The 72,089-nt window shown below is 45.3% G+C and overlaps 1 protein-coding gene across 2 annotated transcripts; it reads left to right on the forward strand.

Annotated features, from left to right (window-relative positions):
- Positions 1-480: 480 nt before the first annotated feature.
- Positions 481-55,776, forward strand: LOC142219077 (pancreatic lipase-related protein 2-like). Of its 2 annotated transcripts, none has more exons than XM_075288037.1 (10): positions 481-588; positions 32,429-32,569; positions 32,695-32,803; positions 34,055-34,165; positions 35,282-35,386; positions 49,508-49,626; positions 51,166-51,295; positions 52,290-52,407; positions 53,586-53,750; positions 55,628-55,776. In XM_075288037.1, the coding sequence occupies exons 1-10, from the start codon at positions 544-546 to the stop codon at positions 55,689-55,691; spliced, it is 1,107 nt and encodes a 368-aa protein (XP_075144138.1). In that variant the 5' UTR covers positions 481-543; the 3' UTR covers positions 55,692-55,776. The 2 variants fall into 2 exon arrangements, with proteins under 2 accessions (XP_075144138.1, XP_075144139.1); XM_075288038.1 differs by lacking the exon at positions 481-588 and adding an exon at positions 871-945.
- Positions 55,777-72,089: the final 16,313 nt, after the last annotated feature.

Here is a 72,089-nt window from a genome sequence, read left to right on the forward strand (position 1 = left end):
AGACCTCGTGGTCATAGTCATTAGTTCTGTGTGCGGAGTGTCTGCGCTTGGTCTGATGTAGATTATACAGCCTGCTCGCGGTTGGGGGGAAGGACCTGCGATAGCTCCTTCTCACACTCGGGGTGAAGCAGACGGCCACTTAGGCTGTATTCACACTGATTAACGCTGGCGTTTTTTGTGCTTATTTTTGCACATAGCGCCGCGTTAACGCCGGTCAACGCCACCGCAAAATAGTGTGGCGTTAACGCGGCGCTATGTGCAAAAATAAGCACAAAAACCGCCAGCGTTACTCAGTGTGAATAGAGCCTTACAGTGCTGCCAAGTCCCATAGGACCCTGGATATCCCGCCCCCGGTGTTTACACTCAGGACAGGGCGGACTACTGGTACCAGCAGGATAATGCTCGCCCCCGTCCAGTGTCCCCAGTTACCTCTCCCTGAGCTAATACTTCCCTTGTGTTACAGACAATCAGCGCCTATAACATCTCCAGTATAACAAACTCCACATTCCAGACCAGACGGAAGAGCTGCTGATAGTGCACGGCATGGAGGACCGGGCCGAGGGGAACTGGGTCTCACAAATGTGCCAGGTAAATGCAGCTAGAGGGCAGCACAGGGGGCAGAGCCAGGAGCCTTACCTGGGTATATTATCACTGCACACTGTCCAGGGGACACTTCTATATACTGGACAGTCCCTTCCGGAATGTTCCGCTCCTTCTTCTGAACTGGTCTGTTCTGGAGATCTGCTGATTGGCTGCAGTGGTCATGTGACTGGCAGCTGATGTCACAACACAGGTTGAGTTCAGAAACCTGTTGAGGCTGCTGATTGGCTGCAGTGGTCATGTGATTGTTTAGGCCAATCAGCAGCTTCAGCAGATTCCTGAGGAGACCTGAGAGAAACAGAAAGTGCGGGAAGACGCCGGACATCAGTGACAGGGGAGGAATGAGTTGGGTTTGGGGGGGTTTCTCTGCCCCCTAAATTAAAGGGGATGTCCAATTTTGTCTACGGGGGGGGGGGGGGGGGGGTAATACTGTGATAGGGCTCATATAGCCCCCCCACCCCGCACACCTATATGTAATGCTAGAGAATATGGAGTGCTATGTGGGGGAGGGGAGTGTTACCTCAGTATTATAAGCTCTTTAGTACGCCCCCCAGTATTATAAGCGCTTTAGTACGCCCCCCCCCCCAGTATTATAAGCTCTTTAGTACGCTCCCCCCCAGTATTATATGCACTTTAGTACGCCCCCCAGTATTATATGCACTTTAGTACGCCCCCCCCCAGTATTATACACTCTTTAGTACGCCCCCCCAGTATTATAAGCTCTTTAGTACGCTCCCCAGTATTATAAGCTCTTTAGTACGCCCCCCCAGTATTATAAGCTCTTTAGTACGCTCCCCAGTATTATATGCTCTTTAGTACGCCCCCCAGTATTATAAGCTCTTTAGTACGCTCCCCAGTATTATATGCTCTTTAGTACGCCCCCCCAGTATTATATGCTCTTTAGTATGTCCCCCAGTATTATAAGCTCTTTAGTACGATCCCCCCCAGTATTATACACTCTTTAGTACGCCCCCCCCAGTATTATAAGCTCTTTAGTACGCTCCCCAGTATTATATGCTCTTTAGTACGCCCCCCCAGTATTATAAGCTCTTTAGTACGCTCCCCAGTATTATATGCTCTTTAGTACGCCCCCCAGTATTATAAGCTCTTTAGTACGCTCCCCAGTATTATATGCTCTTTAGTACGCCCCCCCAGTATTATATGCTCTTTAGTATGTCCCCCAGTATTATAAGCTCTTTAGTACGATCCCCCCCAGTATTATATGCTCTTTAGTACGCCCCCCCCAGTATTATATGCTCTTTAGTGCGCCCCCCAGTATTATAAGCTCTTTAGTACGCTCCCCCCCAGTATTATATGCTCTTTAGTACGCCCCCCCAGTATTATATGCTCTTTAGTACACCCCCCAGTATTATATGCTCTTTAGTACGCCCCCCAGTATTGTAAGCTCTTTAGTACGCTCCCCAGTATTATAAGCTCTTTAGTACGCCCCCCCAGTATTATAAGCTCTTTAGTACGCCCCCCCAGTATTATATGCTCTTTAGTATGTCCCCCAGTATTATAAGCTCTTTAGTACGCTCCCCCCCAGTATTATATGCTCTTTAGTACGCCCCCCCAGTATTATATGCTCTTTAGTACGCCCCCCAGTATTATATGCTCTTTAGTACGCCCCCCCAGTATTATATGCTCTTTAGTATGTCCCCCCAGTATTATATGCTCTTTAGTACACCCCCCCAGTATTATACACTCTTTAGTACGCCCCCCAGTATTATAAGCTCTTTAGTACGCCCCCCAGTATTATAAGCGCTTTAGTACGCCCCCCCCCCAGTATTATAAGCTCTTTAGTACGCCCCCCAGTATTATAAGCTCTTTAGTACGCCCCCCCAGTATTATAAGCTCGTTAGTACGCCCCCCCAGTATTATAAGCTCTTTAGTACGCCCCCCCCCAGTATTATAAGCTCTTTAGTACGTACCCCCCCAGTATTATAAGCTATTTAGTACGCCCCCAGTATTATATGCTCTTTAGTATGCCCCCCAGTATTATATGCTCTTTAATACGCCCCCCAGTATTATAAGCTCTTTAGTATGCCCCCCCAGTATTATATGCTCTTTAGTACGCCCCCCAGTATTATATGCTCTTTAGTACGCCCCCCAATATTATATGCTCTTTAGTACGCCTCCCCCAGTATTATATGCTCTTTAGTACGCCCCCCAGTATTATATGCTCTTTAGTACGCCCCCCAGTATTATATGCACTTTAGTACGCCCCCCAGTATTATATGCACTTTAGTATGCCCCCCAGTATTATATGCTCTTTAGTACGCCCCCCAGTATTATATGCTCTTTAGTACGCCCCCCAGTATTATATGCACTTTAGTACGCCCCCCAGTATTATATGCTCTTTAGTACACCCCCCAGTATTATATGCTCTTTAGTACGCTCCCCCCCCAGTATTATATGCACTTTAGTACGCCCCCCAGTATTATAAGCTCTTTAGTACTCCCCCCCAGTATTATATGCACTTTAGTACGCCCCCCAGTATTATATGCTCTTTAGTACGCCCCCCAGTATTATATGCACTTTAGTACGCCCCCCAGTATTATATGCTCTTTAGTACACCCCCCAGTATTATAAGCTCTTTAGTACGCTCCCCAGTATTATATGCTCTTTAGTACGCCCCCCCAGTATTATATGCTCTTTAGTATGTCCCCCAGTATTATAAGCTCTTTAGTACGATCCCCCCCAGTATTATATGCTCTTTAGTACGCCCCCCAGTATTATATGCTCTTTAGTACGCCCCCCAGTATTATAAGCTCTTTAGTACGCTCCCCCCCAGTATTATATGCTCTTTAGTACGCCCCCCAGTATTATATGCTCTTTAGTACGCCCCCCAGTATTGTAAGCTCTTTAGTACGCTCCCCAGTATTATAAGCTCTTTAGTACGCCCCCCCAGTATTATAAGCTCTTTAGTACGCCCCCCCAGTATTATATGCTCTTTAGTATGTCCCCCAGTATTATAAGCTCTTTAGTACGCTCCCCCCCAGTATTATATGCTCTTTAGTACACCCCCCCAGTATTATACACTCTTTAGTACGCCCCCCAGTATTATATGCTCTTTAGTACACCCCCCCAGTATTATACACTCTTTAGTACGCCCCCCAGTATTATAAGCTCTTTAGTACGCCCCCCAGTATTATATGCTCTTTAGTATGTCCCCCAGTATTATAAGCTCTTTAGTACGCCCCCCCTCAGTATTATATGCTCTTTAGTATACCCCCCCAGTATTATACACTCTTTAGTACGCCCCCCAGTATTATAAGCTCTTTAGTACGCCCCCCAGTATTATAAGCGCTTTAGTACGCCCCCCCCCCAGTATTATAAGCTCTTAGTACGCCCCCCAGTATTATAAGCTCTTTAGTACGCCCCCCCAGTATTATAAACTCGTTAGTACGCCCCCCCCAGTATTATAAGCTCTTTAGTACGCCCCCCCCCAGTATTATAAGCTCTTTAGTACGTACCCCCCCCCCCAGTATTATAAGCTCTTTAGTACGCCCCCCAGTATTATATGCTCTTTAGTACGCCCCCCAGTATTATAAGCTCTTTAGTATGCCCCCCCCAGTATTATATGCTCTTTAGTACGCCCCCAGTATTATATGCTCTTTAGTACGCCCCCCAGTATTATAAGCTCTTTAGTACACTCCCCCAGTATTATATGCTCCTTAGTACGCCCCCCCAGTATTATATGCTCTTTAGTACGCCCCCCAGTATTATATGCTCTTTAGTACGCCCTCCAGTATTATATGCTCTTTAGTATGCCCCCCCCCAGTATTATAAACTCTTTAGTACGTCCCCCCAGTATTATATGCTCTTTAGTATGCCCCACCAGTATTATAAACTCTTTAGTACGTCCCCCCAGTATTATATGCTCTTTAGTACGCCCCCCCAGTATTATATGCTCTTTAGTACGCCCCCCCAGTATTATATGCTCTTTAGTATGCCCCCCCAATATTAAATGCTCTTTAGTACGCCCCCCAGTATTGCATGCTCTTTAGTACGCCCCCTCTCCCAGTATTATATGCTCTTTAGTACGCCCCCCAGTATTATATGCTCTTTAGTACGCCCCCCAGTATTATAAGCTCTTTAGTACGCCCCCAGTATTATAAGCTCTTTAGTACGCCCCCCAGTATTATAAGCTCTTTAGTACGCCCCCCAGTATTATATGCTCTTTAGTACGCCCCCAGTATTATATGCTCTTTAGTACGCCCCCCAGTATTATAAGCTCTTTAGTACGCCCCCCCAGTATTATATGCTCTTTAGTACGCCCCCCAGTATTATATGCTCTTTAGTACGCCCCCCAGTATTATAAGCTCTTTAGTACGCCCCCCCCAGTATTATAAGCTCTTTAGTACGCCCCCTAGTATTATAAGCTCTTTAGTATGCCCCCCAGTATTATATGCTCTTTAGTACGCCCCCCAGTATTATAAGCTCTTTAGTATGCCCCCCCAGTATTATATGCTCTTTAGTACGCCCCCCCAGTATTATAAGCTCTTTAGTACGCCCCCCCCCCCCCAGTATTATAGGCTCTTTAGTACACCCCCCAGTATTATATGCTCTTTAGTACGCCCCCCCCCAGTATTATAAGCTCTTTAGTACACCCCCCCAGTATTATATGCTCTTTAGTACGCCCCCCAGTATTATATGCTCTTTAGTACGCCCCCCAGTATTATAAGCTCTTTAGTACGCCCCCCAGTATTATAAGCTCTTTAGTACGCCCCCCCAGTATTATAAGCTCTTTACTATGCCCCCCAGTATTATAAGCTCTTTAGTACGCCCCCCAGTATTATAAGCTCTTTAGTACGCCCCCCAGTATTATAAGCTCTTTAGTACGCCCCCCAGTATTATATGCTCTTTAATACGCCACCCCAGTATTATATGCTCTTTAGTACGCCCCCCAGTATTATATGCTCTTTAGTACGCCCCCCAGTATTATAAGCTCTTTAGTACGCCCCCCCCAATATTATATGCTCTTTAGTACGCCCCCCAGTATTATATGCTCTTTAGTACGCCCCCCAGTATTATAAGCTCTTTAGTACGCCCCCCCCAATATTATATGCTCTTTAGTACGCCCCCCAGTATTATAAGCTCTTTAGTACGCCCCCCAGTATTATAAGCTCTTTAGTACGCCCCCCAGTATTATACACTCTTTAGTACGCCCCCTAGTATTATAAGCTCTTTAGTACGCCCCCCCTAGTATTAAATGCTTTTTAGTACGCCCCCCAGTATTATAAGCTCTTTAGTATGCCCCCCCAGTATTATATGCTCTTTAATACGCCCCCCCCAGTATTATAAGCTCTTTAGTACGCCCTCCCCCCAGTATTATAGGCTCTTTAGTACACCCCCCAGTATTATATGCTCTTTAGTACACCCCCCAGTATTATAAGCTCTTTAGTACGCCCCCCAGTATTATATGCTCTTTAGTACGCCCCCCCAGTATTATATGCTCTTTAGTACGCCCCCCCAGTATTATATGCTCTTTAGTATGCCCCCCCAGTATTATATGCTCTTTAGTACGCCCCCCAGTATTGCATGCTCTTTAGTACGCCCCCCCAGTATTATATGCTCTTTAGTACGCCCCCCAGTATTATATGCTCTTTAGTACGCCCCCCAGTATTATAAGCTCTTTAGTACGCCCCCAGTATTATAAGCTCTTTAGTACACCCCCCAGTATTATATGCTCTTTAGTACGCCCCCCAGTATTATATGCTCTTTAGTACGCCCCCCCAGTATTATAAGCTCTTTAGTACGCCCCCCAGTATTATAAGCTCTTTAGTACGCTCCCCAGTATTATATGCTCTTTAGTACGCCCCCCAGTATTATAAGCTCTTTAGTACGCTCCCCAGTATTATATGCTCTTTAGTACGCCCCCCCAGTATTATATGCTCTTTAGTATGTCCCCCAGTATTATAAGCTCTTTAGTACGATCCCCCCCAGTATTATACACTCTTTAGTACGCCCCCCCCAGTATTATAAGCTCTTTAGTACGCTCCCCAGTATTATATGCTCTTTAGTACGCCCCCCCAGTATTATAAGCTCTTTAGTACGCTCCCCAGTATTATATGCTCTTTAGTACGCCCCCCAGTATTATAAGCTCTTTAGTACGCTCCCCAGTATTATATGCTCTTTAGTACGCCCCCCCAGTATTATATGCTCTTTAGTATGTCCCCCAGTATTATAAGCTCTTTAGTACGATCCCCCCCAGTATTATATGCTCTTTAGTACGCCCCCCCAGTATTATATGCTCTTTAGTGCGCCCCCCAGTATTATAAGCTCTTTAGTACGCTCCCCCCCCAGTATTATATGCTCTTTAGTACGCCCCCCCAGTATTATATGCTCTTTAGTACACCCCCCAGTATTATATGCTCTTTAGTACGCCCCCCAGTATTGTAAGCTCTTTAGTACGCTCCCCAGTATTATAAGCTCTTTAGTATGCCCCCCCAGTATTATAAGCTCTTTAGTACGCCCCCCCAGTATTATATGCTCTTTAGTATGTCCTCTCTTTAGTACGCTCCCCCCCAGTATTATATGCTCTTTAGTACGCCCCCCCAGTATTATATGCTCTTTAGTACGCCCCCCCAGTATTATATGCTCTTTAGTACGCCCCCCCCAGTATTATATGCTCTTTAGTATGTCCCCCCAGTATTATATGCTCTTTAGTACACCCCCCCAGTATTATACACTCTTTAGTACGCCCCCCAGTATTATAAGCTCTTTAGTACGCCCCCCAGTATTATAAGCGCTTTAGTACGCCCCCCCCAGTATTATAAGCTCTTTAGTACGCCCCCCAGTATTATAAGCTCTTTAGTACGCCCCCCAGTATTATAAGCTCGTTAGTACGCCCCCCCAGTATTATAAGCTCTTTAGTACGCCCCCCCCCAGTATTATAAGCTCTTTAGTACGTACCCCCCCCAGTATTATAAGCTATTTAGTACGCCCCCAGTATTATATGCTCTTTAGTATGCCCCCCAGTATTATATGCTCTTTAATACGCCCCCCCAGTATTATAAGCTCTTTAGTATGCCCCCCCCAGTATTATATGCTCTTTAGTACGCCCCCCAGTATTATATGCTCTTTAGTACGCCCCCCAATATTATATGCTCTTTAGTACGCCTCCCCCAGTATTATATGCTCTTTAGTACGCCCCCCAGTATTATATGCTCTTTAGTACGCCCCCCAGTATTATATGCACTTTAGTACGCCCCCCAGTATTATATGCACTTTAGTATGCCCCCCAGTATTATATGCTCTTTAGTACGCCCCCCAGTATTATATGCTCTTTAGTACGCCCCCCAGTATTATATGCACTTTAGTACGCCCCCCAGTATTATATGCTCTTTAGTACACCCCCCAGTATTATATGCTCTTTAGTACGCTCCCCCCCCAGTATTATATGCACTTTAGTACGCCCCCCAGTATTATAAGCTCTTTAGTACTCCCCCCCAGTATTATATGCACTTTAGTACGCCCCCCAGTATTATATGCTCTTTAGTACGCCCCCCAGTATTATATGCACTTTAGTACGCCCCCCAGTATTATATGCTCTTTAGTACACCCCCCAGTATTATAAGCTCTTTAGTACGCTCCCCAGTATTATATGCTCTTTAGTACGCCCCCCCCAGTATTATATGCTCTTTAGTATGTCCCCCAGTATTATAAGCTCTTTAGTACGATCCCCCCCAGTATTATATGCTCTTTAGTACGCCCCCCCAGTATTATATGCTCTTTAGTACGCCCCCCAGTATTATAAGCTCTTTAGTACGCTCCCCCCCCAGTATTATATGCTCTTTAGTACGCCCCCCAGTATTATATGCTCTTTAGTACGCCCCCCAGTATTGTAAGCTCTTTAGTACGCTCCCCAGTATTATAAGCTCTTTAGTACGCCCCCCCAGTATTATAAGCTCTTTAGTACGCCCCCCCCAGTATTATATGCTCTTTAGTATGTCCCCCAGTATTATAAGCTCTTTAGTACGCTCCCCCCCAGTATTATATGCTCTTTAGTACACCCCCCCAGTATTATACACTCTTTAGTACGCCCCCCAGTATTATATGCTCTTTAGTACACCCCCCCAGTATTATACACTCTTTAGTACGCCCCCCAGTATTATAAGCTCTTTAGTACGCCCCCCCAGTATTATATGCTCTTTAGTATGTCCCCCAGTATTATAAGCTCTTTAGTACGCCCCCCCTCAGTATTATATGCTCTTTAGTATACCCCCCCAGTATTATACACTCTTTAGTACGCCCCCCAGTATTATAAGCTCTTTAGTACGCCCCCCAGTATTATAAGCGCTTTAGTACGCCCCCCCCCAGTATTATAAGCTCTTTAGTACGCCCCCCAGTATTATAAGCTCTTTAGTACGCCCCCCCAGTATTATAAACTCGTTAGTACGCCCCCCCCCAGTATTATAAGCTCTTTAGTACGCCCCCCCCCAGTATTATAAGCTCTTTAGTACGTACCCCCCCCCCAGTATTATAAGCTCTTTAGTACGCCCCCCAGTATTATATGCTCTTTAGTACGCCCCCCAGTATTATAAGCTCTTTAGTATGCCCCCCCCAGTATTATATGCTCTTTAGTACGCCCCCAGTATTATATGCTCTTTAGTACGCCCCCCAGTATTATAAGCTCTTTAGTACACTCCCCCAGTATTATATGCTCTTTAGTACGCCCCCCCCAGTATTATATGCTCTTTAGTACGCCCCCCAGTATTATATGCTCTTTAGTACGCCCTCTAGTATTATATGCTCTTTAGTATGCCCCCCCCAGTATTATAAACTCTTTAGTACGTCCCCCCAGTATTATATGCTCTTTAGTATGCCCCACCAGTATTATAAACTCTTTAGTACGTCCCCCCAGTATTATATGCTCTTTAGTACGCCCCCCCAGTATTATATGCTCTTTAGTACGCCCCCCCAGTATTATATGCTCTTTAGTATGCCCCCCCAATATTAAATGCTCTTTAGTACGCCCCCCAGTATTGCATGCTCTTTAGTACGCCCCCCCAGTATTATATGCTCTTTAGTACGCCCCCCAGTATTATATGCTCTTTAGTACGCCCCCCAGTATTATAAGCTCTTTAGTACGCCCCCCAGTATTATAAGCTCTTTAGTACGCCCCCCAGTATTATAAGCTCTTTAGTACGCCCCCCAGTATTATATGCTCTTTAGTACGCCCCCCAGTATTATATGCTCTTTAGTACGCCCCCCAGTATTATAAGCTCTTTAGTACGCCCCCCCAGTATTATATGCTCTTTAGTACGCCCCCCAGTATTATATGCTCTTTAGTACGCCCCCCAGTATTATAAGCTCTTTAGTACGCCCCCCCCCAGTATTATAAGCTCTTTAGTACGCCCCCCTAGTATTATAAGCTCTTTAGTATGCCCCCCAGTATTATATGCTCTTTAGTACGCCCCCCAGTATTATAAGCTCTTTAGTATGCCCCCCCAGTATTATATGCTCTTTAGTACGCCCCCCCAGTATTATAAGCTCTTTAGTACGCCCCCCCCCCAGTATTATAGGCTCTTTAGTACACCCCCCCAGTATTATATGCTCTTTAGTACGCCCCCCCCAGTATTATAAGCTCTTTAGTACACCCCCCCAGTATTATATGCTCTTTAGTACGCCCCCCAGTATTATATGCTCTTTAGTACGCCCCCCAGTATTATAAGCTCTTTAGTACGCCCCCCAGTATTATAAGCTCTTTAGTACGCCCCCCCAGTATTATAAGCTCTTTACTATGCCCCCCAGTATTATAAGCTCTTTAGTACGCCCCCCAGTATTATAAGCTCTTTAGTACGCCCCCCAGTATTATAAGCTCTTTAGTACGCCCCCCAGTATTATATGCTCTTTAATACGCCACCCCAGTATTATATGCTCTTTAGTACGCCCCCCAGTATTATATGCTCTTTAGTACGCCCCCCAGTATTATAAGCTCTTTAGTACGCCCCCCCCAATATTATATGCTCTTTAGTACGCCCCCCAGTATTATATGCTCTTTAGTACGCCCCCCCAGTATTATAAGCTCTTTAGTACGCCCCCCCAATATTATATGCTCTTTAGTACGCCCCCCAGTATTATAAGCTCTTTAGTACGCCCCCCAGTATTATAAGCTCTTTAGTACGCCCCCCAGTATTATACACTCTTTAGTACGCCCCCTAGTATTATAAGCTCTTTAGTACGCCCCCCCTAGTATTAAATGCTTTTTAGTACGCCCCCCAGTATTATAAGCTCTTTAGTATGCCCCCCCAGTATTATATGCTCTTTAATACGCCCCCCCAGTATTATAAGCTCTTTAGTACGCCCTCCCCCCAGTATTATAGGCTCTTTAGTACACCCCCCAGTATTATATGCTCTTTAGTACACCCCCCCAGTATTATAAGCTCTTTAGTACACCCCCCCAGTATTATAAGCTCTTTAGTACGCCCCCCAGTATTATATGCTCTTTAGTACGCCCCCCCAGTATTATATGCTCTTTAGTACGCCCCCCCAGTATTATATGCTCTTTAGTATGCCCCCCCAGTATTATATGCTCTTTAGTACGCCCCCCAGTATTGCATGTTCTTTAGTACGCCCCCCCAGTATTATATGCTCTTTAGTACGCCCCCCAGTATTATATGCTCTTTAGTACGCCCCCCAGTATTATAAGCTCTTTAGTACGCCCCCAGTATTATAAGCTCTTTAGTACACCCCCCCAGTATTATATGCTCTTTAGTACGCCCCCCAGTATTATATGCTCTTTAGTACGCCCCCCAGTATTATAAGCTCTTTAGTACGCCCCCCAGTAATATAAGCTCTTTAGTACGCCCCCCCAGTATTATAAGCTCTTTACTATGCCCCCCAGTATTATAAGCTCTTTAGTACGCCCCCCAGTATTATAAGCTCTTTAGTACGCTCCCCAGTATTATATGCTCTTTAGTTCACCCCCCAGTATTATATGCTCTTTAGTACGCCCCCCAGTATTATAAGCTCTTTAGTACGCCCCCCAGTATTATAAGCTCTTTAGTACGCCCCCCAGTATTATAAGCTCTTTAGTACACTCCCCCCCAGTATTATATGCTCTTTAATACTCCCCCCCCAGTATTATATGCTCTTTAGTACGCCCCCCAGTATTATAAGCTCTTTAGTACGCCCCCCCCCAGTATTATAAGCTCTTTAGTACGCCCCCCAGTATTATATGCTCTTTAGTATGTCCCCCAGTATTATAAGCTCTTTAGTACGCTCCCCCCCAGTATTATATGCTCTTTAGTACGCCCCCCCAGTATTATATGCTCTTTAGTACGCCCCCCAGTATTATATGCTCTTTAGTACGCCCCCCCAGTATTATATGCTCTTTAGTACGTCCCCCCAGTATTATATGCTCTTTAGTACACCCCCCCAGTATTATATGCTCTTTAGTACGCCCCCCCAGTATTATATGCTCTTTAGTATGTCCCCCCAGTATTATATGCTCTTTAGTACACCCCCCCAGTATTATATGCACTTTAGTATGCCCCCCAGTATTATATGCTCTTTAGTACGCCCCCCAGTATTATAAGCTCTTTAGTACGCCCCCCAGTATTATAAGCGCTTTAGTACGCCCCCCAGTATTATATGCTCTTTAGTACGCCCCCCAGTATTATATGCTCTTTAGTACGCCCCGCAGTATTATAAGCTCTTTAGTACGCCTCCCCCAGTATTATATGCTCTTTAGTACGCCCCCCAGTATTATATGCTCTTTAGTACGCCCCCCAGTATTATATGCACTTTAGTACGCCCCCCCAGTATTATATGCACTTTAGTATGCCCCCCAGTATTATATGCTCTTTAGTACGCCCCCCAGTATTATATGCTCTTTAGTACGCCCCCCAGTATTATATGCACTTTAGTACGCCCCCCCAGTATTATATGCTCTTTAGTACACCCCCCAGTATTATATGCTCTTTAGTACGCTCCCCCCCCAGTATTATATGCACTTTAGTACGCCCCCCAGTATTATAAGCTCTTTAGTACTCCCCCCCCAGTATTATATGCACTTTAGTACGCCCCCCAGTATTATATGCTCTTTAGTACGCCCCCCAGTATTATATGCACTTTAGTACGCCCCCCAGTATTATATGCTCTTTAGTATGTCCCCCAGTATTATAAGCTCTTTAGTACGATCCCCCCCAGTATTATATGCTCTTTAGTACGCCCCCCAGTATTATATGCTCTTTAGTACGCCCCCCCAGTATTATATGCTCTTTAGTACGCCCCCCAGTATTATAAGCTCTTTAGTACGCTCCCCCCCAGTATTATATGCTCTTTAGTACGCCCCCCAGTATTATATGCTCTTTAGTACGCCCCCCAGTATTGTAAGCTCTTTAGTACGCTCCCCAGTATTATAAGCTCTTTAGTACGCCCCCCCCAGTATTATAAGCTCTTTAGTACGCCCCCCCAGTATTATATGCTCTTTAGTATGTCCCCCAGTATTATAAGCTCTTTAGTACGCTCCCCCCCAGTATTATATGCTCTTTAGTACACCCCCCCAGTATTATACACTCTTTAGTACGCCCCCCAGTATTATAAGCTCTTTAGTACGCCCCCCAGTATTATATGCTCTTTAGTATGTCCCCCAGTATTATAAGCTCTTTAGTACGCCCCCCAGTATTATATGCTCTTTAGTATGTCCCCCAGTATTATAAGCTCTTTAGTACGCCCCCCAGTATTATAAGCGCTTTAGTACGCCCCCCCCCCAGTATTATAAGCTCTTTAGTACGCCCCCCAGTATTATAAGCTCTTTAGTACGCCCCCCCAGTATTATAAGCTCGTTAGTACGCCCCCCCCAGTATTATAAGCTCTTTAGTACGCCCCCCCCCCAGTATTATAAGCTCTTTAGTACGTACCCCCCCCCCCCAGTATTATAAGCTCTTTAGTACGCCCCCCAGTATTATATGCTCTTTAGTACGCCCCCCAGTATTATATGCTCTTTAGTACGCCCCCCAGTATTATAAGCTCTTTAGTATGCCCCCCCCCAGTATTATATGCTCTTTAGTACGCCCCCAGTATTATATGCTCTTTAGTACGCCCCCCAGTATTATAAGCTCTTTAGTACACTCCCCCAGTATTATATGCTCTTTAGTACGCCCCCCCAGTATTATATGCTCTTTAGTACGCCCCCCAGTATTATATGCTCTTTAGTACGCCCTCCAGTATTATATGCTCTTTAGTATGCCCCCCCCCAGTATTATAAACTCTTTAGTACGTCCCCCCAGTATTATATGCTCTTTAGTACGCCCCCCCAGTATTATATGCTCTTTAGTACGCCCCCCCAGTATTATATGCTCTTTAGTATGCCCCCCCAGTATTATAAACTCTTTAGTACGTCCCCCCAGTATTATATGCTCTTTAGTACGCCCCCCCAGTATTATATGCTCTTTAGTACGCCCCCCCAGTATTATATGCTCTTTAGTATGCCCCCCCAGTATTATATGCTCTTTAGTACGCCCCCCAGTATTGCATGCTCTTTAGTACGCCCCCCCAGTATTATATGCTCTTTAGTACGCCCCCCAGTATTATAAGCTCTTTAGTACGCCCCCCAGTATTATAAGCTCTTTAGTACGCCCCCCAGTATTATATGCTCTTTAGTACGCCCCCCAGTATTATATGCTCTTTAGTACGCCCCCCAGTATTATAAGCTCTTTAGTACGCCCCCCCAGTATTATATGCTCTTTAGTACGCCCCCCAGTATTATATGCTCTTTAGTACGCCCCCCAGTATTATAAGCTCTTTAGTACGCCCCCCCCAGTATTATAAGCTCTTTAGTACGCCCCCTAGTATTATAAGCTCTTTAGTATGCCCCCCAGTATTATATGCTCTTTAGTACGCCCCCCAGTATTATAAGCTCTTTAGTATGCCCCCCCAGTATTATATGCTCTTTAGTACGCCCCCCCAGTATTATAAGCTCTTTAGTACGCCCCCCCCAGTATTATAGGCTCTTTAGTACACCCCCCAGTATTATATGCTCTTTAGTACGCCCCCCCCCAGTATTATAAGCTCTTTAGTACACCCCCCCAGTATTATATGCTCTTTAGTACGCCCCCCAGTATTATATGCTCTTTAGTACGCCCCCCAGTATTATAAGCTCTTTAGTACGCCCCCCAGTATTATAAGCTCTTTAGTACGCCCCCCCAGTATTATAAGCTCTTTACTATGCCCCCCAGTATTATAAGCTCTTTAGTACGCCCCCCAGTATTATAAGCTCTTTAGTACGCCCCCCAGTATTATAAGCTCTTTAGTACGCCCCCCAGTATTATATGCTCTTTAATACGCCCGCCCAGTATTATATGCTCTTTAGTACGCCCCCCAGTATTATATGCTCTTTAGTACGCCCCCCAGTATTATAAGCTCTTTAGTACGCCCCCCCCCCCAATATTATATGCTCTTTAGTACGCCCCCCAGTATTATATGCTCTTTAGTACGCCCCCCAGTATTATAAGCTCTTTAGTACGCCCCCCCCCAATATTATATGCTCTTTAGTACGCCCCCCAGTATTATAAGCTCTTTAGTACGCCCCCCAGTATTATAAGCTCTTTAGTACGCCCCCCCAGTATTATACACTCTTTAGTACGCCCCCTAGTATTATAAGCTCTTTAGTACGCCCCCCCTAGTATTAAATGCTTTTTAGTACGCCCCCCAGTATTATAAGCTCTTTAGTATGCCCCCCCAGTATTATATGCTCTTTAATACGCCCCCCCAGTATTATAAGCTCTTTAGTACGCCCTCCCCCCAGTATTATAGGCTCTTTAGTACACCCCCCAGTATTATATGCTCTTTAGTACACCCCCCAGTATTATAAGCTCTTTAGTACACCCCCCCAGTATTATAAGCTCTTTAGTACGCCCCCCCAGTATTATATGCTCTTTAGTACGCCCCCCCAGTATTATATGCTCTTTAGTACGCCCCCCCAGTATTATATGCTCTTTAGTATGCCCCCCCAGTATTATATGCTCTTTAGTACGCCCCCCAGTATTGCATGCTCTTTAGTACGCCCCCCCAGTATTATATGCTCTTTAGTACGCCCCCCAGTATTATATGCTCTTTAGTACGCCCCCCAGTATTATAAGCTCTTTAGTACGCCCCCCAGTATTATAAGCTCTTTAGTACGCCCCCCAGTATTATAAGCGCTTTAGTACGCCCCCCAGTATTATATGCTCTTTAGTACGCCCCCCAGTATTATATGCTCTTTAGTACGCCCCCCAGTATTATAAGCTCTTTAGTACGCCCCCCCAGTATTATATGCTCTTTAGTACGCCCCCCAGTATTATATGCTCTTTAGTACGCCCCCCAGTATTATAAGCTCTTTAGTACGCCCCCCCCAGTATTATAAGCTCTTTAGTACGCCCCCCAGTATTATACACTCTTTAGTACGCCCCCCAGTATTATAAGCTCTTTAGTATGCCCCCCAGTATTATATGCTCTTTAGTACGCCCCCCAGTATTATAAGCTCTTTAGTATGCCCCCCCAGTATTATATGCTCTTTAGTACGCCCCCCCAGTATTATAAGCTCTTTAGTACGCCCCCCCCCCCAGTATTATAGGCTCTTTAGTACACCCCCCAGTATTATATGCTCTTTAGTACGCCCCCCCCCAGTATTATAAGCTCTTTAGTACACCCCCCCAGTATTATATGCTCTTTAGTACGCCCCCCAGTATTATATGCTCTTTAGTACGCCCCCCCAGTATTATAAGCTCTTTAGTACGCCCCCCCAGTATTATAAGCTCTTTAGTACGCCCCCCCAGTATTATAAGCTCTTTAGTACGCCCCCCAGTATTATAAGCTCTTTAGTACGCCCCCCAGTATTATAAGCTCTTTAGTACGCCCCCCAGTATTATATGCTCTTTAATACGCCCCCCCAGTATTATATGCTCTTTAGTACGCCCCCCAGTATTATATGCTCTTTAGTACGCCCCCCAGTATTATAAGCTCTTTAGTACGCCCCCTCCAATATTATATGCTCTTTAGTACGCCCCCCAGTATTATATGCTCTTTAGTACGCCCCCCAGTATTATATGCTCTTTAGTACGCCCCCCAGTATTATAAGCTCTTTAGTACGCCCCCCCCAATATTATATGCTCTTTAGTACGCCCCCCCAGTATTATAAGCTCTTTAGTACGCCCCCCAGTATTATAAGCTCTTTAGTACGCCCCCCAGTATTATACACTCTTTAGTACGCCCCCTAGTATTATAAGCTCTTTAGTACGCCCCCCCTAGTATTAAATGCTTTTTAGTACGCCCCCCAGTATTATAAGCTCTTTAGTATGCCCCCCCAGTATTATATGCTCTTTAATACGCCCCCCCAGTATTATAAGCTCTTTAGTACGCCCTCCCCCCAGTATTATAGGCTCTTTAGTACACCCCCCAGTATTATATGCTCTTTAGTACACCCCCCAGTATTACAAGCTCTTTAGTACACCCCCCCCAGTATTATAAGCTCTTTAGTACGCCCCCCAGTATTATAAGCTCTTTACTATGCCCCCCAGTATTATAAGCTCTTTAGTACACCCCCCAGTATTATATGCTCTTTAGTACGCCCCCCCCAGTATTATAAGCTCTTTACTATGCCCCCCAGTATTATAAGCTCTTTAGTACGCCCCCCAGTATTATAAGCTCTTTAGTACGCCCCCCAGTATTATAAGCTCTTTAGTACGCCCCCCCAGTATTATATGCTCTTTAGTATGCCCCCCCCAGTATTATAAGCTCTTTAGTACGCCCCCCAGTATTATAAGCTCTTTAGTACGCCCCCCAGTATTATATGCTCTTTAGTACATCCCCCAGAATTATAAGCTCTTTAGTACGCCCCCCCAGTATTATATTCTCTTTAGTACACCCCCCCCCAGTATTATAAGCTCTTTAGTACGCCCCCCAGTATTATATACTCTTTAGTACGCCCCCAGTATTATATGCTCTTTAGTATGCCCCCCAGTATTATATGCTCTTTAGTACGCCCCCCAGTATAAGTTCTTTAGTACGCCCCCCCCAGTATTATAAGCTCTTTAGTACGCCCCCCAGTATTATATGCTCTTTAGTACACCCCCCCAGTATTATATGCTCTTTAGTATGCCCCCCAGTATTACAAGCTCTTTAGTACGCCCCCCAGTATTATATGCTCTTTAGTACGCCCCCCCCAGTATTATAAGCTCTTTACTACGCCCCCCAGTATTATATACTCTTTAGTACGCCCCCAGTATTATATGCTCTTTAGTATGCCCCCCAGTATTATATGCTCTTTAGTACGCCCCCCCAGTATTATAAGCTCTTTACTATGCCCCCCCAGTATTATAAGCTCTTTAGTACGCCCCCCAGTATTATAAGCTCTTTAGTACGCCCCCCAGTATTATAAGCTCTTTAGTACTCCCCCCAGTATTATATGATCTTTAGTATGCCCCCCCCCAGTATTATAAGCTCTATAGTACGCCCCCCAGTATTATAAGCTCTATAGTACGCCCCCCCCAGTATTATATGCTCTTTAGTACATCCCCCAGTATTATAAGCTCTTTAGTACGCCCCCCCCAGTATTATAAGCTCTTTAGTACGCTCCGCCCCAGTATTATATGATCTTTAATACACCCCCCAGTATTATAAGCTCTTTAGTATGCCCCCCCAGTATTATACACTCTTTAGTACGCCCCCCAGTATTATACACTCTTTAGTACGCCACCCAGTATTATATGCTCTTTAGTACACCCCCCCCCCAGTATTATAAGCTCTTTAGTATGGCCCCCCAGTATTATACACTCTTTAGTACGCCCCCCCCCCAGTATTATAAGCTCTTTAGTACGCCCCCCCCAGTATTATAAGCTCTATAGTACGCCCCCCCAGTATTATATGCTCTTTAATACACCCCCCAGTATTATAAGCTCTTTAGTACGCCCCCCAGTATTATAAGCTCTTTAGTACGCCCCCCCAGTATTATAAGCTCTTTTCTATGCCCCCCAGTATTATAAGCTCTTTAGTACGCCCCCCAGTATTATACGTTCTTTAGTACGCCCCCAGTATTACATGCTCTTTAGTACGCCCCCCCCAGTATTATAAGCTCTTTAGTACGCCCCCCAGTATTATATGCTCTTTAGTACGCCCCCCAGTATTATATGCTCTTTAGTACGCCCCCCCAGTATTATATGCTCTTTAGTACGCCCCCCAGTATTATATGCTCTTTAGTATGCCCCCCCAGTATTATAAGCTCTTTAGTACGCCCCCCAGTATTATATGCTCTTTAGTAAGCCCCCCAGTATTATATGCTCTTTAGTACGCCCCCCCAGTATTATAAGCTCTTTAGTACGCCCCCCAGTATTATATGCTCTTTAGTATGCCCCCCCAGTATTATAAGCTCTTTAGTACGCCCCCCAGTATTATAAGCTCTTTAGTACGCCCCCCAGTATTATATGCTCTTTAGTACGCCCCCCAGTATTATATGCTCTTTAGCATACCCCCCAGTATTATAAGCTCTTTAGTACGCCCCCCAGTATTATAAGCTCTTTAGTAAGCCCCCCAGTATTATATGCTCTTTAGTACGCCCCCAGTTTTATATGCTCTTTAGTATGCCCCCCCAGTATTATAAGCTCTTTAGTAAGCCCCCCAGTATTATAAGCTCTTTAGTACGACCCCCAGTATTATATGCTCTTTAGTATGCCCCCCCAGTATTATAAGCTTTTTAGTACACCCCCCAGTATTATAAGCTCTTTAGTACGCCCCCCAGTATTATATGCTCTTTAGTACAACCCCCAGTATTGTAAGCTCTTTAGTACGCTCCCCCCCAGTATTATATGCTCTTTAGTATGCCCCCCCAGTATTATAAGCTCTTTAGTACGCCCCCCAGTATTATATGCTCTTTAGTACGCCCCCCAGTATTATATGCTCTTTAGTACGTCCCCCAGTATTATAAGCTCTTTAGTACGCCCCCCAGTATTATAAGCTCTTTAGTACGCCCCCCAGTATTATATGCTCTTTAGTACGCCCCCCAGTATTATATGCTCTTTAGTACGCCCCCCAGTATTATATGCTCTTTAGTACGCCCCCCAGTATTATAAGCTCTGTAGTACACCCCCCAGTATTATAAGCTCTTTAGTACGCCCCCCAGTATTATATGCTCTTTAGTACAACCCCCAGTATTATAAGCTCTTTAGTACACCCCCCAGTATTATATGCTCTTTAGTACGCCCCCCAGTATTATAAGCTCTGTAGTACACCCCCCAGTATTATAAGCTCTTTAGTACGCTCCCCCCCAGTATTATATGCTCTTTAGTATGCCCCCCCAGTATTATAAGCTCTTTATTACGCCCCCCAGTATTATATGCTCTTTAGTACGCCCCCCAGTATTATATGCTCTTTAGTACACCCCCCAGTATTATAAGCTCTTTAGTACGCCCCCAGTATTATATGCTCTTTAGTACAACCCCCAGTATTATAAGCTCTTTAGTACGCTCCCCCCCAGTATTATATGCTCTTTAGTATGCCCCCCCAGTATTATAAGCTCTTTAGTACGCCCCCCAGTATTATATGCTCTTTAGTACGCCCCCCAGTATTATATGCTCTTTAGTACGCCCCCCAGTATTATAAGCTCTTTACTATGACCCCCAGTATTATAAGCTCTTTAGTACGCCCCCCAGTATTATAAGCTCTTTAGTACGCCCCCCAGTATTATATGCTCTTTAGTATGCTCCCCAGTATTATATGCTCTTTAGTACGCCCCCCAGTATTATAAGCTCTTTAGTACGCCCCCCAGTATTATATGCTCTTTAGTATGCCCCCCCAGTATTATAAGCTCTTTAGTACGCCCCCCCAGTATTATAAGCTCCTTAGTACGCCCCCCCAGTATTATATGCTCTTTAGTACTCCCCCCAGTATTATAAGCTCTTTAGTACGCCCCCCCAGTATTACATGCTCTTCAGTACGCCCCCCAGTATTATATGCTCTTTAGTACGCCCCCCAGTATTATAAGCTCTTTAGTATGCCCCCCCAGTATTATACACTCTTTAGTACGCCCCCCCAGTATTATAAGCTCTTTAGTACGCCCCCCCAGTATCATAAGCTCTTTAGTACGCCCCCCAGTATTATAAGCTCTTTAGTACGCCCCCCAGTATTATACACTCATTAGTACGCCCCCCAGTATTATATGCACTTTAGTACGCCCCCCCCAGTATTATACACTCTTTAGTACGCCCCCCCAGTATTATATACTCTTTAGTACGCCCCCCCAGTATTATATGCTCTTTAGTACGCCCCCCAGTATTATATGCTCTTTAGTACGCCCCCCAGTATTATGAGCTCTTTAGTACCCCCACCCAGTATTATATGCTCTTTAGTACGCCCCCCAGTATTATATGCTCTTTGGTACGCCCCCCAGTATTATATGCTCTTTAGTACGCCCCCCAGTATTATATGCTCTTTAGCATGCCCCCCCAGTATTATAAGCTCTTTAGTACGCCCCCCAGTATTATATGCTCTTTAGTACGCCCCCCAGTATTATATGCTCTTTATCATGCCCCCCCAGTATTATAAGCTCTTTAGTACGCCCCCCAGTATTATAAGCTCTTTAGAACGCCCCCCCAGTATTATAAGCTCTTTAGTACGCCCCCCAGTATTATATGCTCTTTAGTATGCCCCCCCAGTATTATAAGCTCTTTAGTACGCCCCCCAGTATTATAAGTTCTTTAGTACGCCCCCAGTATTATAAGCTCTTTACTATGCCTCCCAGTATTATAAGCTCTTTAGTACGCCCCCCCAGTATTATAAGCTCTTTAGTACACCCCCCCCAGTATTATATGCTCTTTAGTATGCCCCCCCAGTATTATAAGCTCTTTAGTACGCCCCCCAGTATTATAAGCTCTTTAGTACGCCCCCCAGTATTATATGCTCTTTAGTATGCCCCCCAGTATTATAAGCTCTTTAGTACAACCCCCCCAGTATTATATGCTCTTTAGTATGCCCCCCAGTATTATAAGCTCTTTAGTACGACCCCCAGTATTATATGCTCTTTAGTACGCCCCCCAGTATTATAAGCTCTTTACTATGCCCCCCAGTATTATAAGCTCTTTAGTACGCCCCCCCCAGTATTATAAGCTCTTTAGTACGCCCCCCAGTATTATATGCTCTTTAGTACGCCCCCCCCAGTATTATAAGCTCTTTAGTACGCCCCCCAGTATTATATGCTCTTTAGTACGCCCCCCCAGTATTAAAAACTCTTTAGTACGCCCCCCCAGTATTATAAGCTCTTTAGTACGCCCCCCCAGTATTACAAGCTCTTTAGTACGCCCCCCAGTATTATATGCTCTTTAGTACGCCCCCCAGTATTATATGCTCTTTAGTACGTTCCCAGTATTATATGCACTTTAGTACGCCCCCCAAGTATTATATGCTCTTTAGTACACCCCCCAGTATTATAAGCTCTTTAGTACGCCCCCCAGTATTATAAGCTCTTTAGTACGCCCCCCAGTATTATAAGCTCTTTAGTACACCCCCCAGTATTATACACTCTTTAGTACGCCCCCCAGTATTATATGCACTTTAGTACGCCCCCCCCAGTATTATACACTCTTTAGTACGCCCCCCCAGTATTATATACTCTTTAGTACGCCCCCCAGTATTATATGCTCTTTAGTACGCCCCCCAGTATTATATGCTCTTTAGTACGCCCCCCAGTATTATGAGCTCTTTAGTACCCTCCCCAGTATTATATGCGCTTTAGTACACTCCCCCCCCCAGTATTATATGCTCTTTAGTACGCCCCCCCAGTATTATAAGCTCTTTGGTACGCCCCCCAGTATTATATGCTCTTTAGTACGCCCCCCAGTATTATATGCTCTTTAGAACGCCCCCCCAGTATTATAAGCTCTTTAGTACGCCCCCCAGTATTATAAGCTCTTTAGAACGCCCCCCCAGTATTATAAGCTCTTTAGTACGCCCCCCAGTATTATATGCTCTTTAGTATGCCCTCCCAGTATTATAAGCTCTTTAGTACGCCCCCCAGTATTATAAGTTCTTTAGTACGCCCCCAGTATTATAAGCTCTTTACTATGCCTCCCAGTATTATAAGCTCTTTAGTACGCCCCCAGTATTATAAGCTCTTTAGTACGCCCCCCGGTATTATATGCTCTTTAGTACGCCCCCCCAGTATTATAAACTCTTTAGTACGCCCCCCCAGTATTATAAGCTCTTTAGTACGCCCCCCCAGTATTATATGCTCTTTAGTACGCCCCCCAGTATTATATGTTCTTTAGTACGCCCCCCCAGTATTACATGCTCTTCAGTACGCCCCCCAGTATTATATGCTCTTTAGTACGCCCCCCCAGTATTATACACTCTTTAGTACGCCCCCCAGTATTATATGCTCTTTAGTATGCCCCCCAGTATTATAAGCTCTTTAGTATGCCCCCCCAGTATTATACACTTTTTAGTACGCCCCCCCAGTATTATAAGCTCTTTAGTACGCCCCCCCAGTATTGTAAGCTCTTTAGTACGCCCCCAGTATTATATGCTCTTTAGTACGCCCCCCAAGTATTATATGCTCTTTAGTATGCCCCCCCAGTATTATATGCTCTTTAGTACGCCCCCCCCAGTATTATAAGCTCTTTAGCATGCCCCCCCAGCATTATATGCTCTTTAGTACGCCCCCCAGTATTATATGCTCTTTAGTACACCCCCCAGTATTATACACTCTTTAGTACGCCCCCCAGTATTATATGCACTTTAGTACGCCCCCCCAGTATTATACACTCTTTAGTACGCCCCCCCAGTATTATATGCTCTTTAGTACGCCCCCCCAGTATTATATGCTCTTTAGTAAGCCCCCCAGTATTATATGCTCTTTAGTACGCCCCCCAGTATTATATGCTCTTTAGTACGCCCCCCCAGTATTATGAGCTCTTTAGTACGCCCCCCAGTATTATATGCTCTTTAGTACGCCCCCCAGTATTATATGCTCTTTAGTACACTCCCCCCCCAGTATTATATGCTCTTTAGTACGCCCCCCCAGTATTATAAGCTCTTTGGTACGCCCCCCAGTATTATAAGCTCTTTAGTACGCTCCCCCCCAGTATTATATGCTCTTTAGTATGCCCCCCCAGTATTATATGCTCTTTAGTACGCCCCCCCAGTATTATAAGCTCTTTAGTACGCCCCCCAGTATTATATGCTCTTTAGTACACCCCCCAGTATTATAAGCTTTTTAGTACGCCCCCCAGTATTATATGCTCTTTAGTACGCCCCCCAGTATTATAAGCTCTTTAGTACACCCCCCAGTATTAAATGCACTTTAGTACGCCCCGCCAGTATTATACACTCTTTAGTACGCCCCCCCAGTATTATATGCTCTTTAGTACGCCCCCCAGTGTTATGTGCTCTTTAGTATGCCCCCCCAGTATTATAAGCTCTTTAGTACGCCCCCCCCAGTATTATAAGCTCTTTAGTACGTCCCCCCCCAGTATTATACACTCTTTAGTACATCCCCCCAGTATTATATGCTCTTTATTATGCCCCCCAGTATTATACACTCTTTAGTACGTCCCCCCAGTATTATATGCTCTTTAGTACGCCCCCCAGTATTATATGCTCTTTAATACGCCCCCCAGTATTATAAGCTCTTTAGTACGCCCCCCAGTATTATAAGCTCTTTAGTACGCCCCCCCCAGTATTATAAGCTCTTTAGTACGCCCCCCCAGTATTATAAGCTCTTTAGTACGCCCCCCCCAGTATTATATGCACTTTAGTACGCCCCCCCAGTATTATAAGCTCTTTAGTACGCCCCCCAGTATTATATACTCTTTAGTACGCCCCCCATTATTATATGCTCTTTAGTACGCCCCCCCCCCAGTATTATAAGCTCTTTAGTACGCCCCCCAGTATTATATGCTCTTTAGTACGCCCCCCAGTATTATAAGCTCTTTAGTACGCCCTCCCAGTATTATAAGCTCTTTAGTACGCCCCCAGTATTATATGCTCTTTAGTACGCCCCCCAGTATTATAAGCTCTTTAGTACGCTCCCCCCCAGTATTATATGCTCTTTAGTATGCCCCCCCAGTATTATATGCTCTTTAGTACGCCCCCCCAGTATTATAAGCTCTTTAGTACGCCCCCCAGTATTATAAGCTCTTTAGTACGCTCCCCCCCAGTATTATATGCTCTTTAGTATGCCCCCCCAGTATTATATGCTCTTTAGTACGCCCCCCCAGTATTATAAGCTCTTTAGTACGCCCCCCAGTATTATATGCTCTTTAGTACACCCCCCAGTATTATAAGCTTTTTAGTACGCCCCCCAGTATTATATGCTCTTTAGTACGCCCCCCAGTATTATAAGCTCTTTAGTACACCCCCCAGTATTAAATGCACTTTAGTACGCCCCGCCAGTATTATACACTCTTTAGTACGCCCCCCCCAGTATTATATGCTCTTTAGTACGCCCCCCAGTGTTATGTGCTCTTTAGTATGCCCCCCCAGTATTATAAGCTCTTTAGTACGCCCCCCCCCAGTATTATAAGCTCTTTAGTACGTCCCCCCCCAGTATTATACACTCTTTAGTACATCCCCCCAGTATTATATGCTCTTTATTATGCCCCCCAGTATTATACACTCTTTAGTACGTCCCCCCAGTATTATATGCTCTTTAGTACGCCCCCCCCCCAGTATTATATGCTCTTTAGTACGCCCCCCAGTATTATAAGCTCTTTAGTACGCCCCCCAGTATTATAAGCTCTTTAGTACGCCCCCCCAGTATTATAAGCTCTTTAGTACGCCCCCCCAGTATTATAAGCTCTTTAGTACGCCCCCCCAGTATTATAAGCTCTTTAGTACGCCCCCCCCAGTATTATATGCTCTGTAGTATGCCCCCCCAGTATTATAAGCTCTTTAGTACGCCCCCCCAGTATTATAAGCTCTTTAGTACGCCCCCCCAGTATTATATGCTCTGTAGTATGCCCCCCCAGTATTATAAGCTCTTTAGTACGCCCCCCAGTATTATATACTCTTTAGTACGCCCCCCATTATTATATGCTCTTTAGTACGCCCCCCCCCAGTATTATAAGCTCTTTAGTACGCCCCCCAGTATTATATGCTCTTTAGTACGCCCCCCAGTATTATAAGCTCTTTAGTACGCCCTCCCAGTATTATAAGCTCTTTAGTACGCCCCCAGTATTATATGCTCTTTAGTACGCCCCCCAGTATTATAAGCTCTTTAGTACGCCCCCCCAGTATTATAAGCTCTTTAGTACGCCCCCCAGTATTATATGCTCTTTAGTACGCCCCCCAGTATTATAAGCTCTTTAGTGCGCCCCCCCCAGTATTATAAGCTCTTTAGTACGCCCCCCAGTATTATATGCTCTTTAGTACACTCCCCAGTATTATAAGCTCTTTAGTACGCCTCCCCCCATTATTATATGCTCTTTAGTACGCCCCCCCAGTATTATAAGCTCTTTAGTACGCCCCCCCAGTATTATAAGCTCTTTAGTACACCCCCCAGTATTATACATTCTTTAGTACGCCCCCCCAGTATTATAAGCTCTTTAGTACACCCCCCCAGTATTATGAGCTCTTTAGTACGCCCCCCCCCAGTATTATATGCTCTTTAGTACGCCCCCCAGTATTATATGCTCTTTAGTACGCCCCCCAGTATTATATGCTCTTTAGTACGCCCCCCCCCCAGTATTATGAGCTCTTTAGTACGCCCCCCCCAGTATTATATGCTCTTTAGTACGCCCCCCAGTATTATATGCTCTTTAGTACACTCCCCCCCCCAGTATTATAAGCTCTTTAGTACGCTCCCCCCCAGTATTATATGCTCTTTAGTACGCCCCCCCAGTATTATAAGCTCTTTAGTACGCCCCCCAGTATTATATGCTCTTTAGTACACCCCCCAGTATTATAAGCTCTTTAGTACGCCCCCCAGTATTATAAGCTCTTTAGTACGCCCCCCAGTATTATACACTCTTTAGTACACCCCCCAGTATTAAATGCACTTTAGTACGCTCCCTCCCCAGTATTATACACTCTTTAGTACGCCCCCCCAGTATTATATGCTCTTTAGTACGCCCCCCAGTATTATATGCTCTTTAGTACGCCCCCCCAGTATTATACACTCTTTAGTACGCCCCCCCAGTATTATATGCTCTTTAGTATGCCCCCCCAGTATTATAAGCTCTTTAGTACGCCCCCCCAGTATTATACACTCTTTAGTACATCCCCCAGTATTGTATGCTCTTTTGTATGCCCCCCTGTATTATATGCTCTTTAGTACGTCCCCACAGTATTATATGCTCTTTAGTACGCCCCCCAGTATTATATGCTCTTTAGTATGCCCCCCAGTATTATATGCTCTTTAGTACGCCCCCCAGTATTATAAGCTATTTAGTACGCCCCCCCCAGTATTATATGCTCTTTAGTACGCCCCCCAGTATTATATGCTCTTTAGTACACCCCCCAGTATTATACACTCTTTAGTACACCCCCCAGTATTAAATGCACTTTAGTACGCTCCCCCCCCCAGTATTATACACTCTTTAGTACGCCCCCCCAGTATTATATGCTCTTTAGTACGCCCCCCAGTATTATATGCTCTTTAGTACGCCCCCCCAGTATTATACACTCTTTAGTACGCCCCCCCCAGTATTATATGCTCTTTAGTATGCCCCCCCAGTATTATAAGCTCTTTAGTACGCCCCCCCAGTATTATACACTCTTTAGTACATCCCCCAGTATTGTATGCTCTTTAGTATGCCCCCCTGTATTATATGCTCTTTAGTACGCCCCCCAGTATTATATGCTCTTTAGTACGCCCCCCAGTATTATATGCTCTTTAGTACGCCCCCCAGTATTATATGCTCTTTAGTACTCCTCCCCAGTATTATAAGCTCTTTAGTACGCCCCCCCAGTATTATATGCTCTTTAGTACGCCCCCCAGTATTATAAGCTCTTTAGTACACCTTCCTGTATTATAAGCTCTTTAGTACATCCCCCCAGTATTATAGGCACTTTAGTACCCCCCAGTATTATATACTCTTTAGTACGCCCCCCCGTATTATAAGCTCTTTAGTACGCTCCCCAGTATTATATGCTCTTTAGTACACCCCCCAGTATTATATGCTCTTTAGTACGCCCCCCAGTATTATAAGCTCTTTAGTACGCCCCCCAGTATTATAAGCTCTTTAGTACGCCCCCCAGTATTATAAGCTCTTTAGTACACTCTCCCCCAGTATTATATGCTCTTTAATACTCCCCCCCAGTATTATATGCTCTTTAGTACGCCCCCCAGTATTATAAGCTCTTTAATACTCCCCCCCAGTATTATATGCTCTTTAGTACGCCCTCCAATATTATATGCTCTTTAGTACGCCCCCCCAGTATTATAAGCTCTTTAGTACGCCCCCCAGTATTGCATGCTCTTTAGTACGCCCCCCCAGTATTATATGCTCTTTAATACTCCCCCCCAGTATTATATGCTCTTTAGTACGCCCCCCAGTATTATATGCTCTTTAGTACGCCCCCCAGTATTATAAGCTCTTTAATACTCCCCCCCAGTATTATATGCTCTTTAGTACGCCCCCCAGTATTATATGCTCTTTAGTACGCCCCCCCAGTATTATAAGCTCTTTAATACTCCCCCCCCAGTATTATATGCTCTTTAGTACGCCCCCCAGTATTATATGCTCTTTAGTACGCCCCCCAGTATTATATGCTCTTTAGTACGCCCCCCCCCAGTATTATGAGCTCTTTAGTACGCCCCCCCCCAGTATTATATGCTCTTTAGTACGCCCCCCAGTATTATATGCTCTTTAGTACACTCCCCCCCCAGTATTATAAGCTCTTTAGTACGCTCCCCCCCAGTATTATATGCTCTTTAGTACGCCCCCCCAGTATTATAAGCTCTTTAGTACGCCCCCCAGTATTATATGCTCTTTAGTACACCCCCCAGTATTATAAGCTCTTTAGTACGCCCCCCAGTATTATAAGCTCTTTAGTACGCCCCCCAGTATTATACACTCTTTAGTACACCCCCCAGTATTAAATGCACTTTAGTACGCTCCCCCCCCAGTATTATACACTCTTTAGTACGCCCCCCCAGTATTATATGCTCTTTAGTACGCCCCCCAGTATTATATGCTCTTTAGTACGCCCCCCCAGTATTATACACTCTTTAGTACGCCCCCCCAGTATTATATGCTCTTTAGTATGCCCCCCCAGTATTATAAGCTCTTTAGTACGCCCCCCCAGTATTATACACTCTTTAGTACATCCCCCAGTATTGTATGCTCTTTTGTATGCCCCCCTGTATTATATGCTCTTTAGTACGTCCCCACAGTATTATATGCTCTTTAGTACGCCCCCCAGTATTATATGCTCTTTAGTATGCCCCCCAGTATTATATGCTCTTTAGTACGCCCCCCAGTATTATAAGCTATTTAGTACGCCCCCCCAGTATTATATGCTCTTTAGTACGCCCCCCAGTATTATACACTCTTTAGTACACCCCCCAGTATTAAATGCACTTTAGTACGCTCCCCCCCCAGTATTATACACTCTTTAGTACGCCCCCCCAGTATTATATGCTCTTTAGTACGCCCCCCAGTATTATATGCTCTTTAGTACGCCCCCCCAGTATTATACACTCTTTAGTACGCCCCCCCAGTATTATATGCTCTTTAGTATGCCCCCCCAGTATTATAAGCTCTTTAGTACGCCCCCCCAGTATTATAAGCTCTTTAGTACGCCCCCCCAGTATTATACACTCTTTAGTACATCCCCCAGTATTGTATGCTCTTTAGTATGCCCCCCTGTATTATATGCTCTTTAGTACGCCCCCCAGTATTATATGCTCTTTAGTACGCCCCCCAGTATTATATGCTCTTTAGTACGCCCCCCAGTATTATATGCTCTTTAGTACTCCTCCCCAGTATTATAAGCTCTTTAGTACGCCCCCCCAGTATTATATGCTCTTTAGTACGCCCCCCAGTATTATAAGCTCTTTAGTACACCTTCCTGTATTATAAGCTCTTTAGTACGCCCCCCAGTATTATAAGCTCTTTAGTACGCCCCCCAGTATTATAAGCTCTTTAGTACACTCTCCCCCAGTATTATATACTCTTTAGTACGCCCCCCCGTATTATAAGCTCTTTAGTACGCTCCCCAGTATTATATGCTCTTTAGTACACCCCCCAGTATTATATGCTCTTTAGTACGCCCCCCAGTATTATAAGCTCTTTAGTACGCCCCCCAGTATTATAAGCTCTTTAGTACGCCCCCCAGTATTATAAGCTCTTTAGTACACTCTCCCCCAGTATTATATGCTCTTTAATACTCCCCCCCAGTATTATATGCTCTTTAGTACGCCCCCCAGTATTATAAGCTCTTTAATACTCCCCCCCAGTATTATATGCTCTTTAGTACGCCCTCCAATATTATATGCTCTTTAGTACGCCCCCCCAGTATTATAAGCTCTTTAGTACGCCCCCCAGTATTGCATGCTCTTTAGTACTCCCCCCAGTATTATATGCTCTTTAATACTCCCCCCCAGTATTATATGCTCTTTAGTACGCCCCCCAGTATTATATGCTCTTTAGTACGCCCCCCAGTATTATAAGCTCTTTAATACTCCCCCCCAGTATTATATGCTCTTTAGTACGCCCCCCAGTATTATATGCTCTTTAGTACGCCCCCCCAGTATTATAAGCTCTTTAATACTCCCCCCCCAGTATTATATGCTCTTTAGTACGCCCCCCAGTATTATATGCTCTTTAGTACGCCCCCCAGTATTATAAGCTCTTTAGTACACCCCCCAGTATTATATGCTCTTTAGTACGCCCCCCAGTATTATATGCTCTTTAATACTCCCCCCCCCAGTATTATATGCTCTTTAGTACGCCCCCCCCCCCAGTATTATAAGCTCTTTAGTACGCCCCCCAGTATTATAAGCTATTTAGTACACCCCCCAGTATTATATGCTCTTTAGTACGCCCCCCAGTATTATAAGCTCTTTAGTACACCCCCCAGTATTATATGCTCTTTAATACTTCCCCCCCAGTATTATATGCTCTTTAGTACGCCCCCCAGTATTATATGCTCTTTAATACTTCCCCCCCAGTATTATATGCTCTTTAGTACGCCCCCCAGTATTATGAGTCAAACACTCTCATACTCACCCATGAAGAGCCGCCGGCATCCACCTCCTTTTCCCTGCGGGTGCTGATGACGTCATTGCGCCCGAATCGGGGCAGAGGTCAAACTCTGCAGTAAGTTTAGGCCGCGGTCACACGATCCGCATCCTACACTGACGGCTTTTAGCTGTATGTTCATTTACACATACAACTGAAGGCAGAGATCGCTCATCAATGGGGTATCCTGCACTGGATTCCCCGTTGGTGAGTGATCTGGGCGACCGCACGTGTGCCATAGGTTCGCCATCACTGCCATAGAAGATGTGCCCAGGCTGTGCAGGAGGGGGAGGCGCCGCTTATCCCTGCTATGTAAACAGGTTATAGCCTCCTTATCTACCATGTATGTGTCCTGTAGATGCCGAAACAGGAGAAATATATGTGTACACTAGCAGTGGCCCTGGAGTGGCCCTAAAAATTAAGTGCCCCCGTGCCCTCCCCCCGGGGCTGTGACAACCTCTCAGACATGATATATACAGGTTGGTTGTCAGTAACAGGGGGCGGGGCTGTGACTACCTCTCACACATGATATATACATGCTGATTGGCTCTTCCTGATATTTTATTCAGAAGACGTATTTCTTCCCAATAATTCTTACAATTCTACATATTTTGTTACACAGATTTAGTAATAATTTCACCCAAAACTGCAGGTAGAATTTGGGGTCCCCTCCTCTTCTTTTGCTCCAGGCCTGTCATATTTGGGGCCCCCTCCTCTTCTTTTGCTCCAGGCCTCTCATATTTGGGGCCCCCTCCTATCTGCAGACGGCTCCAGGCTTTTATACGTACTTGTCATCCTGAGATTGTTGATATTCTGCACACTTTTGGTTTGCAGCTTCTTGCACTCTTCTCCTCTCTCCATCCTCCATGCTTAGTGAGCACAGACACACAATGCACAGACTGAGTCACTTTGTATCTGTGTCAGGTGTGATTATTATATTGCCCACACCTGTTACTTGTATCCTTTGTATCGGGTATTGGGGGGATTCTTGTATTGCTCACACCTTTTACTTGTATCCTTTGTATCTGGTGTTGGGGGGATTCTTGTATTGCCCACACCTTTTACTTGTATCCTTTGTATCTGCTGTTGGGGGGATTCTTATATTGCCCACACCTGTTATGCAAAATCACAGCCACAAAATATACAATCCCGGCTCCCATTGAAATCAATGGGAGCGTATACGGCGCTCAAAATCTCACACGGCGTATACGTGCCACATCACATGGCACGTTACTCCATGTGAACTCCCCCTAACTTGTATCCTTTGTATCTGTCAGGGGGATTCTTACATTGCCCACACCTGTTACTTGTATCCTTTGTATCTGTGTCAGGGGGATTCTTATATTGCTCACACCTGTTACTTGCCACAGGGGAGTCTTAACCAGTGTCACAGGCTGGAAACAAAGTTATTTACATGATTATAAATGATTCCTACAATTCTGTCCGGCCCATTTTTAGACACTTGTGTGAATTGACGTCCAATTTTCTTTTTTTCCTCTTTTTTTGTGTTGTTCCAATATACACAAAGGAAATAATGTGAGTGTAAGGCAATGGCTGGGAATTGTAAGATCTGTCTGAGAAATCCTTCTCCACTTTCAGGACTAATACCAGGGGTGCTGCCCCCCACTGACTGTAATTGGTCCATATCTTCTTTTCTCTTGGCTCAGGCCATTCTTGCAGAACACGATGTGAATTGTATTGGTGTTGATTGGCGCGTCGGTTCAGGGTCCGTGTTATTGTATGTCCAGGCTGCAAACAACGCTCGTCTTGTGGGGGCTGAAATTGCCTATATGATGAAGACGTGGCAGGTACGTGGCCTGTGTATATACCGATATCTCTGTGCACCTCATACACGTTATATATATTGTGTATATAGGTGTAGTATATGTTGTGTACATAGGTGCATGCACAATGACTGTCTGTGTCTTCTCAGGACCAGCTGGGGTATCCTCCATCCAATGTTCACATCATCGGCCATAGTCTGGGCGCACACGCTGCAGGAGAGGCTGGGAAGAGATTCCCTGGAGTCAGAAGGATCACAGGTATGGAGAGTCTGAGGCTGCCTGCCATGTTGGCTCCTGCCTGCTCTGTTGGCTCCTGCCTGCCATGTTGGCTCCTGCCCGTTGGGTCCTGCCTGCCATGTTGGCTCCTGCCCATTGGGTCCTGCCTGCCATGTTGGCTCCTGCCTGCCATGTTAGTTCCTGCCTGCCATGTGGGCTCCTACCTGCTGGGTCCTGCCTGCCATGTTGGGTCCTGCCTGCCATGTCCTGCTTGCCCTGTTGACTGCTGCCTGTCCTTATTTCACCCTAATATATCACTCCGGAGGAACCTTTTGGATCTGCACCAATGTTGTGGTGTTAGAAGGGACACCTGATGGTGCTGACTATATTTGGACATCAATTTGTGACTTTTCGCTTGTTTTTATAAATTGAAGGGGGGGTTTATTGGGGGGGGGGGGGGTGTCAAATGACTAATATATTGAGTTGAAAGCCAGAAAATGGTTCAAATTGTCTCCCCCTTTTGCTTTTCTGATCTTTGCACACTCTTGGCCTTCTCAGTCAGCTTCCTGAGGTAGTCACCTGGAATGGTTCAGACGTAGATGCCTTGAGATTCTCGCCTTCCTAATGTGAGACCATCAGTTGTGTTGTGCAGGGGCCAGATAGGTTCTCAGTTCTATACAGTGTTTGGCCATAAACATCTATTGTCTTTAGCCACATTATGGCCAGAACCTTGTGGGACATGAAGGCTAGTCAGTCTGGAAAATGTCAAGAACTTTGAAGATCTCCTCAAAATCTGCCATGAAAAACATCTAACCTTAGGAGAGGATGATGTGGCCTCCGCAAACACCCGGCCTAAACAAAACCAAGACGGTTTGGGATGATCTGGACTTCAAGACTGATGGAGAACCATTCCAGGTGACTACCTCATGAAGCTGATGGAGAGAATATGAAGGGTGTGCAAATATAAATCTACAATCCTTCAAAAAAATCAAACTTTCCTCCTCATAAACTCCTCAAATCTTATACACAGCAAAATTATTAACGGGGTTGTGGTCTGTGACTGGCTAAGCCGTGATTCTTGTGTGCCAGGATGGACCCGTGACTAGAGACTGGCTGAGGACCCGAGCAGTGTGTAAACGGCAGAGGATGGATGGACATCCCCTTTAATTGCCCTGTATAGTCTGCAGAAAGACTCAGCACCCCCTAGTGGTGGCAGCAGACAGAAATAGTTATTAGGTCTCGGCTCCACCACCCACAAAGCTCGCACTCACTTTCTTCTCATTGTCTTGTAAGGTCTGGACCCCGCCCGGCCCATGTTTGAGGACACCCCTGAAGAAGTGCGCTTGGACCGCTCCGACGCTGACTTGGTTGATGTGATCCACACGGACACCAAACCTATTACTGGTAATGATTTGTACTATTAGAGATCTGGTTGTCACATCGAGCGCCGACCCCTGGAGCCCCCTCCCTCCCCCCGACCTCTGACCCCTGACTCCTAAAAATCCAGGAACATCATACAGTCCATTAAACAATTAAGTCTAACAGCTCATGATGACAGAAAAAAGCGTCTGGCTGACGCGTATCGGAGCCTAATAGCGCTCCTTACTCATAGCCCGACAACACCCGAAGACTGGAACCCAATTCCATCATCACCTGTGTCAGTCCGCAAGTAGAAATGACCAATAAATAACAAGAGAAGGGAGAAGAATCCTGAAGTGAAACATACAAGACATAATGAGCGAAAATAACCGCACACAATGACTGAAGGCTCCTCCAAGTACAATAATAATAATAATAATACATGTTATTTCTATAGCGCCAACATAGTCCGCAGCGCTGTACAATTACAATAATAATAATACATGTTATTTCTATAGCGCCAACATAGTCCGCAGCGCTGTACAATTACAATAATAATAATACATGTTATTTCTATAGCGCCAACATAGTCCGCAGCGCTGTACAATCACAATAATAATAAATTATTTTTATTGTAATTGTACAGCGCTGCGTAGTATGTTGGCGCTATAGAAATAACGTATTATTATTATTGTACTTGGAGGAGCCTTCAGTCATTGTGTGCGGTTATTTTCGCTCATTATGTCTTGTATGTTTCACTTCAGGATTCTTCTCCCTTCTCTTGTTATTTATTGGCCATTTCCACTTGCGGACTGACACAGGTGATGATGGAATTGGGTTGCAGTCTTCATGTGTCGTCAGGCTATGAGTAAGGAGCGCTATTAGGCTTCTTCTGTCATCATGAGCTGTTAGACTTAATTGTTTAATGGACTGTATGATGTTCCTGGATTTTTATAATAGAAGTTCAGTTTTATGGCCGGGATTGATCGCTGGATATACTTTTCGATTCACTGGATCTCAACCTCAGGCCGAGAGGCTCTTGACATCCTTACATCTGCCAAACCTTACTAACCGCACAGCGGATGCATACTGTATGTCACTGAGAGACGTCACTAAGCTGTCACATTTGAAAACTTGTTGTGTTCCTCTCATGTTCACCAGGTCTCGGAATCATAAAACCTATCGGACACATGGACTTCTACCCAAACGGAGGAGATCACATGGCCGGATGTCCAAGCAAGCTGACAATACTGATCAACAGTAAAGGTGCGATCTCCATAATGTGACCGCTCTTATAGTATATAGTGTGACCGCTCTTACAGTATACAGTATATAGTGTGACCTCTCTTACAGTATACAGTATATAGTGTGACCGCTCTTACAGTATACAGTATATAGTGTGACCTCTCTTACAGTATACAGTATATAGTGTGACCGCTCTGGCAGTATACAGTATATAGTGTGACCGCTCTTACAGTATACAGTATATAGTGTGACCGCTCTTACAGTATACAGTATATAGTGTGACCGCTCTTACAGTATACAGTATATAGTGTGACCGCTCTTACAGTATACAGTATATAGTGTGACCGCTCTTACAGTATACAGTATATAGTGTGACCGCTCTTACAGTATACAGTATATAGTGTGACCTCTCTTACTGTATACAGTATATAGTGTGACCTCTCTTACAGTATACAGTATATAGTGTGACCTCTCTTACAGTATACAGTATATAGTGTGACCGCTCTTACAGTATACAGTATATAGTGTGACCGCTCTTACAGTATATAGTGTGACCGCTCTTACAGTATACAGTATATAGTGTGACCGCTCTTACAGTATACAGTATATAGTGTGACCGCTCTGGCAGTATACAGTATATAGTGTGACCGCTCTTACAGTATACAGTATATAGTGTGACCTCTCTTACAGTATACAGTATATAGTGTGACCGCTCTTACAGTATACAGTATATAGTGTGACCGCTCTTACAGTATACAGTATATAGTGTGACCGCTCTTACAGTATACAGTATATAGTGTGACCGCTCTTACAGTATACAGTATATAGTGTGACCTCTCTTACTGTATACAGTATATAGTGTGACCGCTCTTACAGTATACAGTATATAGTGTGACCGCTCTGGCAGTATACAGTATATAGTGTGACCTCTCTTACAGTATACAGTATATAGTGTGACCGCTCTGGCAGTATACAGTATATAGTGTGACCGCTCTTACAGTATACAGTATATAGTGTGACCGCTCTGGCAGTATACAGTATATAGTGTGACCGCTCTTACAGTATACAGTATATAGTGTGACCTCTCTTACAGTATACAGTATATAGTGTGACCGCTCTTACAGTATACAGTATATAGTGTGACCGCTCTTACAGTATACAGTATATAGTGTGACCGCTCTTACAGTATACAGTATATAGTGTGACCGCTCTTACAGTATACAGTATATAGTGTGACCTCTCTTACTGTATACAGTATATAGTGTGACCGCTCTTACAGTATACAGTATATAGTGTGACCGCTCTGGCAGTATACAGTATATAGTGTGACCTCTCTTACAGTATACAGTATATAGTGTGACCGCTCTGGCAGTATACAGTATATAGTGTGACCGCTCTTACAGTATACAGTATATAGTGTGACCTCTCTTACAGTATACAGTATATAGTGTGACCTCTCTTACAGTATACAGTATATAGTGTGACCGCTCTTACAGTATACAGTATATAGTGTGACCGCTCTTACAGTATACAGTATATAGTGTGACCGCTCTTACAGTATACAGTATATAGTGTGACCTCTCTTACTGTATACAGTATATAGTGTGACCGCTCTGGCAGTATACAGTATATAGTGTGACCGCTCTTACAGTATACAGTATATAGTGTGACCGCTCTGGCAGTATACAGTATATAGTGTGACCGCTCTTACAGTATACAGTATATAGTGTGACCGCTCTTACAGTATACAGTATATAGTGTGACCGCTCTTACAGTATACAGTATATAGTGTGACCGCTCTTACAGTATACAGTATATAGTGTGACCGCTCTTACAGTATACAGTATATAGTGTGACCTCTCTTACAGTATACAGTATATAGTGTGACCGCTCTTACAGTATATAGTGTGACCACTCTTACAGTATACAGTATATAGTGTGACCGCTCTTACAGTATACAGTATATAGTGTGACCTCTCTTACAGTATACAGTATATAGTGTGACCTCTCTTACAGTATACAGTATATAGTGTGACCGCTCTTACAGTATACAGTATATAGTGTGACCTCTCTTACAGTATACAGTATATAGTGTGACCGCTCTTATAGTATACAGTATATAGTGTGACCGCTCTTTCAGTATACAGTATATAGTGTGACCTCTCTTACAGTATACAGTATATAGTGTGACCGCTCTGGCAGTATACAGTATATAGTGTGACCGCTCTGGCAGTATACAGTATATAGTGTGACCGCTCTGGCAGTATACAGTATATAGTGTGACCGCTCTGGCAGTATACAGTATATAGTGTGACCGCTCTGGCAGTATACAGTATATAGTGTGACCGCTCTTACAGTATACAGTATATAGTGTGACCTCTCTTAAAGTATACAGTATATAGTGTGACCTCTCTTAAAGTATACAGTATATAGTGTGACCGCTCTTACAGTATACAGTATATAGTGTGACCACTCTGGCAGTATACAGTATATAGTGTGACCGCTCTGGCAGTATACAGTATATAGTGTGACCGCTCTGGCAGTATACAGTATATAGTGTGACCGCTCTTACAGTATACAGTATATAGTGTGACCTCTCTTACAGTATACAGTATATAGTGTGACCGCTCTGGCAGTATACAGTATATAGTGTGACCGCTCTGGCAGTATACAGTATATAGTGTGACCGCTCTGGCAGTATACAGTATATAGTGTGACCGCTCTGGCAGTATACAGTATATAGTGTGACCGCTCTGGCAGTATACAGTATATAGTGTGACCGCTCTTACAGTATATAGTGTGACCGCTCTTACAGTATATAGTGTGACCTCTCTTACAGTATATAGTGTGACCGCTCTTACAGTATATAGTGTGACCGCTCTGGCAGTATACAGTATATAGTGTGACCGCTTTGGCAGTATACAGTATATAGTGTGACCGCTCTTACAGTATACAGTATATAGTGTGACCTCTCTTACAGTATACAGTATATAGTGTGAGCTCTCTTACAGTATACAGTATATAGTGTGACCGCTCTTATAGTATACAGTATATAGTGTGACCGCTCTTACAGTATACAGTATATAGTGTGACCGCTCTTACAGTATACAGTATATAGTGTGACCGCTCTGGCAGTATACAGTATATAGTGTGACTGCTCTTACAGTATACAGTATATAGTGTGACCGCTCTTATAGTATACAGTATATAGTGTGACCGCTCTTACAGTATACAGTATATAGTGTGACCGCTCTTACAGTATACAGTATATAGTGTGACCGCTCTGGCAGTATACAGTATATAGTGTGAGTGCTCTTACAGTATACAGTATATAGTGTGACCTCTCTTACAGTATACAGTATATAGTGTGACCGCTCTTACAGTATACAGTATATAGTGTGACCGCTCTGGCAGTATACAGTATATAGTGTGACCGCTCTGGCAGTATACAGTATATAGTGTGACCGCTCTGGCAGTATACAGTATATAGTGTGACCGCTCTGGCAGTATACAGTATATAGTGTGACCGCTCTTGCAGTATACAGTATATAGTGTGACCGCTCTTACAGTATACAGTATATAGTGTGACCTCTCTTACAGTATACAGTATATAGTGTGACCTCTCTTACAGTATACAGTATATAGTGTGACCGCTCTTATAGTATACAGTATATAGTGTGACCGCTCTTATAGTATACAGTATATAGTGTGACCGCTCTTACAGTATACAGTATATAGTGTGACCTCTCTTACAGTATACAGTATATAGTGTGACCGCTCTTACAGTATACAGTATATAGTGTGACCTCTCTTACAGTATACAGTATATAGTGTGACCGCTCTGGCAGTATACAGTATATAGTGTGACCGCTCTTACAGTATACAGTATATAGTGTGACCGCTCTTACAGTATACAGTATATAGTGTGACCTCTCTTACAGTATACAGTATATAGTGTGACCGCTCTGGCAGTATACAGTATATAGTGTGACATCTCTTACAGTATACAGTATATAGTGTGACCGCTCTGGCAGTATACAGTATATAGTGCGACCGCTCTTACAGTATACAGTATATAGTGTGACCTCTCTTACAGTATACAGTATATAGTGTGACCGCTCTGGCAGTATACAGTATATAGTGTGACCGCTCTGGCAGTATACAGTATATAGTGTGACCGCTCTGGCAGTATACAGTATATAGTGTGACCGCTCTTACAGTATACAGTATATAGTGTGACCTCTCTTAAAGTATACAGTATATAGTGTGACCTCTCTTAAAGTATACAGTATATAGTGTGACCGCTCTTACAGTATACAGTATATAGTGTGACCACTCTGGCAGTATACAGTATATAGTGTGACCGCTCTGGCAGTATACAGTATATAGTGTGACCGCTCTTACAGTATACAGTATATAGTGTGACCTCTCTTACAGTATACAGTATATAGTGTGACCGCTCTTACAGTATACAGTATATAGTGTGACCGCTCTGGCAGTATACAGTATATAGTGTGACCGCTCTGGCAGTATACAGTATATAGTGTGACCGCTCTGGCAGTATACAGTATATAGTGTGACCGCTCTGGCAGTATACAGTATATAGTGTGACCGCTCTGGCAGTATACAGTATATAGTGTGACCGCTCTTACAGTATATAGTGTGACCGCTCTTACAGTATATAGTGTGACCTCTCTTACAGTATATAGTATATAGTGTGACCGCTCTTACAGTATATAGTGTGACCGCTCTGGCAGTATACAGTATATAGTGTGGCCTCTCTTACAGTATATAGTATATAGTGTGACCGCTCTTACAGTATATAGTGTGACCGCTCTGGCAGTATACAGTATATAGTGTGACCGCTCTTACAGTATACAGTATATAGTGTGACCTCTCTTACAGTATACAGTATATAGTGTGACCTCTCTTACAGTATACAGTATATAGTGTGACCGCTCTTACAGTATACAGTATATAGTGTGACCGCTTTGGCAGTATACAGTATATAGTGTGACCGCTCTTACAGTATACAGTATATAGTGTGACCTCTCTTACAGTATACAGTATATAGTGTGACCGCTCTTATAGTATACAGTATATAGTGTGACCGCTCTTATAGTATACAGTATATAGTGTGACCGCTCTGGCAGTATACAGTATATAGTGTGACATCTCTTACAGTATACAGTATATAGTGTGACCGCTCTTGCAGTATACAGTATATAGTGTGACCGCTCTGGCAGTATACAGTATATAGTGTGACCGCTCTGGCAGTATACAGTATATAGTGTGACCGCTCTTATAGTATACAGTATATAGTGTGACCGCTCTTATAGTATACAGTATATAGTGTGACCGCTCTTACAGTATACAGTATATAGTGTGACCGCTCTTACAGTATACAGTATATAGTGTGACCGCTCTTACAGTATACAGTATATAGTGTGACCGCTCTGGCAGTATACAGTATATAGTGTGACCGCTCTGGCAGTATACAGTATATAGTGTGACCGCTCTGGCAGTATACAGTATATAATGTGACCGCTCTGGCAGTATACAGTATATAGTGTGACCTCTCTTACAGTATACAGTATATAGTGTGACCTCTCTTACAGTATACAGTATATAGTGTGACCGCTCTTACAGTATACAGTATATAGTGTGACCGCTCTTACAGTATACAGTATATAGTGTGACAGCTCTTACAGTATACAGTATATAGTGTGACCTCTCTTACAGTATACAGTATATAGTGTGACCTCTCTTACAGTATACAGTATATAGTGTGACCTCTCTTACAGTATACAGTATATAGTGTGACCGCTCTGGCAGTATACAGTATATAGTGTGACCGCTCTGGCAGTATACAGTATATAGTGTGACCGCTCTGGCAGTATACAGTATATAGTGTGACCGCTCTGGCAGTATACAGTATATAGTGTGACCGCTCTGGCAGTATACAGTATATAGTGTGACCTCTCTTACAGTATACAGTATATAGTGTGACCTCTCTTACAGTATACAGTATATAGTGTGACCTCTCTTACAGTATACAGTATATAGTGTGACCGCTCTTACAGTATACAGTATATAGTGTGACCGCTCTTACAGTATACAGTATATAGTGTGACCGCTCTTACAGTATACAGTATATAGTGTGACCGCTCTTACAGTATACAGTATATAGTGTGACCTCTCTTACAGTATACAGTATATAGTGTGGCCTCTCTTACAGTATACAGTATATAGTGTGACCGCTCTTATAGTATACAGTATATAGTGTGACCGCTCTTACAGTATACAGTATATAGTGTGACCTCTCTTACAGTATACAGTATATAGTGTGACCTCTCTTACAGTATACAGTATATAGTGTGACCGCTCTGGCAGTATACAGTATATAGTGTGACCGCTCTTACAGTATACAGTATATAGTGTGACCGCTCTTACAGTATACAGTATATAGTGTGACCTCTCTTACAGTATACAGTATATAGTGTGACCGCTCTTACAGTATATAGTGTGACCACTCTTACAGTATACAGTATATAGTGTGACCGCTCTTACAGTATACAGTATATAGTGTGACCTCTCTTACAGTATACAGTATATAGTGTGACCTCTCTTACAGTATACAGTATATAGTGTGACCGCTCTTACAGTATACAGTATATAGTGTGACCTCTCTTACAGTATACAGTATATAGTGTGACCGCTCTTATAGTATACAGTATATAGTGTGACCGCTCTTTCAGTATACAGTATATAGTGTGACCTCTCTTACAGTATACAGTATATAGTGTGACCGCTCTGGCAGTATACAGTATATAGTGTGACCGCTCTGGCAGTATACAGTATATAGTGTGACCGCTCTGGCAGTATACAGTATATAGTGTGACCGCTCTGGCAGTATACAGTATATAGTGTGACCGCTCTGGCAGTATACAGTATATAGTGTGACCGCTCTTACAGTATACAGTATATAGTGTGACCTCTCTTAAAGTATACAGTATATAGTGTGACCTCTCTTAAAGTATACAGTATATAGTGTGACCGCTCTTACAGTATACAGTATATAGTGTGACCACTCTGGCAGTATACAGTATATAGTGTGACCGCTCTGGCAGTATACAGTATATAGTGTGACCGCTCTGGCAGTATACAGTATATAGTGTGACCGCTCTTACAGTATACAGTATATAGTGTGACCTCTCTTACAGTATACAGTATATAGTGTGACCGCTCTGGCAGTATACAGTATATAGTGTGACCGCTCTGGCAGTATACAGTATATAGTGTGACCGCTCTGGCAGTATACAGTATATAGTGTGACCGCTCTGGCAGTATACAGTATATAGTGTGACCGCTCTGGCAGTATACAGTATATAGTGTGACCGCTCTTACAGTATATAGTGTGACCGCTCTTACAGTATATAGTGTGACCTCTCTTACAGTATATAGTGTGACCGCTCTTACAGTATATAGTGTGACCGCTCTGGCAGTATACAGTATATAGTGTGACCGCTTTGGCAGTATACAGTATATAGTGTGACCGCTCTTACAGTATACAGTATATAGTGTGACCTCTCTTACAGTATACAGTATATAGTGTGAGCTCTCTTACAGTATACAGTATATAGTGTGACCGCTCTTATAGTATACAGTATATAGTGTGACCGCTCTTACAGTATACAGTATATAGTGTGACCGCTCTTACAGTATACAGTATATAGTGTGACCGCTCTGGCAGTATACAGTATATAGTGTGACTGCTCTTACAGTATACAGTATATAGTGTGACCGCTCTTATAGTATACAGTATATAGTGTGACCGCTCTTACAGTATACAGTATATAGTGTGACCGCTCTTACAGTATACAGTATATAGTGTGACCGCTCTGGCAGTATACAGTATATAGTGTGAGTGCTCTTACAGTATACAGTATATAGTGTGACCTCTCTTACAGTATACAGTATATAGTGTGACCGCTCTTACAGTATACAGTATATAGTGTGACCGCTCTGGCAGTATACAGTATATAGTGTGACCGCTCTGGCAGTATACAGTATATAGTGTGACCGCTCTGGCAGTATACAGTATATAGTGTGACCGCTCTGGCAGTATACAGTATATAGTGTGACCGCTCTTGCAGTATACAGTATATAGTGTGACCGCTCTTACAGTATACAGTATATAGTGTGACCTCTCTTACAGTATACAGTATATAGTGTGACCTCTCTTACAGTATACAGTATATAGTGTGACCGCTCTTATAGTATACAGTATATAGTGTGACCGCTCTTATAGTATACAGTATATAGTGTGACCGCTCTTACAGTATACAGTATATAGTGTGACCTCTCTTACAGTATACAGTATATAGTGTGACCGCTCTTACAGTATACAGTATATAGTGTGACCTCTCTTACAGTATACAGTATATAGTGTGACCGCTCTGGCAGTATACAGTATATAGTGTGACCGCTCTTACAGTATACAGTATATAGTGTGACCGCTCTTACAGTATACAGTATATAGTGTGACCTCTCTTACAGTATACAGTATATAGTGTGACCGCTCTGGCAGTATACAGTATATAGTGTGACATCTCTTACAGTATACAGTATATAGTGTGACCGCTCTGGCAGTATACAGTATATAGTGCGACCGCTCTTACAGTATACAGTATATAGTGTGACCTCTCTTACAGTATACAGTATATAGTGTGACCGCTCTGGCAGTATACAGTATATAGTGTGACCGCTCTGGCAGTATACAGTATATAGTGTGACCGCTCTGGCAGTATACAGTATATAGTGTGACCGCTCTTACAGTATACAGTATATAGTGTGACCTCTCTTAAAGTATACAGTATATAGTGTGACCTCTCTTAAAGTATACAGTATATAGTGTGACCGCTCTTACAGTATACAGTATATAGTGTGACCACTCTGGCAGTATACAGTATATAGTGTGACCGCTCTGGCAGTATACAGTATATAGTGTGACCGCTCTTACAGTATACAGTATATAGTGTGACCTCTCTTACAGTATACAGTATATAGTGTGACCGCTCTTACAGTATACAGTATATAGTGTGACCGCTCTGGCAGTATACAGTATATAGTGTGACCGCTCTGGCAGTATACAGTATATAGTGTGACCGCTCTGGCAGTATACAGTATATAGTGTGACCGCTCTGGCAGTATACAGTATATAGTGTGACCGCTCTGGCAGTATACAGTATATAGTGTGACCGCTCTTACAGTATATAGTGTGACCGCTCTTACAGTATATAGTATATAGTGTGACCGCTCTTACAGTATATAGTGTGACCGCTCTGGCAGTATACAGTATATAGTGTGGCCTCTCTTACAGTATATAGTATATAGTGTGACCGCTCTTACAGTATATAGTGTGACCGCTCTGGCAGTATACAGTATATAGTGTGACCGCTCTTACAGTATACAGTATATAGTGTGACCTCTCTTACAGTATACAGTATATAGTGTGACCTCTCTTACAGTATACAGTATATAGTGTGACCGCTCTTACAGTATACAGTATATAGTGTGACCGCTTTGGCAGTATACAGTATATAGTGTGACCGCTCTTACAGTATACAGTATATAGTGTGACCTCTCTTACAGTATACAGTATATAGTGTGACCGCTCTTATAGTATACAGTATATAGTGTGACCGCTCTTATAGTATACAGTATATAGTGTGACCGCTCTGGCAGTATACAGTATATAGTGTGACATCTCTTACAGTATACAGTATATAGTGTGACCGCTCTTGCAGTATACAGTATATAGTGTGACCGCTCTGGCAGTATACAGTATATAGTGTGACCGCTCTGGCAGTATACAGTATATAGTGTGACCGCTCTTATAGTATACAGTATATAGTGTGACCGCTCTTATAGTATACAGTATATAGTGTGACCGCTCTTACAGTATACAGTATATAGTGTGACCGCTCTGGCAGTATACAGTATATAGTGTGACCGCTCTGGCAGTATACAGTATATAGTGTGACCGCTCTGGCAGTATACAGTATATAATGTGACCGCTCTGGCAGTATACAGTATATAGTGTGACCTCTCTTACAGTATACAGTATATAGTGTGACCTCTCTTACAGTATACAGTATATAGTGTGACCGCTCTTACAGTATACAGTATATAGTGTGACCGCTCTTACAGTATACAGTATATAGTGTGACAGCTCTTACAGTATACAGTATATAGTGTGACCTCTCTTACAGTATACAGTATATAGTGTGACCTCTCTTACAGTATACAGTATATAGTGTGACCTCTCTTACAGTATACAGTATATAGTGTGACCGCTCTGGCAGTATACAGTATATAGTGTGACCGCTCTGGCAGTATACAGTATATAGTGTGACCGCTCTGGCAGTATACAGTATATAGTGTGACCGCTCTGGCAGTATACAGTATATAGTGTGACCGCTCTGGCAGTATACAGTATATAGTGTGACCTCTCTTACAGTATACAGTATATAGTGTGACCTCTCTTACAGTATACAGTATATAGTGTGACCTCTCTTACAGTATACAGTATATAGTGTGACCGCTCTTACAGTATACAGTATATAGTGTGACCGCTCTTACAGTATACAGTATATAGTGTGACCGCTCTTACAGTATACAGTATATAGTGTGACCGCTCTTACAGTATACAGTATATAGTGTGACCTCTCTTACAGTATACAGTATATAGTGTGGCCTCTCTTACAGTATACAGTATATAGTGTGACCGCTCTTATAGTATACAGTATATAGTGTGACCGCTCTTACAGTATACAGTATATAGTGTGACCTCTCTTACAGTATACAGTATATAGTGTGACCGCTCTTACAGTATACAGTATATAGTGTGACCTCTCTTACAGTATACAGTATATAGTGTGACCGCTCTGGCAGTATACAGTATATAGTGTGACCGCTCTTACAGTATACAGTATATAGTGTGACCGCTCTTACAGTATACAGTATATAGTGTGACCTCTCTTACAGTATACAGTATATAGTGTGACCGCTCTTACAGTATACAGTATATAGTGTGACCGCTCTTACAGTATACAGTATATAGTGTGACCGCTCTTACAGTATACAGTATATAGTGTGACCGCTCTTACAGTATACAGTATATAGTGTGACCGCTCTTACAGTATATAGTGTGACCGCTCTTACAGTATACAGTATATAGTGTGACCGCTCTTACAGTATACAGTATATAGTGTGACCTCTCTTACAGTATACAGTATATAGTGTGACCTCTCTTACAGTATACAGTATATAGTGTGACCGCTCTTACAGTATACAGTATATAGTGTGACCGCTCTTACAGTATATAGTGTGACCGCTCTTACAGTATACAGTATATAGTGTGACCTCTCTTACAGTATACAGTATATAGTGTGACCTCTCTTACAGTATATAGTGTGACCGCTCTTACAGTATACAGTATATAGTGTGACCTCTCTTACAGTATACAGTATATAGTGTGACCGCTCTTACAGTATACAGTATATAGTGTGACCGCTCTTACAGTATATAGTGTGACCGCTCTTACAGTATATAGTGTGACCGCTCTTACAGTATACAGTATATAGTGTGACCTCTCTTACAGTATACAGTATATAGTGTGACCGCTCTTACAGTATACAGTATATAGTGTGACCGCTCTTACAGTATATAGTGTGACCGCTCTTACAGTATACAGTATATAGTGTGACCGCTCTTACAGTATACAGTATATAGTGTGACCTCTCTTACAGTATACAGTATATAGTGTGACCTCTCTTACAGTATACAGTATATAGTGTGGCCTCTCTTACAGTATACAGTATATAATGTGACCTCTCTTACAGTATACAGTATATAGTGTGACCTCTCTTACAGTATACAGTATATAGTGTGACCTCTCTTACAGTATACAGTATATAGTGTGACCGCTCTGGCAGTATACAGTATATAGTGTGACCGCTCTGGCAGTATACATTATATAGTGTGACCGCTCTGGCAGTATACAGTATATAGTGTGACCGCTCTGGCAGTATACAGTATATAGTGTGACCTCTCTTACAGTATATAGTATATAATGTGACCTCTCTTACAGTATACAGTATATAGTGTGACCTCTCTTACAGTATACAGTATATAGTGTGACCTCTCTTACAGTATACAGTATATAGTGTGACCGCTCTGGCAGTATACAGTATATAGTGTGACCGCTCTGGCAGTATACAGTATATAGTGTGACCGCTCTGGCAGTATACAGTATATAGTGTGACCGCTCTGGCAGTATACAGTATATAGTGTGACCGCTCTTACAGTATACAGTATATAGTGTGACCTCTCTTACAGTATACAGTATATAGTGTGACCTCTCTTATAGTATACAGTATATAGTGTGACCGCTCTTACAGTATACAGTATATAGTGTGACCTCTCTTATAGTATACAGTATATAGTGTGACCGCTCTTACAGTATACAGTATATAGTGTGACCGCTCTTATAGTATACAGTATATAGTGTGACCGCTCTTATAGTATACAGTATATAATGTGACCTCTCTGGCAGTATACAGTATATAGTGTGACCGCTCTTACAGTATACAGTATATAGTGTGACCTCTCTTACAGTATACAGTATATAGTGTGACCTCTCTTACAGTATACAGTATATAGTGTGACCGCTCTGGCAGTATACAGTATATAGTGTGACCGCTCTGGCAGTATACAGTATATAGTGTGACCGCTCTGGCAGTATACAGTATATAGTGTGACCGCTCTGGCAGTATACAGTATATAGTGTGACCTCTCTTACAGTATACAGTATATAGTGTGACCTCTCTTACAGTATACAGTATATAGTGTGACCTCTCTTACAGTATACAGTATATAGTGTGACCGCTCTTACAGTATACAGTATATAGTGTGACCTCTCTTACAGTATACAGTATATAGTGTGGCCTCTCTTACAGTATACAGTATATAGTGTGACCTCTCTTACAGTATACAGTATATAGTGTGACCTCTCTTACAGTATACAGTATATAGTGTGACCGCTCTTACAGTATACAGTATATAGTGTGACCTCTCTTACAGTATACAGTATATAGTGTGGCCTCTCTTACAGTATACAGTATATAGTGTGACCTCTCTTACAGTATACAGTATATAGTGTGGCCTCTCTTACAGTATACAGTATATAGTGTGACCTCTCTTACAGTATACAGTATATAGTGTGACCGCTCTGGCAGTATACAGTATATAGTGTGACCGCTCTTACAGTATACAGTATATAGTGTGACCGCTCTTACAGTATATAGTGTGACCGCTCTTACAGTATACAGTATATAGTGTGACCTCTCTTACAGTATACAGTATATAGTGTGACCTCTCTTATAGTATACAGTATATAGTGTGACCTCTCTTACAGTATACAGTATATAGTGTGACCTCTCTTACAGTATACAGTATATAGTGTGACCTCTCTTACAGTATACAGTATATAGTGTGACCACTCTTACAGTATACAGTATATAGTGTGACCGCTCTTACAGTATACAGTATATAGTGTGACCGCTCTTACAGTATACAGTATATAGTGTGACCTCTCTTACAGTATACAGTATATAGTGTGACCGCTCTGGCAGTATACAGTATATAGTGTGACCGCTCTGGCAGTATACAGTATATAGTGTGACCGCTCTGGCAGTATACAGTATATAGTGTGACCGCTCTGGCAGTATACAGTATATAGTGTGACCGCTCTTACAGTATATAGTGTGACCGCTCTTACAGTATATAGTATATAGTGTGACCGCTCTTACAGTATATAGTATATAGTGTGACCGCTCTTACAGTATATAGTGTGACCGCTCTGGCAGTATACAGTATATAGTGTGACCGCTCTTACAGTATATAGTATATAGTGTGACCGCTCTGGCAGTATATAGTGTGACCGCTCTGGCAGTATATAGTGTGACCGCTCTGGCAGTATACAGTTGCCGGTGTTATTCCTTTCCCTTCCTCTTGTAGTTGCGATTAGTGAGTTTTCTGATATTTTATATTTATAATTTTTTCCTTATTTCCTCGCAGACTCGTTTAACATTTTGGCGTGTAATCACTTCCGGTCATTTATCTACTTCACGTACAGTGTCAGTCACTCGGACGCCTTCATCAGTTACCCCTGTGAGAGCTATACGGCCTTCACCGCGGTACGCTCTCTCCAATGGTCTCCAGCGCAAAACCCACCTCCCCGCCTCATGTCCCCACCTCCCCGCCCCATGTCCCCGCCCCATGTCCCCGCCCCATCTCCTGCCCCACCTCCCCGCCCCATGTCCCCGCCCCATGTCCCCGCCTCATGTCCCCGCCCCATGTCCCCGCCTCATCTCCTGCCCCACCTCCCCGCCCCATGTCCCCGCCCCATGTCCCCGCCCCATCTCCTGCCCCACCTCCCCACCTCCTGATCTCCTGCCCCACCTCCCCGCCCCATCTCCTGCCCCACCTCCCCATCTCCTGTCCCACCTCCCCGCCCCATCTCCTGCCCCACCTCCCCACCTGATCTCCCCGCCCCACCTCCCCGCCCCATCTCCCCGCCCCATCTCCTGCCCCACCTCCCCGCCCCATCTCCTGCCCCACCTCCCCGCCTCATCTCCTGCCCCACCTCCCCGCCCCATCTCCTGCCCCACCTCCCCGCCCCATCTCCTGCCCCACCTCCCCGCCCCATCTCCTGCCCCACCTCCCCGCCCCATCTCCTGCCCCACCTCCCCATCTCCTGCCCCACCTCCCCATCTCCTGCCCCACATCCCCGCCCCATCTCCTGCCCCACCTCCCCGCCTCATCTCCTGCCCCACCTCCCCGCCCCATCTCCTGCCCCACCTCCCCGCCCCATCTCCTGCCCCACCTCCCCGCCCCATCTCCTGCCCCACCTCCCCATCTCCTGCCCCACCTCCCCGCCCCATCTCCTGCCCCACCTCCCCGCCTCATCTCCTGCCCCACCTCCCCGCCTCATCTCCTGCCCCACCTCTTCGCCCCATCTCCTGCCCCACCTCTTCGCCCCATCTCCTGCCCCACCTCCCCATCTCCTGCCCCACATCCCCGCCCCATCTCCTGCCCCACCTCCCCACCTGATCTCCTGCCCCACCTCCCCGCCCCATCTCCTGCCCCACCTCCCCGCCCCATCTCCTGCCCCACCTCCCCGCCCCATCTCCTGCCCCACCTCCCCGCCTGATCTCCTGCCCCACCTCCCCGCCTCATCTCCTGCCCCACCTCCCCGCCTCATCTCCTGCCCCACCTCCCCGCCCCATCTCCTGCCCCACCTCCCCGCCCCATCTCCTGCCCCACCTCCCCGCCCCATCTCCTGCCCCACCTCCCCGCCCGATCTCCTGCCCCACCTCCCCGCCCGATCTCCTGCCCCACCTCCCCGCCTCATCTCCTGCCCCACCTCCCCGCCCCATCTCCTGCCCCACCTCCCCGCCCCATCTCCTGCCCCACCTCCCCGCCCCATCTCCTGCCCCACCTCCCCGCCCCATCTCCTGCCCCACCTCCCCACCTGATCTCCTGCCCCACCTCCCCACCTGATCTCCTGCCCCACCTCCCCGCCCCATCTCCTGCCCCACCTCCCCGCCCCATCTCCTGCCCCACCTCCCCGCCCCATCTCCTGCCCCACCTCCCCACCTGATCTCCTGCCCCACCTCCCCATCTCCAGATTCCTGCAGATGAGACATTGATTAGGGTTCACTTACTTTCTGCAGGGCTCCTGCTTCCCCTGCGCCCCTGGGGGTTGTCCATCTATGGGGTACTACGCTGACTCCTCCCACAACACCACCAATTGGAATCAGAGCTTCTATCTAAACACTGGGGAGGACATCAATGAATTATCCAGTAAGTGGCTGCGTTAACCCTTCACTGCGCTGACACTCACTTTTATGCATTTTAACACTTAAAACGCTGGACATGTTAGGCCACCTGGCAATCTCCAGCATGGACAACTTTCCTCGAGAAATAATGGCTGCCATTCTCCATTGTTTTCGTTTTCTCCATTGAGACTGCCATGAATTGGTGAAACACAATGGATTCTACTAAGTGGAGCGGCAGCGATTTCATGACAGTAACTTGGCCTTGGCGGGGGGTTGCGGTTGCAGACCATGCGGATGATTGGATACAGATTGCTGTGTATGGGTGATGTTGACCTGGAGTGGGAGCAGATGGAGGAGATCATGACAATGGCCACGTGCTCGGTGTGGATGTGGCCTCCATAGACCATCTTGGGCAGAAGGAATAGAAGCGTCTCGCTCACTCGGTGCATTAGCTGGAGGGCTTTCTATTGTCGGGGCGGAGGTGCAGACTTCCACCCAGTCAGAAGAGACCACAGAACAATGGCCGGGCTCTCATCTTAGCTATTGTTTGATACAAATGCAGAAGATAGACAGGAGTGTTTGGTGTCCATGGTCAATGTGGACGCTTTGGCCGCTGGACGTCAGACAGTCACTGGTCACTGATCTTTCCCGGGAATCCTGCTGATGTGGCCCGAGACTCGGTGTCAGAGACCCTGCAGTTATGGACAGATCCGGAAAGATCTTAAAGGTGAGGGTATCTGAATATATCAAGGTGTTGGCTGGAGTCGTGGTGCGGCCCTGGGATCTAGAAGGATATAATGCTGAGCTCAGACGGAGGGCGATAAGACTCATCACATCTATATATTCTGTATGTGACATCCGCAGTGTAACCCCTCCATATAGGAGGACTAGACGCCGCCTAGGTTACAGACCACACGACGCACCAGGAGGACTTGTATAACATGCACATATATACATAGGTGACATACATATAACATGTAAGGTATAACATGCTATTACATCTGCTCTGTGACCTCCAGGATGGAGATACAAGATTTCGGTGTTATTGAGAGGAACTGGCAGACGGCTCGGAAAATTGTATGTCGGTGTCGCCTTCCCAGTGTCTGGGGGCAATGAGACGTTTTATAGGGTGTCCAGGTAAGTCCTGCACAGTGGGGGTGGGGGGTCCCTGTGGTACCTGTAGAAGTAAGACGTGTCCTGTGCAGGTGGAAGGTCATCTTTCTAACCAGCCCACACTGGTGACTTGGTAATGGCTTAACTGGCCATCATATTCTCCAGTCACATCCAGAGCTGCAGTCAGTGAGGTGTTCCATCATGTCTTATACTCCAGTCAGCTCCAGAGCTGCAGTCAGTGATGTGTTCCATCATGTCTTATGCTCCAGTCAGCTCCAGAGCTGCAGTCAGTGAGGTGTTCCATCATGTCTTATACTCCAGTCACTTCCAGAGCTGTAGTCAGTGATATGTTCCATCATGTCTTATACTCCAGTCACTTCCAGAGCTGTAGTCAGTGATGTGTTCCAGCATGTCTTATGCTCCAGTCACATCCAGAGCTGCAGTCAGTGATGTGTTCCATCATGTCTTATACTCCAGTCACTTCCAGAGCTGTAGTCAGTGAGGTGTTCCATCATGTCTTATACTCCAGTCAGCTCCAGAGCTGCAGTCAGTGATGTGTTCCATCATGTCTTATGCTCCAGTCAGCTCCAGAGCTGCAGTCAGTGAGGTGTTCCATCATGTCTTATACTCCAGTCACTTCCAGAGCTGTAGTCAGTGATATGTTCCATCATGTCTTATACTCCAGTCACTTCCAGAGCTGTAGTCAGTGATGTGTTCCAGCATGTCTTATGCTCCAGTCACATCCAGAGCTGTAGTCAGTGATGTGTTCCATCATGTCTTATGCTCCAGTCACATCCAGAGCTGCAGTCAGTGATGTGTTCCATCATGTCTTATACTCCAGTCACATCCAGAGCTGCAGTCAGTGATGTGTTCCAGCATGTCTTATACTCCAGTTACATCCAGAGCTGCAGTCAGTGATGTGTTCTGCTCCAATCACATTCAGGGCTGCAGTTACTGTTCTATCACATCATGTCTTACTTTCCAACCATATCCATCCAGAACCTGAATCCCCATATTGCACCCTGAGCGGAGTTCTGTGGTTCACATTGAGAGATGCGACCTAACTGAGTGGCTCTCTAGTAAGCAACATAATTGTAACCGCAGCTCTGGATGTGACTAGAGGAATAGATTTGCTAGCCGATTGTGATTGTGCCTGCAGCTCTGTATGTGAGTTGTGCTGATGTTTGTCTCTTTGTGTGTAGGGGTCTCCTGGTCCCTGGGGACACGTACTCCATCTTTGTGGACTCTGGGGTGAAGCTCCACGCTGCGCTCAATGTCACCTTCCATTGGACGTCATTGACCAATCTCTTCAAGATCCAGCTGGGAGCAGACAGAATAGAAATCCAGGCCGGGGAGGACGGGTCAATGTAAGTACTCCCAGTGCTGCAGGGGGCGATAGCCTCAGCATCCTTAGCATAATCTGCAGGTCCAGTACAATGTGTCAGTGCAGTGACAGAACTGACATCGCGACTACTGAGGCTTCAGCGGCTCTTATGTCACAGACTTATCTGCACTGGATATAATTGTAGCAAATAGTCAGCTGTGACCAGTGTCGGGTGATAAAGCTTGTGTAGTATAACACAAACCGGTCTTAGTACTCACTGATCTATCCCCAGCATTGGTCACTGTGATAAATCTTGTGTAGTATAACATAAACCGGTCTTTGTACTCACTGATCTATCCCCAGCATCAGTCACCATGATAGAGCTAGTGTAGTATAACATAAACTGGTCTTAGTACTCACTGATCTATCCCCAGCATCAGTCACCGTGATAAAGCTTGTGTAGTATAACATAAACCGGTCTTAGTACTCACTGATCTATCCCCAGCATCAGTCACTGTGATAAAGCTTGTGTAGTATAACATAAACCGGTCTTGGTGCACATTGATCTATCCCTAGCATCAGTTACCGTGATAAAGCTTGTGTAGTATAAGATAAACCGGTCTTAGTACTCACTGATCTATCGTCATCATCAGTCACCGTGATAAAGCTTGTGTAGTATAACATAAACCGGTCTTAATACTCACTGATCTATACCCAGCATCAGTCACTGTGATAAAGCATGTGTAGTATAACATAAACCGGTCTTAGTACACTCTGATCTATCCCCAGCATCAGTCACTGTGATAAAGCATGTGTAGTATAACATAAACCGGTCTTAGTACTCACTGATCTATCCCCAGCATCAGTCACTGTGATAAAGCTTGTGTAGTATAACATAAACCGCTCTTAGTACTCACTGATCTATCCCCAGCATCAGTCACTGTGATAAAGCATGTGTAGTATAACATAAACCGGTCTTAGTACACTCTGATCTATCCCCAGCATCAGTCACTGTGATAAAGCTTGTGTAGTATAACATAAACCGGTCTTAGTACTCACTGATCTATCCCCAGCATCAGTCACTGTGATAAAGCTTGTGTAGTATAACATAAACCGGTCTTAGTACTCACTGATCTATCCCCAGCATCAGTCACTGTGATAAAGCTTGTGTAGTATAACATAAACCAGTCTTAGTACACTCTGATCTATCCCCAGCATCAGTCACTGTGATAAAGCTTGTGTAGTATAAGATAAACCGGTCTTAATACTCACTGATCTATCCCCAGCATCAGTCACCGTGATAGAGCTAGTGTAGATTTAGTTCACACTGTGTAATATCCTCCAGGATTAGTCATCTTGTATGTAGTATAGGGCCAGTAGCCCTCTCAGGCTGGTAGTCCTCTCAGGCTGGTAGCCTTCTCAGGCTGGTAGCCCTCTCAGGCAGGTAGCCCTCTCAGGCAGGTAGCCCTCTCAGGCAGGTAGCCCTCTCAGGCTGGTAACACTCTCAGGCTGGTAGCCCTCTCAGGCTTGTAGCCCTCTGAGTCAGGTAGTCCTCTGAGTCAGGTAGTCCTCTGAGTCAGGTAGTCCTCTGAGTCAGGTAGCCCTCTGAGTCAGGTAGCCCTCCGAGTCAGTTAGCCCTCTCAGACAGGTAGTCCTCTCAGACAGGTAGTCCTCTCAGACAGGTAGTCCTCTCAGGCAGTTAGTCCTCTCAGGTAGGTAGCCCTCCTCTCAGGCAGGTAGCCCTCCGAGTCAGGTAGCCCTCTCAGGTATGTAGTCCTCTCAGGTAGGTAGTCCTCTCAGGTAGGTAGTCCTCTCAGGCAGGTAGCCCTCTGAGTCAGGTAGCCCTCTGAGTCAGGTAGCCCTCTCAGGCGGTGTGACGTATCGGGTGTTACCACTCATTAGATGTTTTTTCTTCTATAGATTTTCATTCTGCTCAAACGAGATGGTCTTGGACAGTGAAGCCCATTATCTGGACCCCTGTTAAGTAGGACTGAAGGTGCCGGAGGGGCGACTACCCCCCCCCCCTCCTTATTCCGCTACTGCTAAAGATTAACAACTTTCAGATTATCATGACACTAACCAGTAACTGTCTGCATGTAGCTGATCAGTCAATAAAGTTTTTATTCTGGGAATTTTGTGTTGAATTTTTATTGAAAAAAAAACAAAACACCTTGAATCTCCTGCTGATGGTGCTGACCATGGCTGATGATGGTGCTTACCATGGCCGATGATGGTCTCTGCTCCTGCTGATGGTGCTGACCATGGTTGATGATGGTCTCTGCTCCTGCTGATGGTGCTGACCATGGTTGATGATCGTCTCTGCTCCTGCTGATGGTGCTGACCATGGCTGATGATGGTCTCTGCTCCTGCTGATGGTGCTGACCATGGTTGATGATCGTCTCTGCTCCTGCTGATGGTGCTGACCATGGCTGATGATGGTGCTGACCATGGCTGATGGTGCTTACCATGGCTAATGATGGTCTCTGCTCCTGCTGATGGTGCTGACCATGGTTGATGATCGTCTCTGCTCCTGCTGATGGTGCTGGCCATGGATGATGATGGTGCTAACCATGGCTGATGATGGTCTCTGCTCCTGCTGATGGTGCTGACCATGGCTGATGATAGTGGTGACCATGGCTGATGGTGCTTACAATGGCTGATGATGGTGCTGACCATGGCTGATGGTGCTGACCATGGCCGATGATGGTCTCTGCTCCTGCTGATGGTGCTGACCATGGCTGATGATGGTCTCAGCTCCTGCTGATGGTGCTGACCATGGTTGATGATGGTCTCTGCTCCTGCTGATGGTGCTGGCCATGGCTGATGATGGTGCTGACCATGGCTGATGGTGCTTACCATGGCTGATGATGGTCTCTGCTCCTGCTGATGGTGCTGACCATGGTTGATGATGGTCTCTGCTCCTGCTGATGGTGCTGACCATGGTTGATGATCGTCTCTGCTCCTGCTGATGGTGCTGACCATGGCTGATGATGGTCTCTGCTCCTGCTGATGGTGCTGACCATGGTTGATGATCGTCTCTGCTCCTGCTGATGGTGCTGACCATGGCTGATGATGGTCTCAGCTCCTGCTGATGGTGCTGACCATGGCTGATGATGGTCTCAGCTCCTGCTGATGGTGCTGACCATGGTTGATGATGGTCTCTGCTCCTGCTGATGGTGCTGGCCATGGCTGATGATGGTGCTGACCATGGCTGATGGTGCTTACCATGGCTGATGATGGTCTCTGCTCCTGCTGATGGTGCTGACCATGGCTGATGATGGTCTCTGCTCCTGCTGATGGTGCTGACCATGGTTGATGATCGTCTCTGCTCCTGCTGATGGTGCTGACCATGGCCGATGATGGTCTCTGCTCCTGCTGATGGTGCTGACCATGGTTGATGATCGTCTCTGCTCCTGCTGATGGTGCTGACCTTGGTTGATGATGGTCTCTGCTCCTGCTGATGGTGCTGACCATGGTTGATGATCGTCTCTGCTCCTGCTGATGGTGCTGACCATGGTTGATGATCGTCTCTGCTCCTGCTGATGGTGCTGACCATGGCTGATGATGGTCTCTGCTCCTGCTTATGGTGCTGACCATGGTTGATGATCGTCTCTGCTCCTGCTGATGGTGCTGACCATGGCTGATGATGGTCTCCTGGATTTATGAATTTGTGAATGATTTTTGGCCAGACTCGCTAATATCGAGTCATTCTGATACTACACCAGATTTATCACAGTGACACACCACGCCATCATTCTTCATACATGAAACACCGCACCATCATCCTTCATACATGACACACCACATACCTTCATCCTTCATACATGACAAACCATGTGGCATCTTCCTTCATACATGACACACCGCATGCCATCATCCTTCATACATGACACACCGCATGCCATCATCCGTCATACATGACACGACACACCGTGCGCCATCATCCTTCATACATGACACACCGCATGCCATCATCCTTCATACATGACACACTGCACGCCATCATCCTTCATACATGACACACCACATACCTTCATCCTTCATACATGACACACCGCATGCCATCATCCTTCGTACATGACACACCGTGCACCATCATCCTTCATACATGACACACCTTGAGGCATCATCCTTCATACATGACACACCGCGCGCCATCATCCTTCATACATGACACACCGTGCGCCATCATCCACCATACATGACACACCGCGCCATCATCCTTCATACATGACACACCGCGCCATCATCCTTCATACATGACACACCGCGCCATCATCCTTGATTCATGACACACCGTGCGCCATCATCCTTGATACATGACACACCGCGCGCCATCATCCTTCATACATGACACACCGTGCGCCATCATCCTTCATACATGACACACCACATACCTTCATCCTTCATACATGACACACCACATACCTTCATCCTTCATACATGACACACTGCATGGATTTATGAATTTGTGATTGATTTTTGGCCAGACTCGCTAATATCGAGTCATTCTGATACTACACCAGATTTATCACAGTGACACACCACGCCATCATTCTTCATACATGACACACCGCACCATCATCTTTCATACATGACACACTGCGTGCCATCATCCTTCATACATGACACACCACATACCTTCATCCTTCATACATGACAAACCGCGTGGCATCTTCCTTCATACGTGACACACCGCATGCCATCATCCTTCATACATGACACACCGTGCGCCATCATCCTTCATACATGACACACCGTGTGCCATCATCCTTCATACATGACACAACACACCGAGCGCCATCATCCTTCATACATGACACACCGTGCGCCATCATCCTTCATACATGACACACCGTGTGCCATCATCCTTCATACATGACACAACACACCGAGCGCCATCATCCTTCATACATGACACACCGCGCGCCATCATCCTTCATACATGACACACCGCGCGTCATCATCCTTCATACATGACACACCGCGCGTCATCATCCTTCATACATGACACACCGTGCTCCATCATCCTTCATACATGACACACCGCGCGCCATCATCCTTTATACATGACACACCGCGCGCCATCAACCTTTATACATGACACGCCATGCGCCGTCATCCTTCATACATGACACACCGTGCGCCATCATCCTTCATACATGACACACCACGTGCCTTCATCCTTCATACATGACACACCGTGCGCCATCATCCTTTATACATGACACACCATGCGCCATCATCCTTCATACATGACACACCACGTGCCTTCATCCTTCATACATGACACACTGTATGCCATCGTCCTTCATACATGACACGCCGCGCGCCATCATCCTTCATACATGACATGCCGCGTGCCATCATCCTTTATACATGACACGCCATGCGCCGTCATCCTTCATACATGACACATGATAAAACAGAACAGGAGACTTGCACACAGGAGGAGAAGCAGCCGGGTGAAATATTCCAGTACATCTTACTCCTTAGATACAAGACGTTTTGGCTCCTTACAAGGGTTTGTTTGTCCTTAACCCGGATCTTGGGGTAATGGCCCAGACGGGGTGTATACAGATGTGACTGCCCCAGGCACTGTCTGAATAATGCCGCCAACTGACACATTCAGCTTCGAGAGGGGGATAGTCCGTGAGGTCGTACAATCATCTGATGGATAATACCGCCATACACTGATAGATAATACCTCCCTACACTGATAGATAATACCCCCATACACTGATAGATAATACCTCCATACACTGATAGATAATACCCCCATACACTGATAGATAATACCCCCATACACTGATAGATAATACCTCCATACACTGATAGATAATACCCCCATACACTGATAGATAATACCTCCATACACTGATAGATAATACCTCCATACACTGATAGATAATACCTCCATACACTGATGGATAATACCGCCATACACTGATAGATAATACCTCCCTACACTGATAGATAATACCCCCATACACTGATAGATAATACCTCCATACACTGATAGATAATACCTCCATACACTGATAGATAATACCTCCATACACTGATAGATAATACCTCCATACACTGATAGATAATATCTCCATACACTGATAGATAATACCCCCATACACTGATAGATAATACCTCCATACACTGATAGATAATACCTCCATACACTGATAGATAATACCTCCATATACTGATAGATAATACCGCCATATACTGATAGATAATACCTCCATACACTGATAGATAATACCTCCATACACTGATAGATAATACCTCCATATACTGATAGATAATACCTCCATATACTGATAGATAATACCTCCATATACTGATAGATAATACCACCATATACTGATAGATAATACTACCATATACTGATAGATAATACCCCCATACACTGATAGATAATACTACCGTGTACTGATAGATAATACCTCCATATACTGATAGATAATACTACCGTGTACTGATAGATAATACCTCCATACACTGATAGATAATACCTCCATACACTGATAGATAATACCTCCATACACTGATAGATAATACCTCCATACACTGATAGATAATACCTCCATACACTGATAGATAATATCCCCATATACTGATAGATAATACCTCCATATACTGATAGATAATACCTCCATATACTGATAGATAATACCTCCATATACTGATAGATAATACTACCGTATACTGATAGATAATACCATTATATACTGATAGATAATACTACCATATACTGATAGATAATACCTCCATATACTGATAGATAATACCTCCATATACTGATGGATAATACCTCCATATACTGATAGATAATACCTCCATATACTGATAGATAATACTACCGTATACTGATAGATAATACCATTATATACTGATAGATAATACTACCATATACTGATAGATAATACCTCCATATACTGATAGATAATACCTCCATATACTGATGGATAATACCTCCATATACTGATAGATAATACTACCGTGTACTGATAGATAATACCTCCATACACTGATAGATAATACCTCCATACACTGATAGATAATATCCCCATATACTGATAGATAATACCTCCATATACTGATAGATAATACCTCCATATACTGATAGATAATACCTCCCTACACTGATAGATAATACCGCCATATACTGATAGATAATACCTCCATACACTGATAGATAATACCGCCATATACTGATAGATAATACCTCCATACACTGATAGATAATACCTCCATACACTGATAGATAATACCTCCATACACTGATAGATAATACCTCCATACACTGATAGATAATACCTCCATATACTGATAGATAATACTACCGTGTACTGATAGATAATACCTCCATACACTGATAGATAATACCTCCATACACTGATAGATAATATCCCCATATACTGATAGATAATACCTCCATATACTGATAGATAATACCTCCATATACTGATAGATAATACCTCCCTACACTGATAGATAATACCGCCATATACTGATAGATAATACCTCCATACACTGATAGATAATACCGCCATATACTGATAGATAATACCGCCATATACTGATAGATAATACCTCCATACACTGATAGATAATACCTCCATACACTGATAGATAATACCTCCATACACTGATAGATATTACCTCCATACACTGATAGATAATACCTCCATACACTGATAGATAATACCTCCATACACTGATAGATAATACCTCCATATACTGCTAGATAATACCTCCATATACTGATAGATAATACCGCCGTATACTGATAGATAATACCTCCGTACACTGATAGATAATACCTCCGTACACTGATAGATAATACCTCCATATACTGCTAGATAATACCTCCATATACTGATAGATAATACCGCCGTATACTGATAGATAATACCGCCGTATACTGATAGATAATACCTCCATACACTGATAGATAATACCTCCATACACTGATAGATAATACCTCCATATACTGCTAGATAATACCTCCATATACTGATAGATAATACCGCCGTATACTGATAGATAATACCTCCGTACACTGATAGATAATACCTCCATACACTGATAGATATCTCCATATACTGATAGATAATACCTCCATACACTGATAGATAATACCTCCATACACTGATAGATAATACCTCCATACACTGATAGATAATACCTCCATACACTGATAGATAATACCTCCATACACTGTCATGGTGACACTGGACGTTGCTCTAATTTTTTTCTTTTCTGCATTTTTGAGAAAAGCTCCAAAGCAGATGTGAACAGGGCCTAATAAGTCCTGACTGCAGTGCAGTTCTACGCAGATCTCCTCTGACTGGCACCATCCATGTTCCTCATCTTCTCAATCCAGCCCAGACCGCCATGATGACTTCCTAATGCAGAGGCCCAATACTCTCTGCCCCATAAGGTAAGGGTACCCCTACACTGTAGTAATAGTGCCCCCTAGGTGCCCTCATGTCCCTCTCTGACTGCAGTCACATCCTCCTCATCCTCATGCTTGTTGTGGAGTGAGCAGGCCCAGTAGTCCCTGCGTATCCGGCCCAGTCTGAGCTCCAGCATTGCCCGCTCTACTCTGATTATTCCCTTGTGTGGTGGCGCCCCTTAGTGGCTGGTTTATGCTGATGCTCAGGTTTCATATAGTAAAGATGCGGGTTGCACCAGGTGCAGGGTGCTGGATGGCGGCCAGACTCTTCCATATAATCTCATTTTATAGGTTTTGTAGACTTTCCATCCATTGTGCAGACTGTGACGTCCGCGTGTACGTTACGTTGCATCAGCCCCAGAAATTTACATATTCCTGCAGTGATGAAGCTGCTGCCTCTGCACCCTGAAGACTTCAGCTGTGTCCTCCAGACTGCGACGACCACAGGTGAGCTCCTCCCTTAGCAGCTGATGTTCCCGCAGGCTTTGGGGATTTACCTAGGACAGGCTGGGGAGTATAAGGAGCAGTTCACACTCGGCAGTATTATTTCTAGTGGTTTTCTCTGGTGTATTTTTCGGGTGTGTTTTGCGTCCTATAGAGATGTCCACGTGAGCTCTACGCTTCTGTATAATTTCTGCCACGTAATTACCCCCAGATTCTGCCACGTACGCTCCGGCCCCACCAGCCAAAGCCAAGAAGCGGCCAATGGAATGGGGCAAGTGTAGGAAGCTCTTGGGGTGGTGCCCACAGACAGATTTGGATTCAGCCCCATAATCTGCTCCAAATTCCCCCTGAATCCTACATTTCTGGGGGGAGGCAGGGGCAGACTTTTTCTGCTGATTTTAGAAGCCATCAGAGAAGAGAACGGTCTGCCGGGCACAACCATTGGATAGAGCGCTTATTACCAGAAACCACAAAATCTGCAACAACTTCCTAAAGTGGAAAATTTCTACCTAAATTCATCAAACAAACAAGAAAACCGCACTCGCCTGTCCCCAGTTCTCCACTTAGCACTAGCTCGTTCCACTCCTGCAGCTCCGGTGTTCTCACCGCACGTAACCCCTGAAGCCAAACAGCGACCTCAGCAAAGGACAGGAGATGTCACTACCTGTGATGTCCTTCCCTGAGGAATCAGCGGCCGAGAGAAAGGGAACCAGGACATCACAGTGCGGTAGGGACTAGACCGTGCTGAGAGACATCAGATCCCTGGGGACGGATGAGTCAGGTTATCTTCTCATACATGTAGTGTCCTCCTGATTACTAGCCATGATGTCCTTATTGTGGTCAGGTTATCTTCTCATACATGTAGTGTCCTCCTGATTACCAGCCATGATGTCCTTATTGTGGTCAGGTTATCTTCTCATACATGTAGTGTCTTCTCCTGATAACCAGCCATGATGTCCTTATTGTGGTCAGGTTATCTTCTCATACATGTAGTGTCCTCCTGATAACCAGCCATGATGTCCTTATTGTGGTCAGGTTATCTTCTCATACATGTAGTGTCCCCTCCTGATAACCAGCCATGATGTCCTTATTGTGGTCAGGTTATCTTCTCATACATGTAGTGTCCCCTCCTGATAACCAGCCATGATGTCCTTATTGTGGTCGGGTTATCTTCTCATACATGTAGTGTCCTCCTGATAACCAGCCATGATGTCCTTATTGTGGTCGGGTTATCTTCTCATACATGTAGTGTCCTCCTGATAACCAGCCATGATGTCCTTATTGTGGTCGGGTTATCTTCTCATACATGTAGTGTCCTCCTGATAACCAGCCATGATGTCCTTATTGTGGTCGGGTTATCTTCTCATACATGTAGTGTCCTCCTGATAACCAGCCATGATGTCCTTATTGTGGTCGGGTTATCTTCTCATACATGTAGTGCCCTCCTGATAACCAGCCATGATGTCCTTATTGTGGTCAGGTTATCTTCTCGTACATGTAGTGTCCTCCTGATAACCAGCCATGATGTCCTTATTGTGGTCAGGTTATCTTCTCGTACATGTAGTGTCCTCCTGATAACCAGCCATGATGTCCTTATTGTGGTCAGGTTATCTTCTCGTACATGTAGTGTCCTCCTGATAACCAGCCGTGATGTCCTTATTGTGGTCAGGTTATCTTCTCATACATGTAGTGTCCTCCTGATAACCAGCCATGATGTCCTTATTGTGGTCAGGTTATCTTCTCATACATGTAGTGTCCTCCTGATAACCAGCCATGATGTCCTTATTGTGGTCAGGTTACCTTCTCATACATGTAGTGTCCTCCTGATAACCAGCCATGATGTCCTTATTGTGGTCAGGTTATCTTCTCATACATGTAGTGTCCTCTCCTGATAACCAGCCATGATGTCATTATTGTGGTCAGGTTATCTTCTCATACATGTAGTGTCCTCCTGATAACCAGCCATGATGTCCTTATTGTGGTCAGGTTATCTTCTCGTACATGTAGTGTCCTCCTGATAACCAGCCATGATGTCCTTATTGTGGTCAGGTTATCTTCTCATACATGTAGTGTCCTCCTGATAACCAGCCATGATGTCCTTATTGTGGTCAGGTTATCTTCTCATATATGTAGTGTCCTCCTGATAACCAGCCATGATGTCCTTATTGTGGTCAGGTTATCTTCTCATACATGTAGTGTCCTCCTGATAACCAGCCATGATGTCCTTATTGTGGTCGGGTTATCTTCTCATACATGTAGTGTCCCCTCCTGATAACCAGCCATGATGTCCTTATTGTGGTCAGGTTATCTTCTCATACATGTAGTGTCCTTCTGATAACCAGCCATGATGTCCTTATTGTGGTCAGGTTATCTTCTCATACATGTAGTGTCCTCCTGATAACCAGCCATGATGTCCATATTGTGGTCAGGTTATCTTCTCATACATGTGTCCTCCTGATAACCAGCCATGATGTCCTTATTGTGGTCAGGTTATCTTCTCATACATGTAGTGTCCTCCTGATAACCAGCCATGATGTCCTTATTGTGGTCAGGTTATCTTCTCATACATGTAGTGTCCTCTCCTGATAACCAGCCATGATGTCCATATTGTGGTCAGGTTATCTTCTCATACATGTGTCCTCCTGATAACCAGCCATGATGTCCTTATTGTGGTCAGGTTATCTTCTCATACATGTAGTGTCCTCTCCTGATAACCAGCCATGATGTCATTATTGTGGTCAGGTTATCTTCTCATACATGTAGTGTCCTCCTGATAACCAGCCATGATGTCCTTATTGTGGTCAGGTTATCTTCTCATACATGTAGTGTCCTCTCCTGATAACCAGCCATGATGTCCATATTGTGGTCAGGTTATCTTCTCATACATGTGTCCTCCTGATAACCAGCCATGATGTCCTTATTGTGGTCAGGTTATCTTCTCATACATGTAGTGTCCTCCTGATAACCAGCCATGATGTCCTTATTGTGGTCAGGTTATCTTCTCATACATGTAGTGTCCTCTCCTGATAACCAGCCATGATGTCCTTATTGTGGTCGGGTTATCTTCTCATACATGTAGTGTCCTCCTGATAACCAGCCATGATGTCCTTATTGTGGTCAGGTTATCTTCTCATACATGTAGTGTCCTCTCCTGATAACCAGCCATGATGTCCATATTGTGGTCAGGTTATCTTCTCATACATGTGTCCTCCTGATAACCAGCCATGATGTCCTTATTGTGGTCAGGTTATCTTCTCATACATGTAGTGTCCTCCTGATAACCAGCCATGATGTCCTTATTGTGGTCAGGTTATCTTCTCATACATGTAGTGTCCTCCTGATAACCAGCCATGATGTCCTTATTGTGGTCAGGTTATCTTCTCATACATGTAGTGTCCTCCTGATAACCAGCCATGATGTCCTTATTGTGGTCAGGTTATCTTCTCATACATGTAGTGTCCTCCTGATAACCAGCCATGATGTCCTTATTGTGGTCGGGTTATCTTCTCATACATGTAGTGTCCTCCTGATAACCAGCCATGATGTCCTTATTGTGGTCGGGTTATCTTCTCATACATGTAGTGTCTTCCTGATAACCAGCCATGATGTCCTTATTGTGGTCGGGTTATCTTCTCATACATGTAGTGTCCTCCTGATAACCAGCCATGATGTCCTTATTGTGGTCGGGTTATCTTCTCATACATGTAGTGTCCTCCTGATAACCAGCCATGATGTCCTTATTGTGGTCGGGGTATCTTCTCATACATCTAGTGTCCTCCTGATAACCAGCCATGATGTCCTTATTGTGGTCGGGGTATCTTCTCATACATGTAGTGTCCTCTCCTGATAACCAGCCATGATGTCCTTATTGTGGTCGGGGTATCTTCTCATACATCTAGTGTCCTCCTGATAACGTTCTCTCTTTCACTGGCCTGGTCTGCTTCTGTTTCCATGCACTGTGTGAGAACGTGTCATTGGTTGGATTGTCTTCTGCGAGGTCCCCTTTGACTACTGTTAGTATAAAGTCTTATAGAACTTGTTTCCGTGTCTCCTGCTTCAGTTACTTCACATTCTCTACTCAAACTTGCCATCATTAGATAGGACTTGTTGCCCAACACAGAAATCGAGCACCGCAATATAATTATTATTATTTATATAGCGCCATTATTCCCGTGGTGCTTTGTACATTATTATGTGATCCCAAATATTATAATGTTCTCCATGTTCCTCAATTTAATATAATGTTGTCCTATGTGTCCCCATCTAAGACAGTGCTCCCCAAGTACCCCATATGGCATCATGCTTCCTTATGTGCCACCATATGGTATAATATTCCCATATGGTATAATATTCCCATATAGTATAATGTTCCCATATAGTATAATATTCCTATATGGTATAATGTTTCCCATATAGTATAATGTTCCTATATAGTATAATATTCCTATATGGTATAATGTTCCTATATGGTATAACGTTCCTATATGGTATAATGTTCCCATATGGTATAATGTTTCCCATATAGTATAGTGTTCCTATATGGTATAATGTTCCTATATGGTATAATGTTCCTATATGGTATAATATTCCTATATGGTATAATGTTCCTATATGGTATAACGTTCCTATATGGTATAATGTTCCCATATGGTATAATGTTTCCCATATAGTATAGTGTTCCTATATGGTATAATGTTCCTATATGGTATAATGTTCCTATATGGTATAATATCCCCATGTAATAGAGTGTTACTATATGGTATAATGTTCCCCTATAGTATAATGTTCCCATATGGTATAATATTCCTATATAGTATAGTGTTCCTATATGGTATAATATTCCCATATACTTATATGTTACTATATGGTATAATGTTCCCCTATAGCAGGGGTCTCAAACTCGCGGCCCGCGGGCCGCATGGGGCCCCCCGAACAATTTTGTGCAGCCCGCACAAGCCTAGGGATGTCGGATCCGCATTGAATACATTGCGAGAGGATTATATCCACTAGCGGCTAGTGGATATAATCATCTCGCAATGTATTCAACGCGGATCCGGCGTCCCTAGCGTAGTCACTACGCCGCTACGTTCCGGCTAGTGGACATATAGGCGTGATGTGATGACGTCACATCATCACATCGCGCCTACAGGTCTATTAGTGAAACTGCAGAGCGCGGCGGGGGAGCGTTGGATGGGGAGTATAAGTGGTTTTTTGTGTGTTAAAGAGGACCTTTCACCATTTTGCACACAGGCAGTTCTATATACTGAGTTCAGCGCACTGTCGGCTTTCCCGATGTGGGCCCAGTGTGAAGAGCTTACGGTCCCGGTACCGTAAGCTCTTCTATGGTCAGAAGGGAGTTTCTGCCACTCAGTCAGAGACGTCCTTCTTCATATTACAGCCAATCGCGCTGTGCCGCGAGAGTCGGGAGGAGATGGGGGGGACATGAAACTGGGGGCAGAGATGGGGGGACATGAAACTGGCGGCAGAGATGGAGGGACATGAATCTGGGGGCAGAGATGGGGGGGACATGAATCTGGGGACAGAGATGGAGGGACATGAATCTGGGGGCAGAGATGGGGGGGACATGAATCTGGGGACAGAGATGGAGGGACATGAATCTGGAGGCAGAGATGGAGGGACATGAATCTGGGGGCAGAGATGGGGGGGACATGAATCTGGGGGCAGAGATGGAGGGGACATGAATCTTGGGACAGAGATGGAGGTACATGAATCTGGGGGCAGAGATGGAGAGGACATGAATCTGGGGACAGAGATGGGGGGACATGAATCTGGGGCAGAGATGGGGGGGACATGAATCTGGGGGCAGAGATGGAGGGACATGAATCTGGGGGCAGAGATGGGGGGACATGAATCTGGGGGCAGAGATGGGGGACATGAAACTGGGGGCAGAGATGGAGGGACATGAATCTGGGGGCAGAGATGGAGGGACATGAATCTGGGGGCAGAGATGGAGGGACATGAATCTGGGGGCAGAGATGGAGGGGACATGACACTGGGGCAGAGATGGAGGGACATGAATCTGGGGGCAGAGATGGAGGGACATGAATCTGGGGGCAGAGATGGAGGGACATGAATCTGGGGGCAGAGATGGGGGGACATGAATCTGGGGGCAGAGATGGAGGGGACATGAATCATGGGACAGAGATGGAGGGACATGAATCTGGGGGCAGAGATGGAGAGGACATGAATCTGGGGGCAGAGATGGGGGGACATGAATCTGGGGACAGAGATGGAGGGACATGAATCTGGAGGCAGAGATGGAGGGACATGAAACTGGCGGCAGAGATGGGGGGATATGAATCTGGGGGCAGAGATGGGGGGACATGAATCTGGGGACAGAGATGGAGGGACATGAATCTGGGGGCAGAGATGGGGGGGACATGAATCTGGGGGCAGAGATGGAGGGGACATGAATCTTGGGACAGAGATGGAGGGACATGAATCTGGGGGCAGAGATGGAGGGACATGAATCTGGGGCAGAGATGGAGGGACATGAATCTGGGGGCAGAGATGGAGGGACATGAATCTGGGGGCAGAGATGGAGGGACATGACACTGGGGCAGAGATGGAGGGACATGAATCTGGGGGCAGAGATGGGTGGACATGAAACTGGGGGCAGAGATGGGGGGACATGAAACTGGGGGCAGAGATGGGGGGACATGAAACTGGGGGCAAAGATGGGGGGACATGAAACTGGGGGCAGAGATGGAGGGACATGAATCTGGGGGCAGAGATGGGGGACATGAATCTGGGGGCAGAGATGGAGGGACATGAATCTGGGGGCAGAGATGGAGGGACATGAATCTGGGGCAGAGATGGAGGGACATGAATCTGGGGGCAGAGATGGGGGACATGAAACTGGGGGCAGAGATGGGGGACATGAATCTGGGGGCAGAGATGCGGGGACATGAAACTGGGGGCAGAGATGGGGGGACATGAAACTGGGGGCAGAGATGGAGGGACATGAATCTGGGGGCAGAGATGGAGGGACATGAATCTGGGGGCAGAGATGGAGGGACATGAATCTGGGGGCAGAGATGGGGGTATATGAATCTGGGGCAGAGATGGAGGGACATGAATCTGGGGGCAGAGATGGAGGGGACATGAATCTTGGGACAGAGATGGAGGGACATGAATCTGGGGGCAGAGATGGGGGGACATGAAACTGGGGGCAGAGATGGGGGACATGAAACTGGGGGCAGAGATGGGGGACATGAATCTGGGGGCAGAGATGCGGGGACATGAAACTGGGGGCAGAGATGGGGGGACATGAAACTGGGGGCAGAGATGGAGGGACATGAATCTGGGGGCAGAGATGGGGGACATGAATCTGGGGGCAGAGATGGAGGGACATGAATCTGGGGGCAGAGATGGAGGGACATGAATCTGGGGCAGAGATGGAGGGACATGAATCTGGGGGCAGAGATGGAGGGGACATGAATCTGGGGGCAGAGATGGAGGGGACATGAATCTTGGGACAGAGATGGAGGGGACATGAATCTGGGGGCAGAGATGGAGGGGACATGACACTGGGGCAGAGATGGAGGGACATGAATCTGGGGGCAGAGATGGGTGGACATGAAACTGGGGGCAGAGATGGGGGGACATGAAACTGGGGGCAGAGATGGGGGGACATGAAACTGGGGGCAGAGATGGGGGGGACATGAATCTGGGGCAGATGAAGGGTGTATATGTAACTGGGGGAAAGATGGAGGGGGGCATATAGTTTACGGGTGACTGTAGGAGGATTATACAGTGTGGGGGCACATGAAAAATGAATGGGCGGAGTCAATATAAAAGTGGGTGGAGCTAAATTTGCCACAGTGCGGCCCGCCGACTGGCTGGGATCTTGCTCTGCGGCCCACATGCTGAGTTGAGTTTGAGACCCCTGCCCTATAGTATAGTGTTCCTATATGGTATAATGTTCCCATATAGTATAATGTTCCCATATGGTATAATGTTCCCATATAGTATAGTGTTCCTATATGGTATAATATTCCCATACAGTATAATGTTCCCCTATAGTATAGTGTTCCCATATGGTTTCTTAATTTGGTGATTTTTGCTGATTATAAATGCTCTATTAAAAGTCTATTAAAATTTTTATTTGTGCTAAATATTCCCATATTGTATGACACTTCCCATGTCACCTGTAGGGGTCCTGAGGAGGAGGATGTCACCTGTAGGGGTCCTGAGGAGGAGTGTGTCACTTGTAGGGGTCCTGAGGTGGGGGAGGATGTCACCTGTAGGGGTCCTGAAGATGGGGAGGATGTCACCTGTAGGGGTCCTGAGGAGGAGGGGGATGTCACCTGTAGGGGTCCTGAGGAGGAGGAAGATGTCACCTGTAGGGGTCCTGAGGAGGAGGATGTCACTTGTAGGGGTCCTGAGGAGGAGGGGGATGTCACCTGTAGGGGTCCTGAGGAGGAGGATGTCACTTGTAGGGGTCCTGAGGAGGAGGGGATGTCACCTGTAGGGGTCCTGAGGAGGAGGATGTCACTTGTAGGGGTCCTGAGGAGGGGGAGGATGACACCTGTAGGGGTCCTGAGGAGGGGGAGGATGTCACCTGTAGGGTTCCTGAGGGGGAGGAAGATGTCACCTGTAGGGGTCCTGAGGAGGAGGGAGATGTCACCTGTAGGGGTCCTGAGGAGGAGGATGTCACCTGTAGGGGTCCTGAGGAGGGGGAGGATGTCACCTGTAGGGGTCCTGAGGAGGAGGCTGTCACCTGTAGGGGTCCTGAGGAGGAGGATGTCACCTGTAGGGGTCCTGAGGAGGAGGCTGTCACCTGTAGGGGTCCTGAGGAGGAGGAGGATGTCACCTGTAGGGGTCCTGAGGAGGGGGAGGATGTCACCTGTAGGGGTCCTGAGGAGGGGGAGGATGTCACCTGTAGGGGTCCTGAGGAGGAGGAGGATGTCACCTGTGGGGGTCCTGAGGAGGAGGGAGAGGATGTCACCTGTAGGGGTCCTGAGGAGGAGGGAGAGGATGTCACCTGTAGGGGTCCTGAGGAGGGGGAGGATGTCACCTGTAGGGGTCCTGAGGAGGGGGAGGATGTCACCTGTAGGGGTCCTGAGGAGGGGGAGGATGTCACCTGTAGGGGTCCTGAGGAGGAGGAGGATGTCACCTGTGGGGGTCCTGAGGAGGAGGGAGAGGATGTCACCTGTAGGGGTCCTGAGGAGGAGGAGGATGTCACCTGTAGGGGTCCTGAGGAGGGGGATGTCACCTGTAGGGGTCCTGAGGAGGAGGATGTCACCTGTAGGGGTCCTGAGGAGGGGGAGGATGTCACCTGTAGGGGTCCTGAGGAGGGGGAGGATGTCACCTGTATGGGTCCTGAGGAGGAGGGAGAGGATGTCACCTGTAGGGGTCCTGAGGAGGAGGAGGATGTCACCTGTGGGGGTCCTGAGGAGGGGGAGGATGTCACCTGTAGGGGTCCTGAGGAGGAGGAGGATGTCACCTGTGGGGGTC

This window comes from Leptodactylus fuscus, chromosome 10, assembly GCF_031893055.1.
Source record: "Leptodactylus fuscus isolate aLepFus1 chromosome 10, aLepFus1.hap2, whole genome shotgun sequence".
In the NCBI taxonomy this organism is placed as follows: domain Eukaryota; kingdom Metazoa; phylum Chordata; class Amphibia; order Anura; family Leptodactylidae; genus Leptodactylus; species Leptodactylus fuscus.

Excerpts from the sequence above, each read along its gene's own strand:
- LOC142219077 (XM_075288037.1), top strand. The coding sequence starts at position 544 with ATGGAGGACCGGGCCGAGGGGAACTGGGTCTCACAAATGTGCCAG. Across the intron at positions 32,804-34,054 it reads TGGAGTCAGAAGGATCACAG|GTCTGGACCCCGCCCGGCCC; the intron begins GTATGGAGAGTC and ends TTGTCTTGTAAG. Across the intron at positions 35,387-49,507 it reads AATACTGATCAACAGTAAAG|ACTCGTTTAACATTTTGGCG; the intron begins GTGCGATCTCCA and ends ATTTCCTCGCAG.